This window comes from Cupressus sempervirens, chromosome 3 (assembly GCF_028749045.1).
Source record: "Cupressus sempervirens isolate cs-2001-9-10 chromosome 3, ASM2874904v1, whole genome shotgun sequence".
Taxonomy (NCBI): Eukaryota; Viridiplantae; Streptophyta; class Pinopsida; order Cupressales; family Cupressaceae; genus Cupressus; species Cupressus sempervirens.
The window spans coordinates 719,311,857-719,383,945 of NC_143120.1; positions in this window are offsets into that span (position 1 = coordinate 719,311,857).

Consider the following 72,089-nt stretch of genomic DNA (forward strand, 5'->3'; position numbering starts at 1 on the left):
CATGATACAAGTGTAATTGTATAAACTATCATTGTCAAGGATGTCTCTGATGCATTAGCTCAAAATATCAATCCATTGACTATAGAAGATTTGAAAAATATTCTAGATCAATCTATACTACAAGCACAACTGTGTGGATAACCTATTTTGATCATTGTAGAAGAACTTCAAAAGGTAGTAACTAAAGTTACAAGGGATAAGGTGAATACACAAGAACCACCTTCTGTTATCCCTTTAGTTACTAGTGATCAAACTTTCATTCAAACAACTATAGACATGTTTGTCAAGGTTGACACAAGTATTAAAGTAGACACAGTTGAGCAGAGGCAGACTGCCAAAGAAGAAAAAGAGACAACAATAGAGAAAATAGAATAGATAGATTCACCTATACCTAAAGCACAAAAAAAAGGTGCAAGACAAGTCATTTTCATAGATCAAGATAAGTTAGAATATGAGGAGCAATTATTGAAGGTAAAGGAACAAGAGGCCATCTAAGCATTGGTAACTTTACAAACATCTAGCTCTTTATCTACAAAAGCACTTTAGAAGCCAAGCACAAAAGCCATACCCTTACAAATCTTAGCGCTAGGCTCAAGCTCTTCTAAGGTTGAAAAGGTAATTCACTATGGAGATGCAACTCTAGATGAAGAGATAGTGATTCCTAAATTTGACTATGAAACAATGACATTAGAGCAAATAGGAATTTTGCAACAAGCCTTAGAGAAGAAGAAGCACAAAGAAATGCTTAGGAAAGAATATAGGCAAAAGAAAGCACTGTAAGAAATCAAAGACATCTTTTTAGATGCATTCAACTTGCCTAATCCTAAAGAAACCATGCCACTACAAGAACAACTATCAAAGATTGTGGAAAATTAATAATGAGGACCTAGATACAAATGCTAAACTTTTAGAATATTCTAAAATAAAGTTTCAAGGGAAAGTTAATGAAAACATATTTGGTCACAAAGAACTAACTCAAGTTGCATTGGCAACCAAGGTTAAGGATGCGAAGAAGGTACTTGATAATATCTTCTCATTGTAGACCAAATTGTGTGATCCCACACTCTTCACCCAAGAGACTAGGCATAGAATTCTAAGCTTGGAGAGGAATCTAAACATATTAGGTACACATCTACCTAAGAACCCAACTCAGAGTGAGAAGCATTTCCATACATTGCTTCAATCACAGAGTGAATTAGCTATGTTAATAGTAAAAGAGGCTAACATAAGAGCCAAATTGAAAAATATTTAGGTGTCCTCTCACCCCACACATGGAAATCCTCCATAAAGAACTAGGTTATGTAGAAACTCTACTAAAGAAATACCCCAATCTTTCTACACTAGATGGCCTAGTACACCTTGTAGCCGACCACACTATCCAAGTCAAGTCATTAGATGTTGCATGTGATAATTGGGATGTATCTCTTAAAATCATCATGAAAGTCCATAAATAATTTTTGGACAAATATACTATAAGTGTATAGCCCATTTGATATAAGTGTCAAAAAGGGGAAGTAAGTAAGCAAGGGAGAGAATAATGAAAGGGGGGGAGATACAAATGGAAAATTATAGAGAAAGGGGGAGACAACAAAAAAGGGAGAGAAATAAAATGCAAAGATAAAATAGAGCAACATAAAGAGTATAAGTGCATTGAAGTCAAAGAGTATCAACAAAGACAAATCTACTCAGAATGAAGAATAGATTTTAAATATAGATCATACATATTAACTCAAGGGGAGTTATAAATTTTGAGGTATATAGGTTATTGCAAAATTTTGAAAATTTTGAAGTTTTGTATATAAGCTGAGTCATGAATATGTTATACTCAAGAAGGTTAGATTGATTATGTATATTCAAGTGTTTTTGACACTCATGTCAAAGGGGGAGATTGTTGATCTCAGATTAGTTTTGACAAGTGAGTGTCAACACACTTGAGACATTTACTTAGTTCATGCCAAAGTAGTAATGCATGCTAAGTACAACATGTAAATATAAGACCATGTCAAATTGCAATGAGTGCCAAGTCACTCATGCATTGAGTCACTCAAGTGTTGAGCAAATAGACCATGCTGAGTGATTCAAGTATCAAGTGAATAGTAGATGCCAAGCAATTTAGGTGCCAAGTTAAAATAGTGTATGCTGAGCATTAGTAACAACATATTTTGAGTAACACAGATTGGACATATTTTTTTGTTATGGCATAAACAACTATGTAAAATTTTTTTTCAGCTGACCTAAGGATAGTTTTTTATACTTTAGAGATAAAGATGAATCTATATGGAGATTCCTTATGCAAATTACATGTAGCCAATCAAAAAATGGGAAGGCTTTAAGTGGCCAAATGGATGAATCTTAGCAGTAGATTCATACCTAATCCTAAGCCACCTCAATCTTCTTAAGGAGGAGGAAGCCCTAAATTTTGAAGAGAGTTGAAGGGGTGAATAATCAAATTGGAAGAGTGAACAAGATAGTTTGTAGAGCATGCAAAGTGACTTAGTAGTAAGAGTGAATTGTATAATTAGTTAAGTGAAGAACATAGGATAGAGGATATAACATTGATACATTAGATCATGAAGGATTAGTCAGAGATTGGATAGAGGTGATCTCTTATCAGGAAAGCAAGTGCCAACTACAAGATCTATGCTAATACATTTTAACATGTGATTTCAATTAAATCTCCTAGGTGAAGTAGTCCTAACAAGCTTTACCAAATTCTTTAATAGGGTGACATTCCAAGTGAATAACCTAAAGTCATTTAACAAGGCACACTTCTAGTAGGGTGTTGAAATCCTCTCACAAGGTGGGGCTTAATAGTCTTTGTAAGCCTTTAACTTGGTAGGCCTTTTATAGGGTAGATCATGATTCATGGTCAAACCATTGTAACCTTAATTGAATACAATTTATTGTTGTATTAGTGAAGATTTGTGGGTGTCATCCCCACCCCAGTTTTACCTTGTCATTTGGAGGGTTTTTGCATAAGCATATCTAGTGTTATGTGTGTTTGATTACTTACATGTTTTAGATGCATTTACTTTACATGTTATTTCAGTTTATATATTGAATGTAGCTAATGATTGGTGAAAGTTTTATGGGTCAAAGTTTAAACTCCTGAATCACTCCCCTCTCAAAATTTTACTCCTTTCCTACTTGTAATTCCAACAATCCAATCTACACTACAAGCCAAATTATGTGACAAACCTATATTGGTAAGTGTGGATGAAATTTGGAAGTCAGAGACTATGACTACAAGGGAGGAAGTGAAAACATAAGACACAACTACAATCACTCCTTAAGTCACAAATGTACAACCTTCATGATCCCTAGTTGTATATCAAAGCAAGAAAACAACATGTTACATTGTCAGTACACTCATGGAAGGAACTCTAGTCTTAGAAAATGTAGAAGAACCTAAAAAAGACAAGGTTGAGACAATTGGAGAAGACAAGGTGGATACACTAGTAAATGATGTGATACAAAGCCAAACAAGTTAGGTAGATACACCTGCACCTCCAACACAAGATCAAGGTATAACTAAAATCAAATAGGTAGAAAAGGACAAGCCTAAAGAGACAAGTTTGACACCCTAGCAATTCAACCACTAGTGACATTACATGAATCTAGAACTCCTTCCAATCAAACTCTTAAAAGGCCAAGCATAGATGCAACACCTTTGTAATTCTCAGTGTTGAGTCCTAGCTCATCTAAGGTAGAAGAGGTAATTACTTATGGAGATGTTAGCCTAGATGAAGAGATTGTATTACCCAAGCTTAATTATGTAGTAATAAAAATTGAGAAGATGGGTATACTCTAGGAGGCCCTAGCTAGAAAGAAGCATCAAGAACTACTTAGAAGGGATCATAGGTAGAAGCAAGCTTTGATTGAGATCAAAGAGATTTTCTTAGGTGCATTCAGTCTACCTACTCCAAATGAAACAAATCCTATCATTAAAAAATTGATGAATATAGTGGAAAGAGTAAGTGACATAGACCTTGATACTAATGTAAAACTATTAGAATGGTCTGAGAAGAAGTTTCAACACAAAGTGAATGAGAAGATATCTAGTGATATTGCACTAACATAGGTTGCATTGGCAACTAAGATAGATAGTGTGAAGAAGGTACTAGAGAACATTTTGTCTCTATACACCAAATTATGTAATCCTACACTCTTCACATAAGAGATAAGTAATTATATCCTAAGTTTGGAGAGTCAAATGTAGTCATCCGGTGCAAAATTGCCCATGAATCTAGCTCAAAGTGAGAAACACTTTAGGACCCTTTTGTAATCCCAAATTTAGTCAAAAACATTACGAGTAGATGAAGCCAATATAAGGGCTAAATTGATCAGCATCTAGTCTACATTAACTCCTTAGATAGATATTTAACACAAGGAACTAGGCTATGTAGAAACACTTATGAAGAAAGACCCCAATCTTTCTACATTAGATGGCTTAGTACACCTTTCTACTAACATATCCATCTAAATTAAGTCTTTGGAGGTATCTTGTGATAATTGGGATGCAACTCTTAAGATTATACTTTAGGTCCATAAATCCTTTTTGGACAAATACACTATTAGTGTATAACCCATTGACATTAGTGTCAAAGGGGGAGCAAGAATGGGGGAGTAAGAACAAGTGGGAGAACAACAAAATGCAAAAATTAGTTCAGATAGAAAAAAAAGAAAGAGCATTAGTTGATGCAAATCTATTCAGTAGGAAAAATATTTTTGATATAGAGTATAGTATAGAAAAAATCAACCAACTCAGGAAAATTTATAAGATTTTGAGGTATAAGTCATGTTGCAAAATTTTGATATTTTGAAATTTTGTATTGAAGCCAAATGGTCATCTATTTTATGCTCATAAGAATAAGAGTATTAATGTATGACCAAGAGTTTTTGACACTCATGTCAGAGGGGGAGATTTTTAATCTTAGACTAGTTTTGACAAGTAGTGTCTATACACTTAAGTCATTTACTTAGTTCATGTCAAACAAGTAACATATGTCAAACACAACATATAAGTTAAAACATGGTGAGTAAAAAATGAGTGCCAAGTCAATCATATGCTAAGTCATTCAAGTGCCAAGTAGACAATATGTGCTGAGTGATTTAGGAGCTAAGTAGGTAGTGCATGCTAAGTCATCTAGATGTTGAGTGTCATTATTGAAGTCATAGTATTTTCCAAGCACCAGGGACTTTAGATGTTGAGTAACACAATTTTATCATAGTTGTTTGTATTGGCACAAACTACAATGTAAACCATTTTTGGCTTGACTTAAGAATTGAATTACAATATTTTGTTGATAAGGATGAATCTTAAGTAGGAATTCCTATATATTTCATGTATCCAATTAGGTAAAGGGAAGGTATAAGTGGCAATATGGATGAATCACAGTCATTGATTTATACATAACCCTAAGACACCTAGGTCTTCTTAAGGATGAAAACCCCTAAACTTTTGCAATGAGTGAAAAGTGAATGGATAAATGATCAAGGAGAGTTTGCATGTCCAAATAGGACATTCATGGTGTCCAAGATATTATGATTTGAATTGCATTGCAAAATTAGTGAAAGGAGAACAAAGGAAGGAAACAATGAACAATAGAGAGACATCTGATCAAGATGGATCAAGTACACACACACACACACACACACACACACACACACATAGAGAGAGAGAGAGGTGATATAACATGAAGCTATAGAGCACTAATCATAGGATCATTTTTGAGACATTATAATAGGTGAATCAATTACATCTCTTCATAGAGTTGTCCTAATAGGCTGTATGGAAACCCTCTAACAAGGTGCTTACTCGATTGTGAGTTGAAGTCATTTAACCATGCACACTTCTAACAAGGTGTTGAAATACTTTAACAAGGTGAGACCTAATAGCCTTTGTAAGTGTTTAATAAGGTAGAACTTTCATAGGTTAGATCATGTTTCATAATCAAACATTGTAACCTTCATTGGATACACTTTATTAATCCAATAGTGAATATTTGTGGGTGTCATCCCCACCCCAATTTTACCTTCTCATTGGAGGGTATCTAGGTAATCATATCTTGTGTCATATATGTGTGAATGATTACTTGTTTACATACCTCAGATGTATATTCTTTACATGGAATTTCAGTTTACTTATTGAATATGTAAGATGGATGTGTGGTGAATATTTTTATGGGTTAAAGTTTTAAGTGCTGATTCACCCCCCACCCCCTTTGAGAGTTTAGCTTTCCTAATATAGTTCCAACAACTTTGAAATTACATGTACCATAAGAGGAGGAGAATAACGAAGATATTGATGCTCCTATCAACCTTTTTCTTAAGATAGAAAAGAAAAACAAAAAGAATAAATGATTTTTTCAAAATGCTCTTTGATAAACCTTGTTTGATAAATTGTGTTGGATAGTGAAAGAAATTTTTTTAAAGTAATTATCTATGAATATTACATATTAATATTGATTTTTATTTCATTTTAATGTATGTTGTTATGTGTTAATGAAGTCTTGATTAGTATTGTGTATTAATGAATTTTATATCATATAAATGAATGTTATGTGATTGTATTGATTGAATTTTATAGTTTATAAATGGATAAATAAATGAATGAAGTATGTAATTAGATGATAATGGGTAATTTAGATTGATTTTATGGAGAGGGGGTGAGGCCAGATGAGATTCCACCTTCATGTAGTCGGCCTTGTTAAGTAGAGAATATTAAAGTATTCTTGAAACCAAGTGAAGCTCAACCTAACATACGAAGGATATCTTTCTATTCTTTCCTAATCTATTATTTCTTTTTCTTCAACAATATTACCAAAGTATTAATTTATTCTTTATTATCTTTATCTTAGTTACCAAGAAATAATATATTTTGATCTTACACCTCTACTTCCTTCAACTACTATTCGATTGTATTCATTAGGTTTTCATCCCTCACCCACATTTTTTCAAACTTGAAAGGAAATTATTTTGTGAGTGAATCCTCAATGATATTTACCTAAACTAAAAAGTGTTTTGAACTAGAATGAGGGAGGATATGGTCCAAGATAGTGTGGCACAATTGATGGTTCTAAGTTACTATAAGGGAAAATAATGTAATGTTGCTATAAGTTGATTGAAAATGTCACACTCCATGCATAGGCTATAAACATTATGATTTTCATCAAGCTCTTTAAAAATTGTCAAGAAAATCATGATGTGGCCATTTTTATGCATTCACTTTATTCAACACTTAACACCATAGCTTAACACATGCAATTTCTTGGATATTTACAATGCACTCTTTTCTTATGGTTTAATCTGATTTTTGACAGCCTTCTATATAATTCATCATGGTTCTAATAAAAATATTTTCCCCCAAATATTTATTGATTTCATTTCTTTGATGAAAATTGTAATTTTTCATAACGAACTAACAAAGATCATCTTTGACTAGAAAATATTTGAGTCAATTCCACCTTCAAATAGGCTTCTACCAATGATGAGTCTTCTACACTAGAACTAGTGGTGACAATCTTTCCTTTGCATAAGATCAGGATAAAATTCTCTACAAAGCTTTGTTTTCTTCTCTTGTACACCAACACTTCCTTGACTAGGATATTTTTATTTGATCCACAGAGCTTTGTTGTCTTCTCTCAAACACTATCACCTCCTTGGTTATTGTTCTTAGATCCACAATTCACACTACTATGGCTTCAATCTACATCTTCTTATCTTTAGTTGGAAATCCTTGTGAAAATTTATTTGGACTATTGTGTGATTTCTACGATGTGCTATGTCAGTTTTGAGTTTATTTCTCCTCTCTATAGAAAATATTCATATACAACATACCATTGCACTATACTTCTTATGTTGTCTTTTAATGTAAGTCACCTCTTGCTAGATCTGCTACAAATTTTCAAACAATAGAACACATAAAATAATTTATTACAAAAAATAAAGCTTCTTTTAGGCTATTGTACACCATTCCTCCAACATGGCTTTGATTCCTTGGAAAATAAACCAAAAATATGGAAGCATAAAATAAGAAAAAAATGACAAATATTCGTTGATAAATACAAGCTCAAGCTTCTATTTATAGATAAAAAATACATTTAATGGTATAAATTACAACCTACAATTAGCTAGAGACTTAATTATGTGAACCTAGTGTTGGGACTGATAATTGAAGCCCTAATTTTGAGTACCATTGAAAAAATCAAGCCCTATAAGTGCCTTTAATGCATATGTACCTGGCTATACTTGGGGTGCCTAAGAGGTGTTTAATGTTTCTAACACCTTGCATTTAGTATGTCTATGTGTTCCATGAAGATAAATTGCCATCCGAGTCATCCCATGAAGTCCCCTTTTGAGCAATGTCTAATTCTGCAATTTTGCTTGTGTCAAACAACAATAGGAGGCTATGTTTGCAATTGAATATCTCACACCCAGTAATGTTTCATGACTCACCACTTTGGGAGTGTTTAGTGTCCATACTAGAAAACCTATTTTTCAAATTTTGAGTTGTTTCAAATATGTTTTGACTAGGTTTTCAATCCCTCAAAGTTGGTCATTTATTGTTGTCATGCTGATGTAAATTGTTCATAATTCTGGGAGGCCTTGTTTGACTTGTTATAATTTTGACTCACTTGACCAAAATGTGAAAATTCCTATTGCATTTCATTCTAGAGGTTAGAAAATTTCTATCTTTCAATTCTAAGCTTATGATGAATCTGTTTGATCAACTTTTGAATACGATTCCAAATGCAATTTGTAAAGTTTTACTGGTGTCATAAAATGTAGATTGGTCAATACCCCTATTCATGATGTTATATCTCCAAATCCATGATAGGTGAGATAAAATGGATTGTATCATTGTGTTTTCCTCTTAAAATACTTCGAGTGTGTTAATTTTCAAATCTTGATGAATCCATCTGTACACTTTCCTAGGTCCATTCTATTTGCAAAAATCACTTTTCTGACATTGCTTCCAGTTTGCAAATCTGAGTAGCCCACTTTAATTGCTGACCATTTTAACCTCATTATTTGTCATAAGCCCTAATTGTAGATTTATAATTTCCTCATGACAATGAACCAATAACAAAATTTTGTGTCCCCAAGTATCCATTTGCCCTATTTTTAGAGCCAAAACAAAACATGTTTTATGGTTTTCTGACATGTTAGCTTGTAGGCAGTTCTAAAAGGGAAACTTTAATAGTCAATATCTTTGACTGAGAATTCATCATGAGATGAGATTTGATAGTGTAAAAGATTGTGGAACAAAGAATCAATTTGTATGACTAGAGCCCAGTCATGTGTTTGGATTAGTTTTTAAAGCCAGTCAAAGGAACTCATGGCATGAAATTGGTAGTTTTTAGGAAAGTTTGAAGGTTAGTTCTGAATGATGTGATAGTGATTGAATTTTAATTAAATTAGTATTAAATGATTATTAGATCACTTTGAGATGTTAGTTGCCCAAATTTTTTTTTTTTTTAGCTGGGCCACCATGTGACTCGACTCTTATGATCAAGATATGGTTTTTCATGCAAGTAGGGGTCATAAGCATTGTTGAATTGCAAAAGTGACTTAGTCTTAATGGAGTCCATATTTAAAGAATAATAATAAGTGCTTGGGGAGCCAAAGGAAGAAATGCACAATGAGAAAGAAAGTACAATCTATTAGTTGAGGCACAAATCTCGCAACTGTGATGGGTATTGAAGGAGTTGATAATAGTAGCTAACTGAGAAATACAAAAAGTAACCATGTTATTGAAATTGAACAAACGCTTGAAATAGAGGCAGCCAGAAGTGTCATAATTGAACAAATTGAGTATACCATAAAAATTCATGGGATGAGGATTGATATTCGACACATTATGTTTCTTGTAGATGTTATGACATTCAAGATCAGAGGAGGCAATGTGAGGAGTTGAAGCCATGGCATGCAGGAAGAAAGTCAAAGCAAGGAATTATGAGATTTGGTACTAAAACATGGTGAAGCTATTTTTGTGAGCATGTAAAATATTGGTATGCATCTTTTGGGAAGTCGTAGATGCCTTTAGGTGACTGCATAAGAAGAAGTCATATTCCCCAATCTTTGCAAATACATGGGCAGTTGTCATTGATGCCATAAAGGAAGTTGCCTATTGTTTGAAGTAAGAAAATGTGGTAGGAATCTATTTTCTTCATCCACGATCGATATGGGATTTTTTTTAGTGCAGGAAAGGATTATTCAAATGCAGGAGCCACAAGTCAAGTGCATTTTGAGAATTGAAGGGAGCTCCAATGAGAGAAGATAGCCACATAAGTAGTAAGGGAATAAAGGACAATAGAGAAAACATAAAAGGGAGCCATTTGGAGCAAAATCCCAGCTTTTAATAAACTCTAATGTAGTGATAGAATGCATTTGAAACTATGATAGTAAATTTCTTTCTCATAGCCAGGGGTGTCATGGGGATTGAAGGAGTTGTGTCCACCTTTCATGATTTCTAATTTCATACAAGACCATACAAAGAGAATGAAGCAATGAAAAATTGGGGTTTTAATCCCACATAGATGTTGCTGAAGGTTTTATTTTTGTTTAAATGACAAAGCACTAACATAGTAAGATGTCTTAAAGACATTGCTACTTTTGAAGGAAGTGAAGCCCATAGTGGACCCCAGATAGTTGGATCTAACTACAAGGAAATTTTGAACCAAAATGTGCCTAATGACATCAAATGATGTGGAATTTGAGAAATAGGATGATGACACATGGATGGTCCTATAGTGATCACTATGTAACCAAGTGAAGATGCATGACCGATAACCATAGTGATGTAGCAACTAGCTGATGTGGCTAAAGACTGGGCAGTGATGTGGTAGCATCAACAAATCGATAGCTTACATGTAGTATCAATTGATAGAGGAATTCACCAAAAAAATGGCTAGATTTCGATGGTTGCAATGTGACCACCAAAAAATGGGAGGTTTTGCTAGCAAGTGACATGGTGACCTCCCAAAAAATTGAGAAATCTAACAAGTATTTGTGGGACCCAGTGGTGGTCAAAAGGGCCAATAAGAAGGTGACAAGTGGCATCATGTGAGTGCTTGAGGGGATATAAGGAGATTTTAAAAAAATAAAATTTATTCTCCAATTTGAACGTGGAATCCATATTTGAAAAAAATTGTTTAAAAAAATATAATTTTCTATAGTTCAAACTATAGAAATATTAAAAATTTTCAAATTCAAATCCTTTTAACTACTCTATTCATAGAAGGAGCCTGATTTGCAAACTACTACTAGAGGGGCAATTTTCATCTAAAATGTGCACTCCAATATACCATTGGAACTAGGATGAGATGAATTTTCTAAATATGGAGCTTTTTTTTACATAGAAGTTCACTAGTTCAAGTTATAGGTAGAAATGTAAAATTTGGGCCTTCTCAGTGAAATTGATGAAAATTGAAAATATAGTTATAGGCCTAGTAAAAATACATGGTAAAAGGTCTGTTGGGTTAGCTTTGAGAATATAATGCCATTCTAGTATAATTTGGCTCCAATTTTTAGTTATGATGGATATTGTTTTTCCAGTTGGGCTAAATTTCAGGATTGAAGTTGGAGTCATGACTGAAGAATTAGATATTTTGTGAAATGAAAGAGGAAATACAAATATTTCTAGGTTAGGATTGAATTCTTTCATCCTATATATGTATTTTTTTCTCTTTCATTTAGGGTTGGAAAAAAGTTATGGAAAAGTGAGGAGTTGGAAATTCAAGCAGAAATGGCTATGGAATTGATGAAATCTAAATGGATAGTATCTAGGATGTGCTAGTTCCAAACCATGAAGCTATGCTTTGGTTGTGATATCCCCTTCCAATCCAATCAATTTCTTGTTCCCACCATTTTCTCTCTTGTATCACAACACATGTTTATTGTATAGTCTAGTTTATTAGGTATCTTGTGAGTCAACTTCATGCATTTTTCATGTATTTTTTCAAGGAAATCAATACAAAGAACAATAGGTGTTGAGTTTCATTTAAAATCTTGTCTCCTTTATCAATGATTTGCAATGTTTTATGATCTTTGAATAAAGAGTTTAGATCATAGTTGTAGTCCCTTAAGGTTGCATGTTGTTTCATTGTTGCTTATGATTCAATGAGTTATGTAAATTCTTCAAGGAAATCAATAGGGTTTTAGGTTTATTGAGGAGAATATCAGGTAAGAATGAGATTTAGATTGAATGTTGATATCCATTTTACAAGGTAAATGGATAGATCCAGAGTCTTGGCATAGGATATGTGTCTTAGGTATCCAAAATGCATGAGAGAGATTTGTAAAATTTTCCAATGGATGAGGCATTGATCAACTACAAGATCATTAGCTTGTTTTCTATACTTGGTTTTTATCCACTTTCCCCACCCACATAAAATCAAATCAAATTCAAATCATCTTTATATTTATGTTTGAAGAGCTAGAACATGATGCCCTCACTCAGCTTATCAATTGCATTGTCTTTCATTTAGCTACTACAGATCTATGTTATTACATGAGTCAATAAGAGAAATAAGGGCTAAATCTACTATTAATAGATTCAAGAATACATTTAGCACTGATACCATATAAGTGAATATAAGGTACACCTACTTAGGTTTTGCAGAGCCTGAAGTAGAAGAAGGGTCTAGCCTTATAGTTGGCCCGGCATCTGAAATGGTATATTGAAGATGGGAGTTAGCTGCACCTAGATGTATCTTGTTCCAAGTGGGGTAATTTGGAACCATGTTATTTGAAAACAAAAACACCTAGAGTCCAAAGCTACAATAGAAGAAATCGGTGAATAATTGATTTGATTGGCATACCATAATAGGAACAACTCTATAAACATCATTGATATGAACTCATTGAAATGGAAAGAACCCTGAAAAATATTTAGAATTTTTTTTTTAATGATAATAGATAGGAAAATCTAAATTGGATCCTCTCTGAAGTCCTAATAAAAACACGTTGAGAATTATATATGAACTTGGCGATTAAAAGAAACAAGACGTTATAGATACCTTAGCCTTTGATGTTTGATGACCTTCATAATTGACCACTGAAACATCCTTGATGTTATTAGTGTGTATAAAATGGTTAATAGCTTACTCTATGATGGGCTAGTGGAGAGTTTGATATGGTGGATTTGGTAGTGAGGAGCAAAACATTTTACTACCAAAAATAGATTAAGTGTTTTTAGACCTCACAAGAATGTTAATTTAGAATTTTCTCTTTTTTTATATATTTATAAAACTTAATGCATGTCAATATCTCCTACCATATTTTAAGGCATATGCATAATTGAATTAATGGGTTGAGATTCCAAAATTGTGCACATATTGATTTAGAATGTCTCAATTTAGCTAGGTTTGTAATTAAAATTAATTTATAATGGATATCTCCTTGCACTTAAAATACAATGCATGACCTAATGGATTTGGATTTTAGGCTCTTTTAAGCAACCATAAGACCTCACAAACATTAATTTGGTTACTGCTTTTTTTCTATGTATAACAAATTTTTGACACACAACTTTAGTGTATCTCAATGATTGTTGGTATGTTCCTTTTGTAGATTGACCTTGTCCACCAGAACCAATTCACTATTGCATTAAGAAATCTTGGCAACAACCCTAATGGTAGCTCTCCAAGTAGGTAGCTTATTGTAAGTAATTAAATTTATTTCTCTAATCTTTTTACTTGTTATTTCATTAGTAGGTGTTTCATTTTTGTGATTTTAGAGTTTTGCAAAAAAAACTTTGTTAAGATGAACATTATTATGTTTGATGTGGTTCACTTTTAGTGCATGTTGATATAGAGAGAGAGATGGTAAGAAAATACCAATTAATTAGCTGGATAAGGAATACAAACAGTTGTTGAAAGCAATGCATGAGAGCTATGATGAAGGGGCAGAATGTTGTAATGAGCAGACAATGTTGCTTTTGGATCCTAGTGATGGGAAAGATCTTGGGATTTCACAAAAAGGTAAGATGTATTTGATATGCATGTAATTATCAAATTTGATGGAAATGATTGAAAAGATCATGAAGGAGATTGTTGGAAATGACTAAAGAGATCATATATAAAAAGTAATGGAACTAGTAAAAAATGTTCTCAATCACTATTTTGTCATTGATGTCAAACTTGCTACTTGCAGAAATGACAATTACTTTAAGTGATCTAAATACTATCAATTGGTTGATTGACAAGGAGGAGGCAATCAATAAGATGTAACTAGTACACCTAGAGAAAGGTTGAAGTTGTGATGTTGTAATGAAGTAAAAGGATCAGCTAAGCCATTGATGAAAAAGTGTATTGATGACATACTCTAAGACACAGAGAATGGGCACACTGAAACATATCAAAGATGTAAGGTTTCAGCTAAGTCATTTGTAAAGTCTAACTAAGTCTATTAGAGAGGGTGCCGAGTCAAGATATAAGTGCCGAGTAGATACAAGTGCCGAGAAGAAAGAAATGCTGAGCAAATACAAGTGCCAAGTAACACAAAGTCACCAAGCATCAGTAAACCAATAGTGCCAAGTTGCTGCATTATTTCAAAGATCAAAGATTCGTCAAATCTAAGCCGACAAGGTTGTTATCTAGAATTTTGTGAATTAAATAGAAGATAAGAGTGATGAGCTAGTGGCACAGAACACCATGTAGAACATTTGTGGAGAATACAACTAGACTCTAGATGAAGTTTCTAGATAAGAGCAAGATATGGGGTAGATACATTGTATCCTACCTAATCCATTTGAAACCCTAAAGTTGGAGAGGGAGAATCGAGTGACAAAGGCAATCCAGATTTCTATTTAAGGAGTAACAAGGTTGCGAAGCAAAAAGAAAAGAGAGGAGGTCAAGCATGAAAGCATAAAGTGCTAAAGGAGGTGCTAAGGAGTAAAAAAGCATAGGTACTCTACTTCAATAGATGACCACAGATATGGTTGCATTGGTATGATGAGTAAGAAGACTCAAGGAGGTGAAGCTTGAGATGACAAGCTGTCAGAGTTGAAGTGATCAAAGCCAAGCAAAGAGACTGAACTGAAGTGTGATCTGAAATCTCCAAAATATGTTGTAAGTTGTATCAGATCAACAAGCCATTATTGTTACTTTCTAGCAATTGTAACAGATAGTTTAAATTGTATGGACTTAGGTTGGTTTAATAGCCATGTTGTAAATCCTTTAACAGGGTGACATTCCAAGTGAATGTTCTAAAGTCCTTTGATCAGGCCCATTCCTAACAGTATGGTGAAATCTTCTAACAAGGTCACATTTAGCAGTGTGTTGTATGCCTTTAACAGGGTAGGCTTTTAACAAGGCATCACTTTAGAAGAGTGAAAATCAAGTAGCATGTTACTAGTGGTTTTTCCCAAATTGGGTTTCCACGTAAATCACCATGTCATGTGTTGATCTTGCATGTTTTATTCCTGCATATTGATTTACTGTAATTTGCTAAGATGATTTATTTAAGTTTGGATGGATGAAAAGTTTATGGGCTCACTATAATTTGAGAAAAAGTATTATTAGGGCATTTAGACTTTGGATAACTGATTCACCCCCCCTCTTAGTTATTCTAAAGAATTCTAACAATTGGTATCAGAGCCAAACTACTGATTCAGTTTAAAAGGACTATAAGAAGAAAAGATCAAAATGCCCAAGAGAGAAGTCCCCAAGCTCAAAAAAAACAACTTTGTTGCATGGCAAAGTTTGATGAAGCTACATATTGGATCCATAGGAGATTATGTCCAAAATTCAATTATTACTAAACATGTTGATCCAACTGGTACTCTTACTACATAAGATTTGAAAAACAAATAGGAACACAATCAGATAATGCTGGAAATTGCTTCTGCACTCAACTATGCTGAATTTGATGACATCAAAGGATGTGACACTACATTCAAAATGTGGAAAGTCCTATCAAACATCTATGGAGGAGATTAGAATGTCCAAAGAGAAAAAAGAGAAAACCTCAGAAGAAAGTTTGATGACCTGAAAAATGGAGGAAAGTGAGAATGCTACTCAGTATGGCACAAGAATAAAGGAAGTGGTAAGTGCAATAAGATGTTTGAGTGGTCAATTGGATAAAGATACTATTAATAGTAATTTCTTAAGAACCTTGCTCCCTATCTATGCTATTAGAGTATCAGCAATACAAGAACTAAGATGTGTACCAGGAAACAATCTAAGTTTTGAAGGTATAGTGGGTAGACTGACTACATTTGAGTTATCCAATTTTGATAACTACAGACTTGAGAATGTTGAATCTACTTTCAAGGCCAAGCTATCATTGAAAGATGTTGAACAGATGAAATCAAAGAAAGGAAGAAAAATGAAATATGTATCCAGTGACAGTAGCACTGATGAGGAAGATGTGGAACAATTGGAAGCATTGCTAGCTCGAAGATTTCACAAAGGCAAAGGAAAATTCAAAGGTAAGATGCCTATCATTTTCTTCAATTGCAATGAAGTAGAACATATTGCTGCAAGGTGTACACAAAAAAATGATTACAAGGAAGGAAACAAATAGAAATATAGAAGAGAAGATGATAAGAGAGATTACAAAGACAAAGGCAAGAAGTGTTATATTGCTAAAGAGAATTCTGATGATAATGATGATGAAGTTGTTTATGTAGCCATGAAGGACCAATTTGATGAAGAAGAACCTACAACACTGGTAACATGTATGAAGAAAAAATGACAGGCAGATCATAAACAGTGGATGCTCACATCACATGACAGGAGACAAAAGTAAGTTTGTTAACTTTACGCAGTATGATGGAAATAGTGTTAGATTTGGTAATGATGCTCCATGTCAAATAAAAGGAAAAGGCACCATTAAGCTTATAGAAAAAATTTCATGTGATAATGCATACTATGTTCAAGGATTAAACTACAATTTGCTGAGTGTCTCACAGTTAAGCAATGTAGAATGCAAAGTAGAATTTGGAAATAAAACTACAAAAATCTATGGTACTAATGGTAAATTGATAGGGAAAGGAGATCAAACAAGAAGTAATCTATTTTACCTTGATATGGATGATGTCTCTTGTTTTGTTGCAAAATTTGATGATGAATGGTTATGGCATAAAAGGCTATGTCATGTCAACTTTGACAATATGGTCAATATCAGTAAAATGAAGAAAGTCAGAGGTTTACCAAAATTGAAGAAGCCTGATAATATCATGTGCAAACAATGTCAGCTAAGAAAGATGAAAATGTCAAGTTTCAAAAGCAAAAACTATACATCAAAATAAGTACTTGAGTTAGTTCATACTAACTTATGTGGTCCAATGGAAGTAAAAAGCTATAAAGGAGATAAATACATAATGTCATTTGTTGATGACTATTCTAGGATGATGACTGTTATGTTCTTAAAGCGAAAATATGATGCTTTTCAAATGTTTAAGTGGTATGTGGCTAGAGTTGAAAAGAAAATAGGAAAGAGTTTGAAATACCTGAGATCAGACAGAGGTGGTGAATTCACATCAAATGAATTCAAGATATTTTGTAATGACAAAGGAATCAAAAGACAAATGTCAGCTCCTAGAACTCCCCCACAAAATGGAATTGCTGAGAGAAAAAATAGATTTGTGATTGACTGTGCCAGAAAATTAATGATGGAAAAGAATGTTGCTCTAAAATACTGGAGAGAAGCTATAAGTGCAGCTATTATACACTGAACCAAGTACAACTCAAGAAAGGTACTAGTACAAAACCTTTTGAATTATGGTATGGTCACTCACCCAATGTAAAACATTTCAAAGTATTTGGTTGCAAATGATTTATCCTTAAAGATGCTAGAAATGGGAAATTTGATGCAAAAAGTGATGAAGACGTATTCCTTGGTTACTCCACTAGAAGTAAAGAATATAAGTGTTTGAATACTAACACTAACAAAATTGTGGAAAGTGCAAATGTAAACTTTGATGAGCATACAGAAGTCCAAGTTGAAGAACCAAAGAAAATGGATGAATATAGAACCTTTGTGTATTCTTATGAAGGAATTCTTAGAGGATGTTGTCAATCAAATTGAAATTCAATAAAAAATTTCAGTTTCAGCCGAGTCACAACCAGTGAATGCTGAGTTACATTCAGAAGCCGAGTTGCAGAATGAAAAAAATGCACAATCTGATCCTAAAAATAGTACACATGGAAGAGATGAAGAACAACTTGAAAACTTAGTACATAGTGACCCTAAATCTGAAAGGTCAAACATGGAAACAAGGACAAAACCAAGATTATCCAAATATGTAAAAAGACATCACCCTACTGAATAGATAATTGGTGACAAAGATGCAAGACCAATGACAAGGAATGAACTAAGACATGACTCATGTCTGATCAACAAACTTGAACCTAAGACAGTATATGGTGCATTACAAGATGATGACTGGTATAAAGCTATGGAAGAAGAGATTGATCAAATAAAGAAGAACAAAACCTAGAGTTTGATTCCTAGACTAGTTGACAAGAATGTGATTAGCACCAAGTGGGTATTCAAAAACAAGTTAGATGAGAATGGTGAGATTACTAGAAACAAAGCTAGACTAGTATGCAAGAGTTATGCTCAAGAAGAAGAATTAGACTATGGGGAAACATTCTCCCCTATTGCTAGAATGGAAGGAGTAAGAATTTTACTTGCATATGCTGCATATAAAGGTTTTAAAGTCTATCAGATGGATGTAAATTTTGCTTTTTTAAATGGTATACTAGAAGAAGAAGTCTATATTGAATAGCTAGAGGGATTTTTTGATGAGAACAATAGGGATATGGTTTGTAAATTACATAAAGCACTCTATGGTCTGAAACAAGCACCCAAAGCATGGTATGAGAGACTTCACAAGTATCTAGTGCAAATAGGATTTGAAAGAGCTGATGATAACATCAACATGTACATCAAATCAAAAGAAGGTAATGATATTATTGTATCTAAAATCTTTGTGGATGACATAGTTTTTGGAGGAAAGGAAGTGCTTTGCAGAGTCTTTTCTGACAAAATGAAACATGAGTTTGAGATGTCTATGTTTGGAGAGATCAATTTTTTTGTTGGATTGAAAGTACATCAACTAAAACATGGTATATTTGTGACACAATCAAAGTACATCAAAGAGATACTTAAAAAATTTGGATTGGAGGAGTCCAAACTAGTCAACACACCAATGGCAACAGGAAATAAGCTATCCAAAACTGATGTATCAGCTGAAGTCAATCAAACAATGTACATATCCATGATTGGAAAACTACTATATGTTGTATGTAGTAGACCAAACATAGCATTAGCAGTTGGAATAGTGGCTAGATTCTCTACTAATCCAAAAGAAAATCATCTCATAGCAGTAAAAAGAATAATGAGGTATCTCAAAGGAATTGATAACTTTGGTCTATATTATAAAAAGAATGAGAAGTTTGAACTCAATGCATATACAGATGCCGATTGGGGAGGTAATATTGATGATAGAAAAAACACAAGTGGAGGTGCATTATTTTTAGGTAAAAGGCTAGTTACTTGGACTAGCAAGAAACAAACATGCACATCCTAGTCCACTGCAGAATTAGAATATGTGGCAGCAATAGTCAATTGCACAAACATTGTGCAACTCACACATCTATTGAACGGGATGAAAGAAGAGGTAACTAAACCTGTGATATTGTATTGTGATAACACAAGTGCTATAAACATATCCAAAAATATAGTAATGCATACAAAAACCAAGCATATTGCAATCAAGTATCACTATGTCAGAGAATTGGTAGAAGACAAACAAGTAAAGTTGGAGTACATTCATACAAAGGAAAAAACTACAGATATCTTCACCAAACCATTGCCCAAGGATGTTTATGAATATATTAGAGAAAAGTTGGGGGTAATACCCCTAACTCAAGCAGTTTAAAGCAACAAGGTAGCTGCCCTGCATCAATAGAAATAAATCATTAAAATATCTGAAGAATGATGCAGAGGATGATAGTAGGAGCAGACACTCCAAAAAAGTCACAAGCATGGTGACATAGGGAGAAGACATCATAGCCAAAGCTTATATTGTGTATATTAAAGATGCTACATCTTTGGCATTTATGTCAAAGAGGGAGAAATATGTAGAAAACTAATCAATACAAAGCAAGAGGGAGATATATATGAAAGAGGGAGATATATGAGATTAGTGGTATGGATGTAGTATTCAAGATAACGTATACAATCTTGGTGGTAACTAAGTTGATCAATTGATTAGTTTGGTTTGCCATCAATGTCAAAGAGGGAGATTGTTGGAAATGATTGAACAGATCATGAGGGAGATTGTTGGAAATGACTAAAGAGATCATATATAAAAAGTAATGGAATGGGTAGAGAATGCTCTCAATCATTGTTTTGTCATTGATGTCAAACTTTCTACTTGCAGAAATGACAATTGCTTTAAGTGATCGAAATAATATCAATTGGTTGATTGACAAGGAGGAGGCAATCAATAAGATGTAACTAGTACACCTAGAGAAAGGTTGAAGTTATGATGTTGTAATGAAGTACAAGGATCAGCTAAGCCATTGATGAAAAAGTGTATTGATGACATACTCTAAGACACATAGAATGGGCACACTAAAACATGTCAAAGATGTAAGGTTTTAGCTAAGTCATTTGTAAAGTCTAACTAAGTCTATTAGAGAGGGTGCCAAGTCAAGATACAAGTGCTGAGAAAAAACAAGTTTTGAGCAAGAAATAAGTGCCAAGCAAATACAAGTGTCAAGTAACACAGAGTTGCTGAGCATCAGTAAACCAATAGTGCCGAGTTGTTGCATTATTTCAAAGATCAAAGATTCGTCAGATCTAAGCCGACAAGGTTGTTATCTAGAATTTTGTGAATTAAATAGAAGATAAGAGTGATGAGCTGGTGGCATAGAACACCATGTAGAACATTTTTTGAGAATACAACTGGACTCTAGACGAAGTTTCTAGATAAGAGCAAGATATGGGGTAGATACATTGTATCCTACCTAATCCATTTGAAACCCTAAAGTTGGAGAGGGAGAATCGAGTGGCAAAGGCAATCTAGATTTCTATTTAAAGAGTAACAAGGTTATGTAGAAAAAAAAAAAGAGAGGAGGTCAAGCATGAAAGCATAAAGTGCTGAAGGAGGTGCTAAGGAGTAAAAAAGCACAGTTACTCTGCTTCGACAGATGACCATAGATATGGTTGCATTGGTATGATGAGTAAGAAGACTCAAGGAGGTGAAGCTTGAGATTAAGCTATCAGAGCTGAAATGATCAAAGCCAAGCAAAGGGACTGAATTGAAGTGTGATCAAAAATCTGCAAAATATGTCGTAAGTTGTATCAGATCAACAAGCCATTATTGTTACTTTCTAGCAATTGTAACAGATAGTTTAAATTGTATGGACTTAGGTTGGTTTAATAGCCATGTTGTAAATCCTTTAACAGGGTGACATTCCAAGTGAATGTTCTAAAGTCCTTTGATCAGGCCCATTCCTAATAGTATGGTGAAATCCTCTAACAAGGTCACATTTAACAGTGTGTTGTAAGCCTTTAACAGGGCATCACTTTAGAAGAGTGAGAATCAAGTAGCATGTTACTGGTCATTTTTCCCAAATTGGGTTTCCACGTAAATCATTGTGTCATGTGTTGATCCTGCATGTTTTATTCCTGCATATTGATTTATAATAATTTGCTAAGATGATTGATTTAAGTTTGGATGGATGAAAAGTTTATGGGCTCACTATAATTTGAGAAAAAGTATTATTAGGGCATTTAGACCTTGGATAAATGATTCACCCCCCCTCTCAGTTATTCTAAAGAATTCTAACAAAATTTTGGTCCTTTAAGTTGTCTTGCATAGATTTCACAAAATTTTCTATATATTAGTCTTTCTTGGTAACAAAAAGGCCCAATTAATTCATATTGATGTTTCATTAGAGGACACCACTGATGGTGTCATCCAACTTCTTGAGTATGAAATTTATGAAAGATGTCAAGTATATCTTTATGATATTTGGGATTCATAACTATTAAGAAGACCATTGTCAAATTGATCATATAGATTAAAATACTCTGGAATATGTTAACTGTAAACTCTACTCGTCAGGACTTCTCTTGATATTTTAAACTTTGATGTTTTACAAATACTATGATGAGACTTTATTTATTCTTCCCTCAAAGATAATTCTAATGTCCTTAATTCAAGACATCAACGTATTAAAATAATGTATCATGCATCTAGTATAAGTTTGGAAATTGGCACCACTTGCATTGGTAGCCAGAACTAGCACAAACCAATTATCTTCATAAGAAACCCTAGATGACACAAATTTTGTGTCATTCACATATTGAAGATATTGTGAATCTATATAATTATGAAATGCTATCTTTGGATGTAAACCAGAAACACAATCCAAAATAACTACTCCATCTTTGGTATCATATATACATACTTGGCCTTTGAACTAATCTACTAACTGCTCTTCCAAACAAGTGACATTTTCATTTTCAATCAGAATAGGAAGCTTCATGTCTTGCCTAAACTTGTTAATGTTAACCAATAATTCCTTTGACAAATATACAATGAAAACTAAGATTTTTGTTGAAATTCTTGTATAATAGAACCATCATTTACATATGTTTTTCTTTTTCAATTCTAGTCGAAGATTTTTACCAAGAAAAAACAAGAATTAACTAGATAAAATCAACAAAAACCACATAGATTTATAGAATTGTGAGACCTCCTTAGTTTGACAACATGAATTTCATTGGCTAACAATATTAGTCAACAACGAGGATAGTGTAAGAAGCCATTAAGATAGACTTAAATAAGGGGAGTTATATTAACCATAAGATAGGCTTAAATTATTGCAACTATAGACTCAAACTAAATTATACTGATAGCACTTATAAGGTAGCCTAAAATTATTGTAGCTATAGATTTCATCTCAAGTACATTGGAAACACCATTAATACACTTCTAAGATTCAAAAGATAAGTCTAGTCAACATACACTATTTATGATTATATTAAAAAATATTGGTTATCTAACAACATATTAATTATTTGTGTTAAGTTGTTTGTCACTACCAGGTAGTTATAAGTGTTAGCTAGTTGGAGGTTGGGTTCCTCTTAGCAACTACTAATTCTTTTAATATATCATGTATCATTAAGGAAGGTAGCATGGTGTAGTGGGATGAACTGTACTCCTTGAGAAACCATCTTTGTTCCTCTCTATAATAATTTCATGATAGAATAAAAACATATTTTACTCCTATATCTGTTGTGTGCTGTCATCTTTATTATTGCATCATTTTTTTAATCTATTAGATATAACACTAAAAAATAGGCATCTAAAATAATCACCATTAAGATGTTGAACATGATCAACAGGCAGTAATCATAATGCACAATGTTGTATTCCTTTGTGCCTAATGAGAATAAGTAATATGTGAAGGTCTCATTTTCTACATCTAGTAGAGTTCATTTTTTTGGTCCCAAAAAGGATCGAGTAAAGTATTTTCTATCCATTTATCTAAAGTAACTCAAGTTCCTTCAACTCGCATTAGATCTAGATCACAACAATAATAATGAAACAAAATTTTCTTCTTCACCCAATTAAAAATTTTCTTGCAATTTTGAAATTTAAGATTCTCAAGGACTATATAAAGATAATCTCTAGCTTCAAAAAGTTACCAAATGGTTTGTCAATAGAAACCTCCAGAAATAGAAGATCATGTTAAAGTTCAAGCATTCTAACCATTGAATACACATGTCAAGCAGTAACTCAAAGCATAAGGTACTTGATAATGAAACATACAATTTATATCATTGAGCTAGAAAGGATGGAATTCTTTGCTTCAACCACTTTTGTTGAACTGAATACAAATGGTATGAACCAAGCAAATCCTAGGAGTCTCCTTAGAATTGAAGCTCCTTTTCTATGAGGTACATATCAATAAAGTTTATTGCTTGAATGATAAACATAAAGTGCAATGATAACAATCTTAACATTATTTGATAATACAGTTTACAAATCAATAGAAAAACAATTATAATGTGTGGTAAGAAGCTCCATTGATACTTAACTATCTTTTGGTAATCTTCTTGTTCATTGGAATAGCTAATTTTTTTTTTGAGTACCCTTGCTGCTTAAGATGTGCTAAGAAGCTCCACTAATATAGAAAATCAAGGTAAAAATTAATATACTGACCCTATTCACATAACTATAATGAGGAATGATCAATTTTTTCTATCTTGGGACTTTTGCACTTATTGGAATCTAAATGTAGAGAATTTGGCATTTTGCAGAGAATAGAAAGAGACATATACCAACTTTTCTTGTAGAAAAATAATGAAGAACTTCAAGAAGGATTAACAATATCTGAATCATTCCCCGATCTCATTACTAATATGAAGGAAAATACATATGATGCCAATACATTCACTTTGAAGATGAAAGCAATGATATGTTTTAAATTATTCTCTATTACTTTTTGAGGTTTTCACATGTAATTTATTTGCCAAGTTTTTGTTCTCTTTGTTGGCACTCAAAATTGGCTTCTTAATTTTGAGCACCATTCCAAGCTTTTGAGCCCTTTTTAGTGCACTAAATGCAAATGTACCTAGTTATACTTGTGAAGCCTAAGAGATTTTTAATGTTTCTAAAACCTTGCATTTAGTACATCTATGCATTCCATAAAGATAAATTTCCATTCTAATCCATTTTGTGAAGTCCAAATGACCACATGATGACACATGGCCACATCCAATGGTTGGTGCATTCCCACATTGTGGAGCTGCATGGAGGATAAGAAATAAGCACCTAGATGCCACATGGTAGAAGGCTTGGTCAGAAAGATGCTGATGTCAGATGATGTGGAAGTTTGAATGACCAGATGACAACATGTGGCTGCATTTGACAATTGGCACATTCCTACATTGTGGAGATGTGCGAAGGATAAGCAATGTGGGAAAGCATGTGGGTACCACATGGCAACAAGCTCTGTCATAAATGATGTGGCAAGTGCTGATAGAGCAATGAGGTGGTAGTGATGGAGCATTCTAAGAACCAATTAAAAGTTGTTATGTGGTAGTAACATCAGCCAGATAGAGGGTGACACATGGAAAAGCTTGACCAATTAGAGGTTGACATGTGGCAGTCAACTAGGAGAGTTGACCTGAGTGCAAAAAAGGGCAAAATTTGGAAAATGAAAAATTAATATTTTATCATTTGAATGCTCAAATCCTCATTTGAAAAATTTTAAATAATTTTGAGTTTTCTCTAGTTTTGACTGTAATTTTTTTATAATTTTTTTCATTTAAATGCTTTAAACTTGCAATGGGGGCCTAATTTTCAAATGGCTTCCATAGGGGTTATTTTCATCTAAAATATCAAGTATCATATACCATTGGAAAGGATTCAAGACAAGGAATCCAGATATGGAATCCGATTTTGAGTAGGTCTTAATTGGTTCAAGTTATAGGCAGGAATGTGAAATTGGTGAAAATTGAAAATATAGTTACAAGCCTATAAAAACACATGGTAAAAGGTCTGTTGGGTTAGTTTTGAGAATATTATGCCAATCTGGTATAATTTGGCTCCAATTTTCAATTATGAGCAATATTTTTTTTCCAGTTATGATGAATTTTGGGATTGAAATTGGAGTCATGGTTGAAGAATCAGATCTTTTTGGAATGAAAGAGGAAATGGAAAATATCTCTTGGTTAGAATTGAATTCTTTCATCCTATATATTTTTTCTCTCTTTTGAAAAGGGGGTTGGTTCCAATTTTGGAGAAAAATTACCCACTGTTGTGATACTGTGTGTGTTCTAATCTTGAGTGTTCTCATATTTGTGAAACTAGGGTTCCAATTTTGATGTGTTCTTTTCACTATGACACCACATTCTTTAGCATATTTTCTCTCATATGAACAATAGTAGTTAAGATAATATAGCTAGTTTTGATCTATTAGACATTTCTATGTTTTAATTTCATACATCTAAATGTATAGTTTCAAGGAAATGAATACAAATGAGGAGAATCTCTTTAGTTTGATTTTGATTCTCATCTCCAATCTCTTGAATCTACAATCTTATGTGGTTTAAGGACAAATAATTGAGACCCATTTGCATCCCTTTAATGTTGTATGTCTAATATGTTTTTCTGTTAGAAAAAAAGGGCCAAGTAAATGCTTGATGTGTTTGATAGGGTTGCTGGTTATTTGAGAAGGATACTTCATAAGAATGAGGTTTTTATGAACATCAATGTCTGATTCACAAAGTGATAAGATAGATCTAATATCTGGGTGTATCAAATACATCATTGATATCATAGATGTATGTGTTTGATTCATGGAATTTCCCAATAGATAAGGCATTGATCAGCTACACGATCATTTGTTCTTACTATTGCATATTTGGGGTTTTTTTGTTGATATTCAACATCATTGATCAAATATCTTTCCCTTTCATGTTGAAGAGCTAAAAAGTGTTACCCTCACTCAGCTTGTGGATTTTGTAGAGTTGCAATTTTCTATTTCATATCTTTGTTATTGCATAAGTATAGGAGGAATAAGGGTTTTATTTGCTTTGTTTAGATTTAGTGTATGCTTTGGCAATTGGTACGATATAAAGAATCTATAGGTCTACTCACCTAGGTTTTGTAGAGCTTGAAGTAGAACAAGGTTCAAGCCTTATAGTTGGCCTGGTGTCCCAAATGATATGTTAAAGATGGGAAGCAGCTGCTCCTAGATGCATCTTGTTCTCATCGGGGTAATTTGAAACTATGTTGTTTCAAAACACCAATACTCTCATACCTCTATTTGTTTCTATCTTTGGACCTCTACTATATTCTTTTTTAACACAACACCAATTATTTCTCATTTTGAACCATGAAAGAATTTAGACTCTAGACTATGAAGGAATTCCTTTCCATTGTAGGGTCTTCTCTAGGACTAGACATATTGTTGTGCGCTATCCTACAAAATTGAGGAAATCAAAGAAAAGACCTTCTTGGAGGTTTGGGATTTTTGTTCTTTGATATATTCTAATATTAGCATTAATGACTAGGACCCATTGATTTATGAATCTATCTAGATTTACCTCACATTTGAATCTTTTTCTTGTATGCCTCTTTGGGTCAAGCTCGCAAATCTTCCCCTTCACCTATGGCTTGATTTGGTTCTCGAAGCTGTGGGAGATGTCATTGGTGACTTCCAAATGGTGGATTCTAAGTCATCTAATATTTTTCATACCACTTACACTCACATCCTTGTGGTGTTTGATTCTTTGAAGGGCCTCCCCTAAGATGATCAAACTTGACACCCCTAATGGTTCCTAGATTCAGACTCTAGACTATGAAGGAATTCTTTTTTGTTGTTAGGTCTTCTCTAAGACTAGACATATTGTTACATGTTATCTTACAAAATTGACAAAATCAAAGAAAATACCTTCTTGGTGGTTTGGGGCTTTGGTTTAGCATTACTCTTTCCTTAAAGACTCTATTGTAAAGGATTTATTTGTGATCACTAATGTTGCTAGTTGCTCTGGTCCATCTAAATAGGCTTTTGGTCTATTGTTGGATGTGGCTGCTGCAGTTGCCCCTCCCTCTATGGGTCAGGTTCCTATGCTAAAGAGAATCATGTTCCAACAATAAGTTCTTTTGGATTTAGTCACTAATGCAATACATACATGTTATGATGGTAATTTGAAATATCCACTGCAACCCACTATATATATTTTAAATAAATAAGATTGGTCAAAATTTTGACCAATTCTTGAAGGTTTTCCACCTAGAATTGGTCAAAATTTTGACCAACTATTTGATTGTGACTATGGTGTCCTAGTCAGGGGATAGACTAGAATTGGTCAAAATTTCAACCAATGCTTGGAGGCTTTCCACCAAGAATTGTTTGAAAGTTTGACCAACTCTTTGGTCATGACCATGGTATCCTGGTCATGGGATAGACAAGAATTGCTGAAAATTTTGACCAATTCTTGGAAGTTTTCCACCAAGAATTGGTCAAAATTGTGACCAACTCTTTGGTGATGACTATAGCATCTTGGTCATGGGATAGACTAGAATTGATGAAAATTTTGACTAATTCTTGAGGGTTTTCCACTAAGATTTGGTTGAAATTTTGACCAATGGTGACCAATTATGCTGATCTAAAATGCAATCTTTTCAACCAAAGATTTGGTCTAAGTTTTGACCAATTGGAGGTTTGGTCAAAATTTTGACAATAAAAATTGTAATGCACTAAATTTGACCAACATGAGTCAAAAAATGGACCAAATTTCATCGAAAATTGGGTCAAAATTTACTAGTGATAAATGAAAACTATTCTCGCAGTAAGTGATGGGATCCTAAATTATCTATCTTTCTCACCACTTTTTATTCTCTTTCTAAGACATTTTATTGCACATAGACATACATTTATGGTTTTAAGCATATACACTTATGGTTTCTATGTATATGATTATACATATGTGTGTGAACATAAGATGGAATGTGGATATCTCTAAAGAGATAATATCTACTTAGTTTCATGGATAGGAATGGTGAATATAATAGTCATACATGTTAATGGATGTTTTCTCTACTAAGCTATGTTTTGGGTGGTTACCTTCTGTAGCCGTAGGCTTGCAAGAGTGATAATTAAGACTAACACCTTTTCCTAATATTGATGATGTAGATATATATGTATATGGTTGGATGTGTGTGCATTAATTATCTTGTAGGAGTTGAACATGGATACTCAAGGACCTACATACTAGCATGAGAGTCATCAAAGCCAACCATAATTGCAGAATCTTTGCAAAGAAAGTCAATGCTTCCTATTGCACGCAACATGCATATGTAGCGTGTACTATATTCTGGGATTGTTCATGGTCAATGATGTTTCTATTATGAAACTTTATGAATTGTAACTGATCCTCATTATGAAGTGAAAGTAGGTTTAGGAAGTTAGTAGCAGTTTCCTTTTAAATAATCGACAACTATGACTCTTTTGGAATTAGTCAAATAAAACTCATTTTTAATATGTAACTCTTGCATACTATTTCAATCAAGTGTAACCATTTTTATGGATGAGTAGAATGCTTAGTTCAAGTTTGCAACTTTCATCTTGATTGTAATTTCCATTCACTCATTCAAGGGTGGCCCACTTGATGAGTGAATTGCTTTGTTAGTGTAGAGCTCATTTCTTATTCAGTAATATGTTGTAGAATTCTATTGTTCCTACAACCATTGATACTGGCATTAGTAGCATGTTCCTATAACATAGTCAGTTGGAGTAGTTCTTAACTGTAATTTCCTACTTTGATTAGAATACATATGCTTATCAATTTTAGTTTAGTTTTCCTAAAGCATAAGCATTTGAATTCCTTAAATAGGCTTAGAAGAGGAGGTTTGAAGCATATTCTTTGTAGATGCCATTCCAAGCTTATGTCTTTGGTCGATAATTAAATGAGACTAAATCATGCACTAGGAATCATTTGGGGTGTCCAATCTTGAATTAAGTAGTCCATTGCTTTGGGTTTATGATACCATTATTTGGCCAAGCATTTTTGGTGCCATTTTTGGGGATGGTGTTAATTCAAACTAATCCTTGTAGTTGCAATATTAGTTTTAATTTAGTACTGCAATAGGCAATTTTATGCATAGAAGAAGATATTACCTCAAGAGATTTCTTCCCTATAACTATCAAGGAGAACCATTTGATTTATTTTAATCCTCAGATTGAAGAACCAAAAAGTAAGAATGAAGAAGAAGAACCCCTTAAAAATCCATTTGTTGATGCTTAGGAACACATATCCTCTTTATCATCTAAAGAATCACTACATTTGAATGACCTATTTGTTGAACATGAATATCAAGATAATCCACTTGCTCTTGTTGTATGTCAGCCACAACCACAAGTTCCTCCTCCAAAAAATTGCTACTCAAGCTCCCTTTCCTTTTCATATACCTCAACAAAAAGCAACTAGAATCTGAAAAATATACCTACTGCTGTATTTCCCAAATTTTATGGCCTCCTAATAGAAGACCCTGAGACCTTTCTCTTTGAATTTTATATTCTTTGCCAATGTTATGACTACACAACTGATGTACACAACCTAAAGTTGTTCCCATTAACTCTAAAAGAAGCTTCTTTGAGATGGTTCATGGGGTTGGGTGCTAATGCTATAGTAGCTCAAGATGCCATGCATACAATGTCTCTTACAAAGTAAAAAGAGTATTGTAGAGGTCAATATTCAAAAGGTAATGAAATTTTGAAAATGTCTTAGAAGGAGGACAAAACACTGGAGGATTATGTATCCAAATTTATGTTTAACCTATAGTGTGATCCTCAACACCAACTAAATGAGGCATCTCAAAAGAACCTTTTTCTTAAAAGGTGTGAATGATGGAAGTATTGAGGCTCTAGGCCTAATGGTAAGAGGTGATATCAAACAAAAAACATGTGTTGACATAAAGAATAAGTGTGATAATTACTCAAGGGCCACTTTGAAGAAGGGTAGGGGACTTGGAAACCTACCACATAAGTCCAATGGTAGTTCTAGAGTATCTAAAATGGATCTATCTAGTGTACTATCTAATTTCAAGTAGGAAATCATTAATGATGTCACCACTTAGTTGGAAAATATGCAAGCAAGGGGGAAGAAGGAAGAGTCAAATGTTGTGCTTGTTAAGTTTTGTTCTCATTGTAGAGAGAGGAAAATAACTTGTAAATGTAAGACAATTGCATTTGTGGATGTTAACTCAATGCCCATTGAGTTCAAAGCTATAGACAAAGAGAATGGAGAAGTTTTCTATGTTTCTCAAAGGTGTCCATGGGATTAGAGATAAGGTATGCCTTCGGACCCACCATATAATTTTGGTTATAATAATAATAGTAACTATTGGCCAAATGAAAACTCCCAAAATTTTGCTCGAATCACAATTGGTCCAATCAATAGCCATATTATAACCAAGGCTACTAGTAGCATACACCATTTAACTGATACCAACAACAATATAACTCCTATCAACAACCACAGTAGAATAACTAATGGCCAGCTTAGGGTAACTGGCAACCACAACCTCAGTGGGGACCTAATCAACTTAATCAGCAACTAACACTAATGCCTCCACCTCAACAACAAGCTATTATGCCACCACCTCCTATAGCAAATAGCACTCCTCAAAAGCCAACTCAACTTCTAGCTTAGCCAACTCCAAATCCTAATAATAAGTAGTAGTCCTATTCCTTGCATATAAATGATATCCATCTTAGATAAGGAACTACACTACTTGCACCCAAAGAGCCAGTAATAATCAAAGTTGTTGATACTGAGGATATACCTATGAGCCAAAATATTAATGTTCCTCCTATTGCTCAAACTGCACTAGTGCCTAAGAATCCTCCTTATCTATAAATATTGTCTTAGGTTGTTTCTCCAAAAGAAAATCCCATCACCACTAATTTAATTGAGTAGCTCAAAAAAATGACAGTGTAGATTCCCTAATTGGATGCACTTAAAGAAATTCTAATTTATATAAAAGCAATTAAAGAAGCTTGTATCAAGCATCCTAGAAGGAAAAAGAAATACCATAATACTATCCATGCCTTAGGCTATATCTTTGATCTCATGCTTAGTAAAGTTGTCATGCCTACGTATTCAGACCCAGGAAGTCTAGTTGTAACCATCTTCATTAATGGTACCCAAATTTAGAATGTTTTAATTGACTCGAGAGCATAAATTATTATTATGACTAGAGAAGTTCTATTGAAGCCTAATATCATTGGTTTGTAGGACACACCAACAATATTGCAATTAGCTAATAATTCCACAGTCAGGCTTGATAGTATGGTTGTTACTCTAGATTCTTTAGAGTACCCTTCATATTTTATAGTCTTGTCACCCAAAACCACTCTTGGAGGGTACCTATTAATCCTAGGAAGGCCTCAATTAGCCACGGATGATGCTTGCATTGCATGCCATTTAGGAAAGATGACCATATCATATGGAATAAATACCAAGAAGTTAACTCCATATTCTTCAGCAAAACCCATAGTGAACTTGATGGAGTTTTCTGGCCCAACTTAGGAGATGATACTCTTGAAGTAAGCTCTGTGAAAAAACTCATGCTCATTGAGAGAAATCCTTTCATGGTATCCCAAGAAGAAGATGAAATTCTTGCAACAATCCTTACCAACTAGTATGGTTCTAAGGAATCATCTTGTGATGATCCAAATTGTTCCCTTCAAACAATATTGCCTAAGAAAAACACATCTTAGTTTCTTGTAGCACCTGATTACCTTCACACTTTTCTACCTTATGAGATAAAGTCTCCATACATAGTGGAAGTGGTGATAGCCAACAAGCCTTTGCATGGGATTACACTAACATGATAGGCCTAGATCCTAATCTCTATACTCAAAAAATACATATAAGCCTAGAATACAAGCTAGTAAGGCAAGCTCAAAGAAGAATAAACCATACTTTGAGAGACATAGTCAAGACCAAGTTGCAAAAGCTTCTTAGTGCAAGTTTTATTTATCCTATTTCTAATAGTCAATGGGTTTCTCCTCTTGTGGTTGTTCCAAAGAAAGGAGGAAAGTGGAGAGTCTATTTTGACTGTAGGGAACTTAACAAAGTCACTAAGAAGGATCACTTTCCATTTCCTTTCATTGATCAAGTGCTTGATAATCTAGCGAGTAAAAAGTACTTTTCACTTCTAGATGGCTTTAGTAAGTATAATCAGATACAAATATCACCACAAGATCAGGACAAAACAAATTTTACCTATACTTGGGGTACCTTTTCTTATTAAGTCTTTCTATTTTGATTATGTAATGCCCTTGCTACTTTCTAGAAAGTAGTGCCAGGTATTTTATTTGACATTACTATTGATTGTGTTGAAATCTATATGGATGACTTTACAACTCATGGAGAAACATTTGAAGAAGCACAAGCTAACTTGGAAAAGGTTCTTAAGAGATGTCAAGATTATAATCTCTCTCTTAACAGTGAAAAGTGCTTCATGATGATGGAGGAAGGAGTAGTCTTGGGACATTATCTTTCATCTTTTGGAATTCAGGTTGATCCTACAAAAATTGTAGTTATAAACACACTTCCCATACCAGCTAAGCATATGGATGTTAGAGGTTTCCTTGGCCATGCTGGTTGCTATAGAAGGTTCATAAAATATTTTAGCTGACTTACAACACTATTGTATAATTTTTTGAAGAAAGAAGTTGAATTTGCATGGATAGAAGAATGTGAAGTATCACTCTAGATGTTGAAGGATGCTTTGAAAACAACACCTATTCTCAGAGGAATTGATTGGAAGCTTCCATTCCATATCTACAAAAATCATCTAATTATGCTATTGGAGTAGTTCTAGTACAAAAGGAAGGTATGATTGACCATGCAATTTACTATATTAGTATAAATTGTAAAAAACATAATTGAACTATACTATTACTAAAAAAGAGTTGTTAGCAATTGTTTATGAACCAAACAAATTTAGGCACTACATTACAAGCTATGAAGTATTTGTGTATTCTAATCATTCAACTATCAAATAATTAATGAAAAAACTTTCCATTAGTGATATACTAGCACACTAGTTACTCCTCATGTAGGAGTTTGATGTAAAGATCATAGAAAAACTAGGTAAGGCTAATGTAGTGGCCAATTTTTTGTTATGAATGCAAGTGCCAGATGATCCTGCAACAATTAATGATAGTTTTCCTGATGAGCACTTGTTTTCTATTGATTCTTTTAACCCATCGTATTCAAACTTAGAAAACTACCTTGCTATAGGGACAACACCAACTCACTTTTCTCCTAAATAGTGTCATCTGTTAGTTAAGAAGAGTTTTAACTTTTCTTGGTTCTCAGGCTTTATTTTTTATACAAGACTAGACTAGGTCACATGGAGATGTATTCAAGAAGATGAAACTTATAACATACTTTGAGTATGCCATGATGAGCCATGTGGAGGACACTTTGTCACAAAGAGGATAGCCTATAAAATCTTAACAACTAGGTACTACTAGCCTACTTTGCATAAGATGTAGTAAAGCATACTTGACAATGTGATAGGTGTACACTTATGGGACATCCCATAAAGACTAATGAAATGCCTCTATAGCTGTAGGTAGTTGTCACACCCTTTAAAAAGTGGGGTATTGACTTCATTGGGCCTATTGAGCCCTCTTCTGATGGAAAGTCTTACGTCTTAGTACGTATAGGTTATGCAACAAAATGGATTGAAGCCAAAGCTATGAGACATGTTAGAGATCATGAAATTGTTGAGTTTCTTTATGAATACACATTCACTAGATTTGGAGTACCTAGGGAGATTCTCATAGATCAAGCGACACAATTCACATCTAACCTCATCATTGAGTTGATGTAGGAGTATACGATGCATCGTGGGAATTCTTCACCCTATCACCCTTAGATCAATGGCTAGGTTAAAATTAATGTAATGCCCCGCCCATAGATCCTTGGAAACAAGGATGAAATACAAGCCAAGAATTTTTTTTTTACAAGTATGAACGCACAGGACAACATCATACAGGGATCACAAAGATCACAACGGCAAACTTCACCACAATCTTGACAACCAACAAATCTCCAAATGCCACTACCAAACTGACACATCCAAACAAAGCCAACAATGACAAAACACATGATGAGGGCACAAGAAACAACCACTCATCAACAAAACACCAAGCTGGGGTAAAATGAAGAAACCTGAAATTTGGTTAAGCTTGAAATCCTGAAGCCCTGAAAATTGGCTATGTTTGGATTTGTGAAGCCCTGAAATTTCCTAGAATCCATAGCTTATCTCTGAGAGGTCTAAAACCTATCTCAAAAGATTCATTGCATTTATTAAAATATATCTTAAGTATAAGAAATTAAAATATACGTCAACTTATAAAAACCCCAAGAGACTAAAATAGAAACACGAAAATTGGATTTCAAGAGAAATCGACAGAATACAAAATGCAACAACATAAGGTCCAAGAACGCCCAAAAGGGTATCCAAAACAACTCTCAAAAAGTTTGGATCACAAAGAAAAGTGCTCGATGATGGCACACGTAGGTTTTTTACAAAAACCATGTGACACTTTTTACTAAGGGAGGGTGACACTTCTCCTTAAGGCGTGCGACACTCTTCCAGCGTCGTACGACATTTCTCAAGAAGGCATGCGATACTTTACAGGATCGTGCGACACTTCTCAAGAAGGCGTGCGACACTATTCCTGTGTCGTACAATATTTCTCAAGAAGGCGTGCAATACTTTACAGTATCATACGACACAATTTGTATGGGCATGCGATACATTTTTATGTCACACAATGCTGACAAAATGTCACCCATAGAAACACAAAAACACTCCCATAAGAAAAAAGGACAAAAAAAAAGAACAAAGAACCTCCACACTAGGGAGTATCGGATCCATAAAGGCTTGAGGAATGAACACTCGAGTGCAAGAAAAACATAGAAAGAAGAACATCTATCCATCTAAACTACAACAGCAAAGAACACACTGAAATAAACATCGCAGTGAATTGAACAACCAAACTAAGTGCATGGTTCCTCCCAACCATCAATAGTATCATAAGACCATCATGGGTCCTAGCCATCCCCTGCACATAACATCCCAAGCCACAAACCAGATCATTGGTACTATCATAATAGGGATGTCACTACTAAAAACATGCAACACTATAAGCATAAGGAAATCTAACATGCTAGTAGAAAAGCATAAGATAATCCTACAATAGATAACATCACCTATCACATGCTAAATAAAAGTAAGCAATAGATATACTAGTAAATCAAATAACATCATCTAATCACATGCTAAACATCATGATAAGGGAATGCATCAAATAAACTAACATCATATAAACATGATATACAAGCATCCCAATGAAAGCACAAATCACAAGAAAGCATACTCTAGAACCTGAAGTATCAAGTGAAGACATCCAACAACGGTCGCACTAGGAAAAAGATCATCTCTATACATCAATCCCTAGCAGTGGTGAAGGTAGCTATGCTTCCCAACCACGTGGCATCAGTAGGTCCACACCCACTATGCTGATGGAGATAAAGATCCAACCAAAAACATACAAAAAGCACAACATCCAAGGCTAACACTCACGCTAGATAGTATGATGGCTGCAACCAAGAACCTAAGACAATGCAAGGAGTACAGGCCCTGGTCAGACACTCAATAGGCTACTATGTAGGGACTAACATCATGGAGAGTTGGTTGGCATTGAAAAGCCCATGCTTGGATCATGTGTGGAAACTCTAGCAAGGTACTTCCCTCTCAAGGTACTCCCTTGGAACCATCACACGAAGTTTTATTATCTTAAGTTGTATTACCCATCACGCATTTTCTTTAGTTATCACTTAATCAAGCTCCTCTCAGCCATACCCATGGTGTCATGATCATCGAGCTATGAGATAGAAGCCCCCTCCATATGCTACCCTACCCTACCCATGCTCATCCTATGACAAGTGCCCGTGGGCATGCATACTCCCATCCCAACCCCAATGATCATAACTTCTGGCAATACCACGAAAGATCGGGCCTCACAAGTCACCTGAAAAATGTACATGCACGTATTTGTGTGTGGTGCACAACCATCATGAAGATCACAACACAAGGACAAGAATGAGAACACAATGCAAAGGAAACACCCAATTGAAAGCAACACGAGAAGGATGGATTCTACACGAATCCCAAAGCCAATAAACCATACATCATAAAATCACTCAACTAGCCTCAATCTGAGAGTATGGATTCTACATGAATCCAAATGATGCAACAAGACCAAACATCATGAACTCACTCAATCAGCCTCAATCCAAGAGTATGGATTCTACACAAATTCTAGCGCTTATGAAACAAAAGCAAAGGTCTAAAAGAAACAATAACACCAGGTATAAAATCACTCAACCGAACACAACGTCGAGAGTATGAATGCAACATAAAAGTGCAGAAGTGGTTTGACTGATATCCAAATGGATCATCCAATTCCATGACCCACATTGTGCCAAGAAAACTCGAGAAAATAGGGCGGCATGCAAAACGAGGTAAAAACCCCAAAATTAAAACCCATTTGGCCTTTGGGTTCAAAAACCCAAAAGGTTCAAAAACCCAAAAAATCCAAAAATAAAGGAAAAGGAACACCGTATGCAAAAATGGCCAGCATAATGGTGCAAAATCTCAAACCCTCATCTTGAAAAATAGGGAAATGTTCATACCCGCCCAACTGGGTAGAACTAACATACAGAAATGGAGGGAAACACTAGTTCTCAGCCTCCAAACAAATGGCTACCAAAAATAGAAGCTGAAACAAGGTAGAAATAATAAAACAGGAAAGCCCTACCTCACAGCCAAAAGGGAAAAATGGGAATGTGAACCATAAAATAAATATCTCGCAAAAGTAGCTAAAAATTGTGGCAATCCAAGGTTTTCTCGAGCCGGATCCAACGAGCCTAACCTCACAACGATCCCACGCCCGTAGCTCCCACAACGAACAAAATAGTAAATCCTCATGAAGAGGATTTTGGGTTTTACTCTCCAACTTTCGAATTTGAAAGTGAGAAGTGAGGAATTAAATTCCTCTTTGGATACTTATTCACTTTTCGAGTGAATAATTGATTAGGGCAAATAACCAGCCAACCTAGTTAAACCCTGAATCAACCCAAATGAAAATAGGCTATTCGTATAAATAGGAATTCATCTATGGAAAAGCTGCCAAAAATTAAAATAAATCAATTTAAAAGCCCAAAAACCCAAAAACACATAAATCTCCTTAATAACTTTTGCGACAATGCGAACCTCTAAATGCACAAACATGCTTACTAGTCTAATCACATAATGCAAATGAGTTGAGATTTAATAATCATCAAAGGTTTAATTTAAACACTTTAATTAAGGATACGTCAACCATACTAGGACGGCATTGGTAAAATATGAAAGGATGAATCACTAACTCCATGTGCCACTGCCAGGGATATAAATCCTACACACTAAACAACATGATCAAGTGCAATTGCATATAATAACATAGCCGAAGCAATAATGCATTAAATCACCTAATTTAACCATTTATTTAATAATATTAAAATAATCTATTTACATCACTCAAATTTGCATAAAGCATAACAACACAGGAATGGAGTAAATAACCAAAGCATTAATTCCATCACATAACAAAATCAGAGGTATGTCCAAATATTAGATAACCATATATCATCATAAAAACACATTGTCATCTCAAAATGGCATCATCATGCAATAAGATTAATTGAATAGCATAGTAGTCTAAAATGTATGATACTGAAATCAAAGTGTAACATCTGACCCTCGGGTCCTCTCAAATGTAAACATAACATGAGTAAAAATTATCTCTCTAATCAGAAATATAACAAGGTAATGTCCACAGCACATAACCAAATAATCCAACATGAAAAATCCATTTAAAATTACTTAAGCATTTAATAATGATTGTTTACTCTGCATTAAAAAGGCACTTAAAACACATAAGCAAACACAATCATAAACATGACTAACCACTGCTACAGGAACCTAGTCTAGTGTAGCATGGTAAAAAGTACACAGTGCAATCTCTACACACATCTTGGGTAATCACGAAACAACCTCATGATACCACATTGATCTTGGTAACCACTGGCACAAACCTCAGTGAACCAAATCACAACATAATCTCATAAATCAGTCAAAAGCATAAACAAAGCAACTGATACAAAAACATAAATCCAAACACCTCAACGGTGTAGACCACTGAAGGTCACAATCATGATCCCATCACAACAAAAGATCAACAAGGTTGCATCCATCAGGATGACTTATAGAAGTCAAATGGGTGAGGCACTACATCATCCCCCCTAAAGACTAGGCTTACTCTTGGAAGCTTGCAATCCAAGAATAGAAACCAAACACACCAAGAACAAAATCAAAAGTGAGCAATAGGAATGACTCAACAACTCTCTACAAGTCAAACCCAAATCACTCCAACATTATCAAACCATCACGTTAACCCCCAAATAGGTTACCCACAAGAGAATGGGTGTCACACAAACACAAGGTCATCCAACAAGGAACCTTCTATGTGCTAGGAAGAACCCATCTAGCCATAGAGTCAATAATACAAGGTAAGTAAAAACCATCTCTACCTCGTCAACAGGTTCCCAACTACAACATGCACCAACTACAAGACCACAAACAATGTCAAAACATAGCACACTTCCAACAAGAGTTGGAATCATGGGGAAAAACCATCCCAAATTCCCAAGAATACTATCATGTCACACATAATCATTCTGGAATCCATGCAAACTTACTCTTAGAACAAAGTGGATGAAAGTTTACCAACAAAAGGACACACTCCAAAAGACTACTCACCACCAAGCGTAGGAGCATGACACCTCACCAAGGCACAAAAGCTCAACTACCACTAGAAACTAGGGTAACATAATCCAACCAGATAAGATATCACCTTTCCACAAGGTTGCATACACTTTCGTCAGTGGACACAATCATGGAATGTCTACATACCAACTCATGAGATGGTAACATGTGTCCAACGATACCATGTCCCTCTAGCACCATTCTAGGAAAACTACATCCAATCTATCGCTAAACTCAATCTCTAGCCTCAAGTCAACAGTTAACAAGAAAACTTGACTGAGACAATCCACATGAAGATATAAGCTTAGGGAGAAGGATACTACAAAGTATTAGGATTGAGAGGGAGTCTCTCTCTCAAACTCTACACTAACCAGTCCATGATGCATTAGGAAACTCACAATTTCACCAACTATCAATATACTCACCTGAAAACACTAATTGAGCTAGTGGCATAACCACACTAGCCTACTCTCACAAGAGAGAAAAGGATACAGAGGTGTGCCTAAGACAACATCCAAGAAGGAGAATCTAGACTCATCAAAGAACTGAGTCACTCCCAAAAGACAAGGCAACATCAACCTTAAGCAAGGAATGCTCACAAACCACACTACACCTCACAAGGGCGGTTCAGTGCAATAGGAAACACAAAAACCCAAGCACGAACCCCAACAGGTACCTAGTAGATTATGAAGACAAGATAACTCTTCCATTATGAATAACATGAAGAGTTAAACTTCTCCAATGGCCATAAATATGATATGTCATGACTGAATTGGCCTCTACTCAAAAAGGTACTCAGAACATCAAACAACAACTCCAGAAGCCATAGCTTTCACATCTGAACTCAGATGAATCCATTCAAAAAGCATAAAAAATATATCAACAAGGGCTACCAAAAGAAGAAGCTAAGAGAGATCTAAGACCTACAATTGAGTCACCACTTAAAACAAAATCACAAAGGCAAAAACAACAGTCTTGGCCACCAAGACAAGCGATGGACAAAACGTCCAAAACCACTCAAGAACACACATGCCCAAAAAACATATGACATGGAATGAAAGGAAATTCACACATTGAAACCATCATTACTTTTCTTTCATAATTTCATTAATTAAGCATAACATAAGCACTAATGCATAATGAACTGAAAGATTTTCAAGCAAGGCTCCAAGAGTCACTTACCATAAAACAAGTATATATCTTTCAATTTCTTTAAGAATATGCTATGTTTACTCATCTTTTAAACCATTCAATAACAATAACAACTTTAAATCTAAAAAAGACACACTAGCATGTTCTCCATGATATTATCCCTTGAATGTACTACTAGAGGTTCGAGATGAACATGATAGAGGCACAACACAAAACTAGGCAATAGTTAAAACACATCTAGAATAGTCATCATGAAACATAATCAAAAAGCCCAAATGGGGGAAATTTCCAATCCCAACAGTAAGTACCAAAAGAGTTCATTTCAACAATAAGTCAAATGTGACAACTGTCACAAAGAGAGTGATAGATAAAATTTGATGACTATTCCAAGAGAGGAAAAAAAAACTAAAAACCAATGCTAGCCCAACAACATGAGGAAAGTACCTCTAGCCAAATAAAATAAGACATCAAACAAATCACATTACAGGTGATGACTGAGTACAATCACACAAGAGGGATAAATCACCACACAATGCTAAGGAATACATCATCCTAGCATCGTTAGAGAACACACTCACACACATTGAGCAATAGCCCATCAGTAATCTCATGCATATGCAGACAACAATAATTTCCATGCAATACAACATTTAGATATTCATCTATCTAATACAAATTTCCATAGGCTTAGAAGTAGACAGATTGGGGACTTAAGTCATTAACCCAAGGATATAATGCAAAACTACTACTTTGCAATGATTCACAATAAACAATCATTTTCAATGAAAGGAACCAGTTTATTCTTATAATCAACAAAATAAATAATCACAAATAAGATTCATTCATTTACTTACAATAAGGAGAGAATAGGGAAAAAATGCACCTTACTCTACAAGGAGAAACAAAAAGTAGCACTCAAAGCCAACACATGGACACCAATCGGTGGTTCCATCCAAAAAGGGTTACACAAGCAACCGACCAAACAAGGCACATCGATCCCACCTACAAATCCAGTAAGACTCACTTCCTTCTCCACACACTACTCTAGTCACATCTACTAGACACACAAATCCATCATGAGTAGATACCAAAGCAACAAAGATCACGAGTTCTCACCAAGACACTCGCACTCAACCAACGCAGCAACAACTACATGGGCAACATAAACACAAAGATCCCGATGTTTGAACATGGGATCTGATACCAGATGTAATGCCCCGCTTGGAGATCCTTGGAAACAAGGATGAAATACAAGCCAATAATTTTTTTTTTACAAGTATGAATGCACAGGACAACATCATATAGGGATCACAAAGATCGCAACAAAAGACTTCACCACAATCCCGACAACCAAAAAATCTCCAAATGCCACTACCAAACTAACACACCCAAACAAAGCCAAAAATGACAAAGCACATGATGAGGGCACAAGAAACAACCACTCATCAACAAAACACCAAGCTGGGGTAAAATGCAGAAACCTGAAATTTGGTTAAGCTTGAAATCCTGAAGCCCTAAAAATTGGCTAAGTCTGGATTTCTGAAGCCCTAAAATTTCTGAGAATCCATAACTTATCTCCGAGTGGTCTGAAACCTATCTCAAAAGATTCGTCACATATATTAAAATATATCTCAACTTATACTTAAACAATATATTTTAAACCCCAAGAGACTAAAACAAAAACAAAAAAATTGGATTTCAAAAGAAATCGACAGAATACAAAATGCAACAACATAGGGTCGAGGAACGCCCAAAAGGGTATCGAAAAAAACTCTCAGAAAGTTTGGATCATGAAGAAAAGTGCCTGCTGATGGCACGTGTAGGATTTTTACAAAAATTGTGCAACACTTTTTACTAAGGGAGGGCGACACTTCTCCTTAAGGCATGCGACACTCTTCTAGTGTCGTACAACATTTCTCAAGAAGGCATGCGATACTTTACGGGATCATGTGACACTTCTCAAGAAGGCATGTGACACTATTCTAGTATAATATGACATTTCTTAAGAAGGCGTGTGATACTTTACAATATCGTATGGCACATTTTGTATGGGTATGTGATACATTTTTATGTCGCACAATGCTGACAAAATGTTGCCTATAGAGACACAAAAATGCTCCCAAAAGAAAAAAGGACAAAAAAGAGAGCAAAAAACCTCCACACCAGGGAGTATCGGATCCACAAAGGCTCGAGGAATGAACACTCGAGTGCAAGAACAACATAGAAAGAAGAACATCTATCCATCTAAACTACAACAGCAAAGAACACACTAAAATAAACATCGCAATGAATTGAACAACCAAAGTAAGTGCACAATTCCTCCCAACCCTCAATAGCATCATAAGACAATCATGGGTCCTAGCCATCCCCCATGCATAACATCCTAAGCCACCGACCAGATCATCGATACTGTCATAATAGGGATGTCACTACTAAAAACATGCAACACTATAAGCATAAGGAAATCTAACATGCCAGTAGAAAAGCATAAGATAATCCTACAATAGATAACATCACCTATCACATGCTAAACAATAGTAAGAAACATATATACTACTAAATCAAATAACATCATCTAATCACATGTTAAACATCATGATAAGGGAATGCATCAAATAAACTAACATCATCTAAACATGATATACAAGCATCCCAATGAAAGCACAAATCACAAGGAAGCATACTTTGAAACTTGAAGTATCAAGTGAAGACATCCAGCAACGGTCGCACTAGGACAAAGATCATCTCTATACACCGATACCTAGCAGTGGTGAAGGTAGCTATGCCTCCCAACCATGTGGCACCTATAGGTCCACACCCACCATGCTGATGTAGATAAAGATCCAACCACAAACATACAAAAAGCACAACATCCAAGGCTAACACTCACGCCAGACAGTATGATGGCTGCAACCAAGAACCTAAGACAATGCAAGGAGTATAGGTCCTAGTCAGACACTCAATAGGCTACTATGTAGGGACTAACATCATGGACAGTCACTTGGCATCAAAAAGCCCAAGCTTAGATCATGTGTGGAAACATTCGCAAGGTACTTCCCTCTCGAGGTACTCCCTTGGGACCATCACACGAAGTTTTATTATCTTAAGTTTTATTACCAGTCATGCATTTTCTTTAGTTATCACTTAATCAAGCTCCTCTCAGCCATACCCATGGCGTCATGATCACCGGGCTGTGAGATAGAAGCCCCCTCCATATGCTACCCTACCCTACCCATGCTCATCCTACGACAAGTGCCCGTGGACATGCATACTCCCATCACAACCCCAATGATCATAACTTCTGGCAATACCATAGAAGATTGGGCCTCGCAAGTCACCCGAAAAATGTACGTGCACGTACTCATGTGTGGTGCACCACCATCATGAAGATCACAACACAAGGACATGAATGAGAACACAATGCAAAGAAAACACCCAATTGAAAGCAACACGGGAAGGATGGATTCTACTTGAATCCCAAAGCCAATAAACCATAGATCATAGAATTACTCAACTGGCCTCAATCCGAGAGTATGGATTCTACACGAATCCTAGCACTCATGAAACAAAAGCAAAGGTCTAAAAGAAACAATAACATTAGGTATAAAATCACTCAACCGAATAGAATGTTGGGAGTACAGATGCAACATGCATCCCAATGCAACATAAAAGTGTAGAAGTGGTTTGACTGATGTCGAAATGGATCATCCAATTCCACGACCCAGATTGTGCTAAGAAAACCCAAGAAAATAGGACGATATGCAAAATGAGGTAAAAACCCCAAATTTTCAAAAAAAATTCAAAATTAAAACCCATTTGGCCTTTGGGTTCAAAAACCCCAAAAATCCAAAAATAAATGAAAATAGACATCGTATGCAAAAATGGAGACCATAACGGTGCAAAATCCCAGACCGTTATCCCAAAAAATAGAAAAATGTTCATACCCACCCAACTGGGTAGAACTAACATACAGAAATGGAGGGGAACACTAGTTCTTAGCCTCCAAACAAACAACTACCAAAAATAGAAGCTAAAATAGAGCAGAAATAGTAAAAAAGGAAAGCCCTACCTCATAGCCAAAAGGGCAAAACAGGAATGTGAACCATAAAATAAATATCTCGCACAAGTAGTTGAAAATTGCAGCAATCCAAGGTTTCCCTAAGCTGGATCCAATGAGCCCAACCTCGCAATGATCCCATGCTTGTAGTTCCCACAAGGAACAAAATAGTAAATCCTTAGGAAGCGAATTTTGGGTTTTACTCTCCATCTTTCCAATTTGAAAGTGAGAAGTGAGGAATTAAATTCCTCTTTGGATACTTATTCACTTTTTGAGTGAATAATCGATTAGGGCAAATAACCAGCCAACCTAGTTAAACCCCGAATCAACCCAAATGAAAATAGACTATTCTTATAAATAGGAATTCATGTATGGAAAAGCTGCCAGAAATTAAAATAAATCAATTAAAAAGCCTGAAAACCCAAAAACACATAAATCTCCTTTATAACTTTCATGACAATGCGAACCTCTAAATGCACAGACACACTTACTAGTCTAATCACATAATGCAAATGAGTTTGGATTTAATAATCACCAAAAGGTTTAATTTAAACACTTTAATTAAGTTTACGTTGACCATACTAGGATGACATTGGTAAAATATGAAAGGATGAATCACTAACTCCATGTGCCACTGCCAGGGATATAAATCTTACACACTAAACAACACGATCAAGTGCAATTGCATATAATAACATAGCCGAAGCAATAATGCATTAAATCACCTAATTTAACCATTTATTTAATTATATTAAAATAATCTATTTACATCACTTACGTTCGCATAAAGCATAACAACACAGGAATGAAGTAAATAACCAAAGCATTAATTCCATTACATAACAAAATCAGAGGTATGTCCAAATACCAGATAACCATATATCATCATAAAACACACTGTCATCTCAAAATGGCATCATCATGCAATAAGATTAACTGAACAACATAGTAGTCTAAAATCTATGATACTGAAATCAAAGTGTAACATCCGACCCTCGGGCCCTCTCAAATGTAAACATAACATGAGTAACAATTATCTCTCTAATCAGAAATATAATAAGGTAATGTCCGTAGCACATAACCAAATAATCCAACATGAACAATCCATTTAAAATTACTTAAGAATTTAATAATGATTGTTTACTCTGCATTAAAAAGACACTTAAAGCACATAAGTAAACACAGTCATAAACATGACTAACCACTGCTAAAGGAACCTAGTCCAGTGTAGCATGGTAAAAAGTACATAGTGCAATCTCTGCACACATCTCAAGGTAATCACAGAACAACCTCATGATACCAAATTGGTCTTGGTAACCACTGGCACAAACCTCAATGAACCAAAATCACAACATAATCTCATAGATCAGTCAAAAGTATAAACAAAGCAACTGATATAAAAACATAAATCCAAACACCTCAACGGTGTAGACCACTCAGGGTCACAATCATGATCCCATCACAACAAAAGATCAGCAAGGTTGCATCCATTAGGATGACTTACAGAAGTCAAACGGGAGAGGCACTACAATTACAAACTGAGAGATAGAATCTTTTCTCACTAAAATAGTGTTTGTGCATAAAAAGGATTAGGCTATTCACCTTCCTAAAGTCATATGGGGTTACTGTACCACATGGAAAACCACCACATGGTTTACTCCTTTCAAGTTGGTATATGGAGAATCTACCTATATGCCAATAGAGTTCCAACATAAAACACTTCACACTGCTTTAGATCTAGATATAGCTATCACCAAAGCACAAAAAGATTGATTATTGCAATTAAATGGATTGGATGAATATAGGAAATCTTGTCTACATAATATAGAGTTGATACAACAAGAATGGAAAAAGTGGCATGATAAGATTTTTTTTTTAGAGATTGGGCACTGTTATATGATTCACAATACCAACATACACCTAGCAAATTTCATACTAGATGGCTTGGGCCTTATGCGATTATATCAGTATTGGACAATGGAGCTATAAAAATTTCAACAATGGATCTTGTTCAATTCAAGTTACTCATCAATGAGCATCGTCAGAAACTTTACCACAAACGTATAAGCCGTGATGAGTTCCTTAAGCAATTCTAGAGCATACTTGAAGTAACAGTTCCTATAGCTAATGAATCTAGGTCTTCCACATATGATTCTATTGATTCCTGATTCCATTCAGGACCAACATAATAAATATTTCATATTTCATGGAATACTTTCTTTGTAATAATTTTTCATCTCACCTTCTCTCTTTTCCACCCATCCAACCCATCCCATCACTTCACATATGTAGGTGCAATTTTTTTGGACAACTCTTCCTGAAGCCCCTCTAGGTTAGTGCCACATATACTCATATATATATATATATATATATATATATATATATATATATATATATATATATATATATATATATATAATTTCTATTCATTAATTTTTAGGATTTTGTATCATTTTAATTTTTCACTCTTGCTTAACCTGGCTTGGTGGGACCTAAGACATTACTTAGTTGGGAGGGAACTATTCTATTTTCAAAATTTGTCTACAACATGATGTGATGATTTGTCCTTTTATAATTGCATCATCATAATCAAAATGAATTAAAGATATTAAAAGATGATCTCAACTTTTAATGATGTGCTCTAATGTGTTTAGGGTGGTAGCCTTGGCATGTGTAAGATTTTATGAGATGTTATGTAAAACTCATACCATTAGATTTTGCACAAACAAATCTTTAATTTTATGAATCAAGTTGCAGTTTGTACACTAGTTTCTTCTATAGCATTTTGTTTTGTAATGCATTGAAGTCTATGACTTTCCATCATTGAATTCTACAAGAATTGTGTTTTGCAAGTTAGAAATTTGTCTAAGAGAAGAAATGGGAGGTGAAATTCAAAGGCATGAACCAGTGGACCACATAGTTTTGTTAAATAAAGCACCCACTTGTGAAATGTTTAGAAGGAGAGGGTGGTTGGACTATTGTTTAAGCCTTAAAGGGTTTAACAAGGAAGTTGCTCTATAATTTATGTCCACCTTAAAAGATAGGGTTGCAAAAGTCAAAGGTTTGAAAATTGAGTTTAGAAAAGATGTCGTTGCTGAGGTGATAGGGTTGCCTTAGGAAGGTGAACCATGGGTGAAATATTTTGACCTATAATTAGCAAGATCATAGTTCACTTTGCATGGTGATCCTTAGTTGGATATTGACAAGAAGCAAGTAACTAGGTGATTATCTCTTCCCCTAGAGTTCATTTAGCTGATCACACATTTCTTATTCAATGCTTCACTTGCAAGGGAGACTAAAAATACCTACATGCTTTGCACTTCAAAATTCTTAGTCAACTTCACCATGATGATTGACCAATAAATTTTCCTAGCTTCTTATTTAACATTGTGAAAAAATAGTCTTTGTTAGTCTAGTTAGGAAGCAACTAATCTATTTCACACCATTGCTTAATAAAATTAATGGTGGAAAGGGAATTGAATAGACACAAGGTTAGGACATGGGAAGAATTTTTGCAGATGAATGAGGTTGAACCTAGAATAGTTAGCCCTAGAGGTCATGATGTTGGTAGGAGAGAAAAAACATCTTTTGAGGTTCATAAAATTGTTCAAAGAGTTGAGAATGATCAAGAAGCCCCTCCTTCCATTTATAGGTTACCTAGAAAAAAATTTTCCAATTCTAAATCCTCTATTTCTTAGAGGAAGAAAAAAAAAAGTGTGGAAGCTTCTAATATTTCAAAAGCTTCACTATCTAGAATTTCAAGGTCTGCATCTAGGAGGGGTAAGGGTGAAATAATGGAACCAGAAGAGGAAACATTAGAACCTTAGCTTGCTGATAACACTAATAATATGGAAGAAAACCTACATTCCCCTAGAGAAGAGAATCCTAAATTTCCTTCTAAAGATAATTCTAAGAACCCTAGGGAAGAGAATGCTGAAAAACCTCACGAAGTAGTGGTAGAGGAGGTGGTCATTAAAAAGAAAGAGAAATGGAAGAGTTCTTCAAGCTCATCCACACCCCCTATGAGGAGAAGTAAAAGAATTTCTAAGAAAGATGTTGAAGCATCTATTCCTATTTTTAACATTGATTCTTCTGAATCTATAGAAAATGAACCTTTGAGCAATCCCTCTTCTGAGGAATTTAATAATCAACCTACAACTAGTGACACAATAGTGAGAGAGTAGATTCCATAAATAGAGGTTAGCCCTAGGGTTAACTATATACTAATAGATAGTGATCAAAACCCTAAGGACTTTGAAGACATAGAAGAAATTCGTAACTTTGGAACTAATTTTTTTGAAGAAGTACCCCAGCAAGTTTTTTAGGGAAAGTTGGAAACACTCGCTAAGGTGGCAGATGATGTCAATGAAGAAATCAATTTGATCAAGATAATTGTTGTGTAGAAGGATAAGTCCTCTACATCTAAAGAAATAGTTAAAATACCTCTCTTTCCCTCTAGATGGGTAGACATACTCAATTAGGAACATTTACCCCCACTAAATTTGTCTACATCTCTTGTAGTAGGAATAAGTTTGTACCAACAGTTGTTATGGTAAAAGAGACAATGGAATTTAGAAAAAGAAATATTGAAATGAGTCATTTATGAGAAAAATTCTCAACTGGAGTAGAAATTATATGAGATTGAGGTATTGAAATGAAGAATTGATCAGATTACTGGGCTAATTCCATAATTGACAAAATGCAGATCACCCTCACCAATGTATGCAATATTAATTCAAGAGCAACTTGTTAATTTCAAATTAACAAGGATTGTATAAGGCTTTAATCATCCATATTAACTTCCCATATTTTTTACTATGTATTTTAGTCTATCCCAATGACTTTGAAGAATCTATTATGTGAATTGTACTTGCATAACTTGGTAGTTCTTGATGACACAAAGTAGAATTCACTCCTCTATGTAGGAGATGTACAACTCAAAGTAGGTATGTCATGGATGTAGAATGAGATAAGTCATGAACACTAGGCTACACCAAATAGGGAGAAAGAAATGTCAATTAATTTAATGATGAGGCTAGAGGTACAGTACTCTAGAAGAACATATTTTGACTTGATCTCTATCGTAGGTCAAACACTAGTGAAGCCAATAAGATCTATCCAGTGAGAGAACAAGCCTTTGTAGATTGGGACCAACATTCCTCTAGGGACCTTGCTACAACAATTAACACCTCCAAGAAGAGGTGGATAAGGATGTCAAAGGCTCTAAAGAGAATGGAACCTCACTCACCTCAAAATCTAACCCTTTCCACAAGGAGAGTTCCATGGTATACTATGTTGGGAAGGACACTCAATCATTGGGTTCCATTAAGGTTTTAGCCTCCACTCTTCCTTTAGACATTGCTAGCAATGAATGATAGTGTAACAGATTATGAAATGGCCTTTGAAGTCTACCATTGGTAAAGACTCAAAGAGCCTTATGGATACTTTGATTATATTCATGATGAGCTAGGGTAGAGAACAACTAGTGATTTGAGCATTTGTGCCAAAGTTCAAAATTTTATGATTACTAGGGGGCAACAATAGTTAAATTGGGGGGAATGATGGGATCCTAAATTAGCCATCTTTCTCACTAATTTTTATCCTCTTTCTAAGACATTTTAGTGCACATAGACATACATTTATGGTTTTAAGCATATGAACTTATGGTTTCTATGTATATGATTATATGTGTGTGTGTGTGTGTGTGTGAACATAAGATGGAATGTGGATATCTCTAAAGGCATAATATCTACTTAATTTAATGGGAAAGAATGGTGAATATAATTGTTATACATGTTAATGGATGTTTTATCTCCTAAGCTATGGTTTGGGTAGTTACCTCCTATAGCCATAGGTTTGCAAGAGTGATAATTAAGATCAACACCTTTTCCTAATATTGATGATGTGGATATATATGTATATGGTTGGATTTGTGTGCATTAATTATCCTATAGGAGTTGAATATGGATATTCAAGGACTGACATACTAGCGTGAGATTCATCAAAGCCAACCATGATTGCAAAATTTTTGCAAAACAAGTCAATGCTTCATGTTGCATACAACAGATAGATTTAATGTGTGCTATATTCTGGGATTGTTCATGGTCACTAGTGTCTTTGATATGAAATATATGATTTGTAATCTATCCTCATTATGAAGTGATCATAGGTTTAGGAAGTTAGTAGTACTTTCCTTTTAAATAATCGACTATTGTGACTCTTTTTGAGTTAGTTGAACAAAATTGGTTTTTAATATAGAACTCTTTCATACTATTTCAATCAAGTGTAATCATTTTTAGTTCAAGTTTGCAACTTTCATCTTGATTTTACTTTCCATTCACTCATTTAAGGGGGCCCACTTGATGAGTGAATTTCTTTTTTAGTGTAGAGTTCATTTCCTATTCATTTATATGTTGTATAACTTTACTGTTCTTACAACCATTGATATCAGAATTAGTAGCAACACAATTAGTTGGAGTAGTTCCTAACGTTAATTTCCTACTTTGATTAGAATACATTTTCTTATAAGTTTTATTTCATTTTTCCTCAAGCATAATTATTTGAATTCCTTAAATAGGCTTAGAAGAGGATGTTTGAGGCATATACTTTCCAAACACCATTCCAAGTTTACATCTCTGGTCAATAATTAAATGAGACTAAATAGTGCATTAGGAATCATTTTAGGTGTCCAATCCTAAATTAAGTAGACCATTGCTTTGGGTTTTTGATTCCATTGTTTGGCTAAGTAGTAAGTTTAGTATGATAAGCTAAAAATTAGTGAGGACTCAGATGGAAGCCATACAAACCCTGGTAGATCACATTTTCCATAACCTTTACCCTAAAATAAAATTTAGTGTAGCATTACAGAATATTGACATATTGCATTCATGACTATGTTTGTCATTGATGTCAACATATTAGTAAGTCTATGAAGATTTCTATGGTAACTAATAGAGATCTTTTTTCTATGAATAATATCTTGATTTTCTAGTGATGCACACCTACATGCATGTTCTAGGTTATGTCCTAATGCTAAGGTTCAGTGTGTAGAGTCTAAATCAAGGATGTACAAAAGATATGTTTGGTTTATAGAGAGTAACATAGAGACAAAGGACTCAAAATGTAGTTCTTGATGTTTGTTTTTTATCTTTCATCTAAGATGTAATAAATAGATGTATGGTTAGATGCTAATAGAGGACAATCTTTTGGTGATGTCAATGAGTGCTCAAGACCAAGTGTCACATGTATAAATTTTTATATAGAATGTGAGCTGACTGTGCTATTGTAATTGAGAATTAATTAACTATCTTATTATAATTAACTAGGAAAGCCTCAAGGCTGACTCAAGGAATTATTTTAAAGATATGGTATAAAGAAAAGATGTTTTCTTTATAATAAGTTGCGATGATTGTATGAAGTGTGCAGTGAAAAAAGAAGAATAGTGCTTCATAGATGCATATAAGAAATCAAAGGGATTCTTTGATGTGAGTTTTTTTGACTTGGTTAAAAGATCAGAAGGAGAAAAATTCTAGTTGATATGAAAAAGAAAAAGGAAGGAGCAATATAGTTCAATTCTATTTTTTTGCAAAGAATAATATGAAGATCATTTGGACAATGTGTTCATTGGTCTTTCCCTAATTTTTTTTGGATAGTGGGTCCATTTGCCTTCCACAAATCCTAATAGGGTTGGCACAACTCCTAACAAGTTTGGAATCTCCTAGAATGGATTCAAAGTCTCCTAATATGGACTGCTATGTATTGGATATATTTATAGACTCCAATCAAGGTTTATCCTTTAATAAGGAACTTTTTATTAGTACATCATCTTGCGTGTACCATCCCCACTAAGGTTTTCACTTTGATAAAGGGTTTCCCTAGTTAGCATATCTAGTGTCATTTTGCATGACTATCTTGTTATGGGTTCTAATTATATTATTCATATGGTTAAGTTTGTTTAAGGTTGATAATTGTGGTTATAGTTGGATAATTGATTCACCTCCACCCCTCTCAATTATATTGGTGGACTATATATTCTAAAATAAGAAATAAGACTTAAGGAGGTGAAGGATTGAAGGGTGGAAAAGCAAGTAGAGATTAAGGGGAATAAATGCTAGGAAGAATGGAGAGCTAAATGAAAGATCTGAAATTTACAAGTGAGTTATTTTGTGATTAGATCAAGTCTTACTATTACTTTTTTTAGTACCCAATATGTACATGGTTTTAAAACTTGTGATCTATGTTTTTGAACCACTTTGACCCTCAGTTCAAAGTAGTTCAAAGTGGTTCAGTGGTTCAAATGACCTATTCTCTAGGTTCAACACAAGCAAAATTTAAAATGGTCCTAAGGGTTCAAAGTGTGATGATTCAAATTCTCAAAGTTCAACACCAAAAAAGTAGCTCCCAGCTGGAAGGTATGAAGTTTGAAGTCATAGATTCGAGTTCATGCTTAGGGTTTACTTAGCCAATCATCATTCATAGTGTTCAAGCTAGAATTCAAAGCTCAAAGGTTGAAGATATGAATTAGTTTGAGAGTAAAGGTTTGACAACTTTAGAGTTTAATATATAGATTCAGAATCAAGGTTCACTATAGTTTAGTGATTCAAAATATAGATTTAATGGTCTAGATTCTAGGTTCAGGACAACACATGCCAATGTCTGATGTAGATCCATTAAAAATAACAATTGGAGCATGAAGAGTATAAGTTTGAGAAAGGTTATCATATATGACAGAGGTGACACAATGTTGTGGTTTGAATGTAGTGAATCCATGGTCATTTCAAAAATGTAGTTTGCAAGTTCAAGTTTAGGGCTATTTCAAGTTTTGAAGCTCAAAATCACTAATCCAAGATTCAATTGTAAAAGTCCAGACCAATTGACTCAAAAAAGTTTACAATCAATGTTTAGTTCGATACCTGAATCCAATTTCAACTTTAAGGATTAATTCAAAAGTCAAGATTAAAACTTGTTTTTAGAAGCTCATACAATTAATTATCTTCAGACATTTCAAAGAATCTTGACAGTCCATCATGAATCATTTGCACAGAGTCTAAATGTGCCAGTATGTATGTGAACTATTTGACATAATGCTGATAAAGGGTATTGGTCAGGAAACCCACAAATGGAGAGCATGAGCCTGGGTCTCCTTGAGAAGAGGCATAGCTATACATATGCATGGGATGGCACATTATATACCATCAAACTATTTGGTAGTATACCCCAAAAGTGAGAAAGTTGCATGGTAACATAAAGATTGGGATGCTCTTTATGATTTGGTTCAACTATGAAGCTGCATGGTCTGAGGTGATGAAATGTATATAAATACAACTTATTCTTGAGCTTGATGAAAGAGAGGTTGATCTCTCATTTAGATATGTGGAGCCATGGGCCAGTATAAGACAAAGGCATCGAGTGTAATACCTACTTTTAGATTGCTCTATAAAGCATGACCACCAACAAAGGCATAAGCTTATAAGATGTAAAAGGATGCTCTCAAGCTATTTTATATTATGCCTAAAGTGCAACATGGGCAGCATTCCAAGCATGAAAAATTGATAATGAGAGAAATTTGATTTTATTCTATTAGAATGGAGGAGATATTTCTTCTTAGACAAGTCCATGATCAACTCTATGGCTATGATTTCTTTGAAATACTTTTTTTCTCTACAATTAAAGAAGCTTGGGTCAAGCTTTCATGCTTACACACCCAAAAAATGGAATTCAACTACAAATAACATCAAAGGTGAATTCCAAACTTGTGCCTCATTCTATGGCCTTGGGAAGGTGAATGAAAAAGAATAGCCTGTGGTTACAATCAGGAACCATTCAAATCACAAGTTTCAACCTAAACTCAATTTGAAGAGTATAGGAATCATCACAAAATAACATGCATTAGGTGATTCATCATCTTAGATTGTTGACATATAGATTTTCACCATCAAAAAATTTTCACCTATCTTCTAACATAAAGGATTGAGTTACTTATTAAGACCAAACTAATCAGGTTTTCTTGAATAAAAGAAAGAAAGTGAAGATATCCAACAAAGACCATGAGTATATAGTCAAGATGCTTGAGCATCAATCCTATCAAGTGGGAAAATATGGAGAGTTCAAGGTATATCCTAAGAAAACATCAACAATTAGTGGTGATCATAAAACAATTTATGAAGTAGCTATCAGTGGGCATATACTAGGTTTATTCAATATTTGGTGTAGATACTAATTCTAGAGATAGCTATGGTTGCACACCATTACATTGTGCAACTAAGGGAAGCCACATTGATTCAGTTTCATGGTTAACCTAGATAGGAAGAGATGTGCAAAAAAAGGATGATAGTGTTTCAACACCTCTATACTCGACATCAAGTAATGGTCATGCAAATATAATTGGTATTCTAGTCAAAGAAGTTGGAGTTAATTCCTCAATGGAAAATATACATTAATCCCCACTTCATGTAGTTGCTGGACAAGGACACATAGATGCTTGTAAAGTGTTATTGATTTTTGGTGCTAATAAAAAGGAAAAAGATAAAGTTGGTAAAATGCCATTTCATGTTGCCCTATCATGCAATCAAACCTAGGAGGTCCAATGAATATTAAGTGAAAAGTGACTCTACAAGATTATGTGGGGTACCTATCTTTCAAAGAAAGTTATTTTAAACATTAAAATCTCATGCCACTTGTTGACATATATAGGAGTTCTATATCCACAAAGATATAAAATGATTTATAATAATAGATATAAAGGGGGAAGTCATAAAGTTTTTCAAAAATTAGTTATTGAAACTACTAGGAAACTGAAATAGTCAAGGGAGATTATTTATCAAGGATTTACTCATTGCAAAGGGGTTCCACTTTCTTTTCTAGGTTGAAGAATTTGGGTTGTAGAACAAAGGAGTTTTATCTAAAGTTTTATTTTGTATTTACTAAGAGAGAAAGAGAAAATTTTTGGTTTAATTTTCTGAACTATGTGTTGGAAAACGTGGGATATTTTGATTTTGATTGTATGTAGGGGGAGGGAATTTAGTTTTCCTTTTTAGTTAGTGATTTAGATGCATAATGTAATGAGATCTTTGTTATTTCTATATTTTTAGAGGAGGGAGACTTAGGAGATAGTTGCATACTAGAACTTTGAATTCAAGCAATTTTCTTTCCATTGATCGTTATCTTTGTATGACTTTTAGTTTTCTCTAAATGCATTTATGTCATGACATTCTAAATATATTTGATTTCAAAGTGTCTTTAAAACTCTAATCCTTTTCTTTCTTAGGATTTATTCTCTTTGTAACACCGCATGCAAATGGACTTTGTGTCATTTGTTACTTATTTTCTTGAAGTCATTTAGCTTTCCGCATCTACTTTGTGTTTATAGGTAGATACTTGAAATCCTTTTGTGCTTTCTAGTTAAAAGAATTCATAATTAATTCATTGAATATCTCACACAAGGAGCTATACCTAATAAAATTTAGAGGAAGGTTATCAATCCAATGATAAACTATCCAATTTTTGGTGTTGATTAGTCCTCTCACTTGGGCATTTAGAGTTATAGTTGCATGCATTTTCTTGGAGGACAATTTGTTCACTAATAGATTTTTTGTGACTCTACCAGGGAAAGAATAGTAGATTTAAGTGCCTAACATTTTTTTGCTAATTTTCATAATTATCTCCATATGCAAGAGATTGGTGACTCTATACAAAGATCATACTAGATATAAAAGTCATTAAAAACCAAGGCCAAACCCTTCTCTCCTGGAACTTTGTCAAATTGATGATAAAGTGTTATGTGACTTTGTGGAAAAATTCAAAGAAAGTATTTCCAAGGGTATTTAGAAGAATATGAGCTTTGAAGATGATGCAAGATCTTGGCTTCTTTGGAAAGGCCTTTGCAAAAGATTTCACAAGTTGAAAGACTTGCAAAATCTTGAAGAGAAAGTGGCTTGGTTGAAGAAGCATTTGGAGGTAGATGATGATGAACCTCCCGTTATCTTAGTCTCACCCATGAATCTCAATATCATTGTGATGAATGACCAAGAAGTATAGCCAGAGTTACTCTAGCCTCATGTCAATCTAGTTTTGATGGATGAGAATATATGTGCCAACAATGGAGAAAGGGTGAATGCTGAAAAAGATCTTATCCTTGAATCCTTTCATTTTGAAGATGTTGCGGCAGCAAACCTTATAGGTAATGCTGATTTTAATGGAGGTGCATCTAAATCTTTTTCTCCACATCTTGAAAGTTTCAGTTTTGAGAAAATTGATAGTCATTACATTTCAAAAGTTCCTATTGGTGAGAAAGTAGACAACTTGCCTCCAGAATTTCAATCTTTCACCTTTGATATTAATCATCTTTCTTTGAAAAGTTTTCTTGATGAAAGAATTCAAAATAATATGTAGCCTGAAAATGAACTTCCCACTTTCATGAAAAATGAAGATGATTCCTCATGCTTGAAAACCAATAATCATCCTGTACAAAGATTTGTTTAGTTTGATGATGAAATATGTAACTATGACAAGGTGAAAGTGCATGAAGAAAAGCTTCTTTCTCATGATAAGGATGCTGAAATTAATACTCAGTTTATAAACTACCCAGCTAAAGCATGGAAAGGAATAGCACTTGATTAAGAAGGAGAAATCATTGACGAATTCTTATTATCTTTTCAGCCAGATGGCCTCTCTCAAACCAACTCTTTTAATGGTGATTCAATTCTTCATAGAGATGAGGCAAAGATGCCTTTAGATGAAGACAATCCTGCTAGATTTGTTGTTGAGACAAAGAAATATGAAACTGACTTCCAATCTAGTGGTGATTCAGCTGAGATGTTGAAAGAAAATCCACTTAATGAGGAAGAAGGAATCATAGACACATTCTTGTCATCACTCAAGCCACATCATTTCTTTGATAATTTCTCAGGTGTTTGTTCAAATCACATTGAGAATGAAGTATTTATTCATAATCTTTCTTTTCATCCATCTATGCATAGTTTTACTGATTTGGATTGTGGGAGAAATGCTTAAACATGTGATGGCATTTTGGAACGAGAGAAGGATGGAATTTGTGGCATGTTTAATGATAGCCATTTCCTTGAAAGAAATGGAGAAAAAATACATCCAAGGGTTGATCCCATGTTGAATGAGGCATCTCTATGGCTGTAAGTTGATCATGACCATGTGCAAGAATTGAATCTTCGTGATAGCATTTTAGGGTATTGCACATCATCTTTTGGTAAGGTTTTTATAGTTTATGTTTTTTAGCTTGAAGTGGAATCTAAACTGGTGAATGTGAAAGATGAATTATCAAGTGAAGGAGAGTATTATGATGAGTTATGGCTGTTTGAAAAAGAGTGTTGGATCAACACAGAAGCAAACACATGCACACATGCACACACACACACACACACACACACACACACACACACACACACACACACACACACACACACACACACACACACACACACACACACACACACACACACACACACACACATATACACTGTCAGTTAGAGGTTTAGCATTAAAGAGATCACCAGAAGGTAGTGGTTTGGAGCCCCTCTATTAAGACATGGTTTGTTCTTGCAGAAAGGCTCCTACTTCTCCTAGCTGGTAAATGGTTTCACATGTTTCTTTTCTTTCTTTGATTTCATGGTAGGTCCTATTCCTACCTTTTTAAATATTGTAAATAAGTTTTTTTTGTGCATAGTGGTAGTTCAAGGAATAATGTGCAAGCTTCATGCTTACTAGTAGTCTAGGAGTTTTTTTTTGGTTTTATTTGCTTTGCCCTACTCCCCTCTGCCCTCTCTACAAGTAGCTCCCAACCTTCTTTCCTTGCTGACTCTATTGCCCATGGATAAGGCACTCATCTTTGGCCAAAGATTGCTGGAGTTCTTTGATTTTGCATCAAAATCAGTCCCACAGCTAGAGCCCCTATTAGTACCAATATGTACATGGTTTTAAAACTTGTGATCCATGTTTTCTAACCACTTTGATCCTCAGTTAAAGTAGTTCAAAGTGGTTCAGTGGTTCAAATGACCTATTCTCTAGGTTCAACACAAGCAAAATTTAGAATGGTCCTAAGGGTTCAGAGTGTGATGATTCAAATTCTCATGTTCAACACCACAAAAGTAGCTCCCAGTTGGAAGGTATGAAGTTTGAAGTCACTGGTTCAAGTTCATGCTTCAGGGTTTATTAAGCTAGTCATCATTCAAAATGTTCAAGGTAGAATTTGAAGCTCAAAGGTTGGAGATATGAATCAATTTGAGAGTAAAGGTTTGACAAGTTCAAAGTTTAATATCAAAATTCAAAATCAAGGTTCAATATAGTCCAGTGATTCAAAATACAAATTTAATGGTCCAGATTCCAGGTATAGGACAACACATGCCAATCTTTGATGGAGATCCATTAAAAATAACAATTGGAGCATAGAGAGTATAAGTTTGAGAAAGGTTATCATATATGCTAGAGGTGACACAATGTTGTGGTTTGAATGTAGTGAATCCGTGGTCATTTCAAAAATGCCATTTGCAAGTTCAAGTTTGGGGCTATTTCAAGTTTTGAAGGTCAAAATCACTAATCCAAGATTAAATTGTAAAAGTGTAGACCAATTGACTCAGAAAAATTCAAAATCAATGTTTAGTTTGATACCTAAATCCAGTTTATATTTTAAGGATTAATTCAAAAGTCAAGATTCAAACTTGTTTTCAGAAGCTTAGATAGTTAATGATCTTCAGACATTTCAAAGAATCTTGATAGCCCATCATGAGTCATTTGCACAAAGTCTGAATGTGCCAGTATGTATGTGAACTATCTGATATAATGCTAATGAAGGGTATTGGTCATGATGCCCAAAATTGGAGAGCATGAGCTCAAGTCTCCCTTAGAAGAGGCACAACTATAAATATACATGGGATGACATGTTATATACTATCAAACTATTTGGTAGTATACCACAAAAGTGAGAAAGCCACATGACAACATAAAGATTGGGATGCTATTTATGATTTGGTTTGATTGTGAAGCTGCATGGTCTAAGGTGATGAAATGTATATAAATACAACTTATGCTTGAGATCGATGAAAGAGAGGTTGATCTCTCATTTGGATATGTGGAGCCATGGGTTAGTATAAGAAAAAGGCATCAGGTGTAATACCTACTTTTAGATTGCTCTATAAAGCATGACCACCAAAAAAGGCATAAGCTTATAAGATGTAAAAGGATGCTCTTGAGCTATTTGATATTATTCCTAATGTGTAGCATGGGCACCATTCCAAGCATGAAAAACCAATTATGGGAGAAATATGATGTTATTCTATTAGAATGAAGGAGATATTTCTTCTTACACAAGTCTATGATTGACTCTGTGGCTTGTGCCCACGACCAGTGGTTAAATCCTGATAGAGTTATGTTGTAGATACATTGCAGATGCATCCACACAACTCACAAAAACTGATATCAAAGCCAAATATAGATGAGCATTGGTAAAGTGCAAGCCAATACTTTTGACAGTGGCACAAAGGATCCACATGATGTTTTCTCTACAATTAAAGAAGCTCAAGTCAAGCTTTCATGCTCACACACCCCAAAAATGGAATTCAACTACAAACAACATCCAAGGTGAACTCCAAAACCATCCCTCATTCTATGGCCTCAAGAAGGTGAATAAAAAAAATAGCTTGTGGTTATGATTGGGAACCATTCAAATCACAAGTTTTAACCCAAATTCAATTTGAAGAGTATAGGAATCATCACAAAAAAAAAATGTATTGGGTGATTTAGCATCTTAGATTGCTGACATACATATTTTCACCATCAAAAACTTTTCACTTATCTTCTACCATGAGTGCTAATGGTACCAGATATGTTCATTCATCATGAATACATAAAGGATCGACTTACTTATTGAGACCAAACTGATCATGTTTTCTTGAATAAAACAAAGAAAGTGAAGACATCTGGCAAAGACCATGAGTATATAGTTAGGATGCCTGAGCCTCAATCATGTCAAGTGGGAAAATATAGAGAGTCATAGGTATCTCGTAAGAAAACATCAACAAATAGTGGCGATCATCAACCATTTTATCAAGTAGCTATTGGTGAGCATATACCAAGTTTATTCCATATTTGGTGCAGGTATCAATGCTAGAGATAGCTATGGTTGCACACCATTACATCATATAGCTATGTGGAGCTACATTAATTCAGCTTCATGGTTAACGTAGATAGATAGAGATGTGAAAACAAATGATGATAGTGGTTCAACACCTCTATACTTGGCATCAAGTAATGGCCATGCAAATGTAATTAGTATGCTAGTTAAAGAAGTTGGAGTTAATTCCTCAATGGGAAATATACACCAATCCCCATTTCATGTAGTTGTTGGACAGGGACACGTAGATGCTTGTAAAGTGTTATTGAGTTTTGGTGCTAATAAAAAGGCAAAAGATAAAGTTGGTAAAATGCTATTTCATGTTGCCCTGTAATGCAATCAAACCTAGGAGGTCCAATGAATATTAAGTGAAAAGTGACTCGACAAGATTACACGAGGTACCTATCTTTTAAAGAAAGTTATTTTAAACATTAACATCTCATGCCACATGTTGACATGTATAGGAGTTCTATATCCATGAAGATATAAAATGATTTATAATAATAGATATAAAGGGGGAAGTCATAAAGTTTTTCAAGAATCAATTATTGAAACTGCTGGGAAACCAAAACAAAGGGAGATTATTTATCAAGGATTTTCTCATTGTAAAGGGGTTCCACTTTCTTTTTCTGGGTTGAAGACTTTGGGCTGTAGAATAGAGGAGTTTTATCTAAAGTTTTATTTTGTATTTGCTAAGAGAGAAAGAGCAGAGTTTTGGTTTAATTTTTTGAACTGTGTGTTGGAAAATAGGGGATATTTTGATTTTGAATGTATGCAGGGGGGGAAAATTTAGTTTTCCTTTTAAGGTAGTGATTTAATGAGATCTTTGTTATTTCTGCATTTTTAGAGGAGGGAGACTTAGGAGATAGTTTCATACCAATACTTTGAATCCAAGCAATTTTCTTTCCACTGATTGTTATCTTTGTATGACTTTCAATTTTCTCTAAATGCATTTATGTCATGACTTTCTATATATATTTGATTTCAAAGTGTCTTTAAAACTTTGATCCTTTGCTTTCTTAGGCTTTATTGTCTTTGTAACACCACATGCAAATGGACTTTGTGTCATTTGTTACTTATTTTCTTGAAGTTATTTAGGTTTTTGCATCTACTTTGTGTTTACAGGTAGATGCTTGAAATCCTTTTGTGCTTTCTATTTAAAAGCATTCATAATTAATTCATTGAACATCTCACATGGGGAGTTGTACTTGATAAAATTTAGAGGAAGGTTATCAATCCAATGATAACCTATCCAACTATTGGTGTTGATTAGTCCTCTCACTTGGGAAATCAAAGTTATAGTTGCATGCATTTTCTTGGAGGACAATCTATTCACTAACAATTTTTTAGAAAATGTATCAGTTTGGATAATTCCTTTGGATAAAGGTTGACCTAATAGTCATGAGTAAATCCTTTAACTGAGTGAGTTTCTAATGGAATTTTCTAAAGTCCTCTAACAAGGATCACTTCTAACCATGTGATTGAAATATCTTAATCAAGGTCACTTTTAACAGTGTGTATTTTATCCTTGAACAGGGTTGGATCCTCATAGATCTCACCTTAGAAGAGTGAAAATTGGTAGCATGTTACTAGTGGTTTTTCTCAAATTGGGTTTCTACACTAAATCCTTGTGTAAACATTATGTTATTAGATTTGTGATGACTCATGTTTACATTTTTGTAAAGTTTATTTGATCTAGGATAGTAACATACAAAGGTTTGAAATATTTGATGAATGCATGCATATACTTTCTAATTACTAAAAAAATTATTTTTACATTTTTACTTTGGATAACTAATTTAGCCCCCCTGTCTTGATTGGTGCTTGTTAGGATACAATTTGAAGGTACTTAAAGCTAAAGATCAAGATGCATAGAAGGGAGGTACCTAATCTACATAAGGAAAACTTTCCTAAATGGAAAAGTTTGATGAAGCTGCATCTTGGTTGACTTAGAAATATTGCATTGACAAGGGTGACCATTGAATACGTGGAAGTGATTGAATCCCCTACTACTCATCAACTGAAAGAAAAGAAAGAACACAATCAGACAATTTTTTAGTTTGCATCTCCCCTAATCTATTATAAGTTTGATGATATCAAAGCATGTACTAATGCTAAAGAAATGTGTTATTCTCTATAGAAAATCTATGGAGGAGACAAGAATGTGCTAAGAACCAAGGTAGAAATTATAAGAAGAAAATTTGATAATATGAAAATGAAAGAAGGTGAAACTATTGTTTAGTAGTATAGAAGAATCAAAGATGTTGTAAATGCAATTAGAGGATCAAATGAAAATATTGAAGATGAAATTGTGATCACAAAAGTATTAAGAACCCTACTAGCTATCTATTCTATTATAATATTCTATACAAGAATTGAGGTCCACTCCTAGTAGTGATCTAACCCTTGAAGGATTGGTTGGTAGACTTACCTCTTTTGAACTTTCAAATTTTGATAGTTTTAAATTTGAGAATACTAACTCTACTTTCAAAACTAAATTTACACTCAAAGAACCTCAAGATAAGATAAAGAAAAAGGTCAAACATGTTTCTAGTAAGAGTAAATAGATGATGAAGATCTAGAAGAACTCAAAGCACTTTTGGCTAGGAAATTTCATAGAGGAAAAGGAAAATACCAAGTTAACTTACCCATCATATATTTTAATTGTAATGAATTTGGTCATATTCTAGAAAGATGTCCTAAGAAGAAAAATAATATAAATGAAGGCAAATACAAAAGAATAAAATATGAGAGTGAAAAAGGCTATAAATGTTGGGACTAACAATGGGAAAGTAAACTGTGAGAGGGGGAGATGTGGCTGAGTATGTTCTTCTAAACTTTAACCATAAATATATTCACCACACATCCATCTCACAATTTGTATGTAATTGAAATATATAGCTACACATGTGCATTCATAGCATAAAAAAAAATAACACATATGATACAAGATTTTTGGTTACCCAGAAACCCTCTAATGAGAAGGTAAAAATGGGGTGAGGATAACACTAAAAAATATTCACTAGTGCAGTTGTAAAGTATAGCCAATTAAGGTTACAATAAATTTGATCATAAACTATGATCTACTTTGTGAAAGGTTTGCCTTGTTAAAGGCTTACAAAGACTATTAGGTCTTACCCTATCAAAATGTTTCAACACCCTACTGAAAGTGTGCTTGGTTAAAGGAATTTAACTTACAATAAAATTAGCACCCTATTAAAGGATACAAATGCCTACTAGGACTACTCAGTTAAGAGATTTTATTGATTCACTTCTTAGAATGTTTCAGCCTTGATTCTTTGGTTAGCACTGGTCTATTAGATATCAAATTTTCTTTACTAGTGTATACTTAATCCTCCTAATCAGATGTATCACTTATGTCTTCTCTCTACTTTCCTCTATTCTCTCTAACTATTTCTGCAATTCAATCCTTTCACATTTCCTTAGTCACCATGAATGCTTTTTCTATGCATACAAACCTCTACCTTCACACACATGAACTCTTTAAAAATATTTTAGGTGACCTAAGGTTAGGTAGGAATCATAGATTGTGATTTACCCATTTTGCTTCTTAAAAGATCTATCAATCTAATTGGTTGGATGGACTGCATAGGGATTCATAGTATACCTTTGTATATATCTTCCACAATCATAAAATAATCCTTAAGTCATCCCAAAAGTGGTTTACATAGGAGTTTGTGTCATTGCAATAACTATGTCAAAAATTGTTTACTCAACACTTGAAACCTATGATGCTCAATATCCATAATATATTTAACTTGTCCTCTGAATGACTCAACATCCACTATTCACTCGGCATCTAAATCACTCAGTATGTATTAGCTTGCTCATCATTGGAGTGACTTGGCACTAACTATCTTCTTATCACATACTAGTGCTTGACACATAGTGGTGCTTAGCACATAGTATATATTTTTCTTGGCATGCATTATCTAACATCTTATGCTCAACATACACTACTTGCTTGACATGCACTAAGTACTATTAAGTAATGACTTAACTATATTGTCATTCTAATGTCAAAACCAAAATGAGATCAAAAATCTCCCACTTTTTCATGCACATATAACCTTAACTTATGAGCATAACTTAGATAACCTATATTATTTTACTCAGCTCACATACAAAATTTCAAAAGGTCAATTTTTTGCAAAAGCTAATGACTTATCAATCATACTTCAAAAATTCATAACTCCCTCTGATTTTATTATTATTATTTTTTGTATCTAAATCTAATACTCCTATTGAGTAAATTTGTTGAACTATTGTCTTCACATGTTTCTATAGTTACTCCCCTTTTGTGTATTCTCTCCTTTTCCTTTTTTTCTCAATTCCCCTTCTTTCAATATCCCCCTTTCTTGACACTTGTATCATGGGTGGCACATGAATAGTGTATTTGTCTAAAAATTTTTTATGGACCTCCATTATAATCTTGGTTGTTGCATCCCAATTGTTTCACACTATCTCTAGAGATTGAAATTGAACATCTAGCTTTGCAGCAAGTACTACTAAGCCTTCATGAGTAGAAAGATGAGAATCTTTCTTCATAAAAGTTTCTACAAAGGCTAGTTCTTTGTGTAACTCTTCCATGTGTTGGGTCAACATGGATTGGATACTAATCAAGGTAACTTGAATGTTAGCATATTGTGCTTATAATGTGTCTAACTAACCTTGAGTATATAGAAGTTTCAAAAAATGTCATTGATTTTCACTAAGATATAATTGAAAAGTATTACTTGTAATCTTTAGATCTCCCTCTAGTTGGTCAACATGCCTTTGTACATCTTGTGTGAAGAGATTCACATCACACAACATAGTGTAAAGAGATAAAATTTTCTCCAACACCTTCTTAACATCTTCCATCTTAGTTTCTAAATTAACTTGTCATAATGCAATAACACTAGATATCTTTTCAAGCAATTTTTTCTAAAACTTCCTTTCTAACCACTCTAACAGTTTGGTATTTGAGTCTAGGTCATCATTATTTACCTTATCTACTATATTTACTAGTTGCTCAATTATAGGTTTTTCCTTATTAGGTTTAGGTAGGCTAAATGCATCAATAAATATTTCTTTGATGTCATGTAGAATTTGTGTTTTCTTGTGCTCCCTTCTAAGTAACTCTTGGTTCTTGTTTCTTGCTAGTGCTTCTTGTAATATGCTCATTTCTTCTATGGTGATTGTTGTAAGATAAAAATTTTGAGTTTTAATCACCTCATCTAAGTTGAAATGTCCATAAGATGTGCCTTCTCCAATCTTAGATGTATCAGGACTAGGCCTTGATAATTGTAATGGTGTAGCATTTACACTCAGCCTATGAAGAGTTTGACTAGGAATAGGAGATGTAGAGATTGGTAGGGTAACCAATATCTAAATTTTTATTTGTTCCTCTAGTTTTGTAGTCCAAAAAAACTCTTTATTCCTATTAGCTTCCTTCTCTTATGTCAAAAAATCACCTTGTGCATGTGAGATAGGTGTAGGATTGACTTCCTAACCTATATGGACTTGTGTTCCATCCTACTCAACTATCCAAATTTCTTGCACTGAAGCATTTGACATTGTTGTTCTAACATATGATGTCACCATGTCTATCACTTGATATACCATAATAGTCATTAAAACATGTGTGTCAGTGGTGATACCTTGTAGACCTTCTATACCTTTTGTCTCTATAGATGTAGGGGGCACTCTAGATGTATCAATTTTCTTTTCCCCTACTGATGCTTTTTTAATCTCAACTATACTTACTAATACAAGATTGGTGCATAATTTTGTAGTTGAATTAGAATCCTGTAACATCTTGTTCAAATATTCATTTGTTAAAGGATTGTTATTCTAAACTATGCTACCAAAAACATCCTTTATCTTTATTGTATCCTATTGAATTTCTTGGTCTAAACAAGGGGGACTGCCACTTAGCATATGTAACTTAGGTACATTTTGATCTTGTTGGTGCTTTTATTCAGTTGTATCCTCTTCATCTTCTTCCTTCTCTATGCCTCCTTCATGTCCATCCTTTAAAGATACATCCTTAGCAATCTCTACTACCTCTTGATCATCTTTGTCTTCACCTACCTCCTCAAGTGCTTGTTCAATTGTCTTTTCTATTGTCAACCCATAGATGACTTTCCATATTTGGGTTCTCTTTTTGAAAACCACCTCAATATTATCCTATAAAATCTTGAAACCTCTATATTTTGGACAAAATCTCCCCTTATATTTGTTTATGGCCTTAGTCATTTTTGACTTATCCAAATCTAACATTACTCTAGCTAGACTAGTCTCCCTTATCTATATTTCTATCATATAGAGTTTTGGGTAATGAGTTGGCAATATCAATAGGAGTGGTCTTAAATGTGGCCATCATCTTATATATAGACTCTTCCACCTTATTCATGTCTAACTTTCTAAGTTTATCAAACTCAACATGTGTGAACCTTGATTAATCTGTATTATTCTTGATATTATCACACAAGTTATCTAAATATGAAGGAGGATTGTGGCTTACCACTTGGTATTGACTCATTTTGTCTAAGTCAATCTTCTCCTTGTCTGACTTGGCAAAAGCTACATACTTTCTCATCTTTGGTTTATCATGTTGACTATGCTCTATAGTAGAAATAATTCTTTTTCCTTTAGGCTTCTCAATGTCTTGTATCTTTTTTCAGATTCCCTTGTGCTAACTCTGGTAATAGAAATTGTTGGCTTCTGTAGTGTAGGTTTCAAAACTTTCTTTGGTCTACTCATTGCTGGATCCTTAGCTTTCCTCTTCTTCTTTTCTTCTAGTTTAGGTTCTTCCTTAGTTTCTTCTTCCTTGATAGATTCATCATGTTCTACTTCTTCTTGGTCCTCTCCTTGACCTTTTGTAAGTGCAAGTGGGGCTTGGGCTGGTTGATCTTCTTCATCATCATTATCTTCTTCTTCTTCTTCCTCTACTACAAATATTTCCTTTAGCTTCTTTGCAATTTTATTCTTCTTTCTTATCATAGAAGTTGTCTTCAAGTAAATTGTAATTCTTGATTTGGCTTACTCATAATTACCAAATGAGGTTGTACTCTTGTCTATTTATTCTACCAATAGTGTTGTGATGGTTTTAGATGCCTCATCCACATTGATTTCATAAGGTAACTTCTTGAGTCATCTAACACTTTTAATAACTACTTTAACATATGTTTGATCAACATCAACTAGAAAGAAAACATCATTATAATATTTCTCCACTAATGATATTGAAATCATCATTCTTTGTTTCATATACTTCTTAAATTCCTCAAAATAACTTGTCATTACTGACTCAAAGTTGTCCTTAAGTTCCTCTATGAACTCTTCAATCTTAAATGCAATAGACCTATTGGTCTTCTAAGAAACTTTTCCATATGAAGGAAATGTGTTCTGCACATAAAAGAATATACAAACTAGTAGTGAACCAAATTTTCATTGTGCACTCTTTTTGTTTGTTATAGCCTCCAAGTTTTCTAATAATTGTTGGAGTCACAGCTCAGTAAGGTCATAAGTGTGGTCCTTCTTCACTATCTTGTAGTTTAAATCTACTACCATGTAGGACACACTATTTAATCTGCTAGATTAAAAAAGCTTGTTAGCAGTTATTCTCATTGTAAATGCAATTAAGGGATAAAAAATTGTGTCTATAGTCATTTCTCTTTTGTTCCATATTGCCCCTGTATTCCTCTCTATTATCTCCTTATAATTACTATGCATGGTCTTGGGTTTGTATAGGGTAGGATACCATGTTACCCAATTTATGATCCTTTTTTTGATCCTGGTGGGGCCATTTTCTAACCATGTAGAGTGATCATATATTATGCTAATTACAATCTTAATCCATTCCATTTTGAATACATTTGGAAAATCTAGTGCATGGGTTAACCATTTTCTCTCTACAATTTTGTTTTCCTCCTTCAATACTCCATCTACACATAGTTTGCTATACAAATTTCTAATTTCCATATCTCTAATACTACCAACCTTACAAGTTTAGAAACATCTAACATCTTGTATCATCAAAACCTATGGTTGTATCATTGATAACATACCAAAAGGATCTCCCTTGTATCCTAGCTCAATAATAGCTTGGAAGGGTAGTTGTCTAATATCATTACATATTAATTGAACATTTAAAACTTATTTTCCTTCCTTCTTAATAGTATTAGAAGAGCTAGACACCATTTAAATTAACTAGGGTTTAGGATAATTTAGATAGTGTAGCTTGACACATGATAAACATCATGAATTTGATGATTGGTGATGAGTAGTAGTTGAATCTGATTCAAAAATATTTGAATCTTCCTTTATAGTTTTCTTTATGCCCTTTGTGCTCTCTTTGATCTCAAATGAATACAAATAAGTTGAAAATTGAATATATAACCCTTAAAAATTGGGAATAAGTGCTTAGTACTTATATAGCTGTAAGCTCAGCTAGCATATAATTTTCAACTCACCCAATTTACACATAATTCCTATTACACTCAACAACCATAATGATCTCAACATCAACTAAAATTTTGCTTTCACTCGGCAACAACTATGAAACTTTTCATCCTTGGAAGCAACATGAAAACTAACAAAAATTATTGTTTTCTTCTAGGTTATGACCAATACATTGCATTTTAATTCATGCATATATAAACTTTTTAGAACTTAGATTCATGGAACTAATGTAAAATATATCATTTTAATATCTATCCCACATACCTTTTGACTACCTAGTTGGGGGTGATGTGATCACCTAATCCATTGGATGATGTGATCTCATCTGAACTTGATGTGATGCAATCTTCCTTTTCTTCCATGTCTTGTTCATTTGCACTTTGAGTTTCTCAACATCAACCTTCTCTTTGCCTTTATTGAATTCACTGCTTGGAGCCTTTGACCTAGTTGGACAGTTTTTGCTAATATGGCCAATCTTCAAATAGCTAAAACATGTATTTTGACTCAAACATCTACTATAGTCACTTATTAAATGTGTTCCAATGCAATTCTTATGATCGTTCCCATACTTTTGACAATAGTGAAAACTCTGCCTTATATTGCAATTCCAATTGTAGGATTTTCCATTTTTTTTTCCCTTTGTCTACTTGTTTTATGTCCACTCGATATTAGATCTACATTCATATGTTTTATTTCCATACTTCTAACAATGGTAGAAATATCCTTCAAATATTTAGGTGTTTGAAGTTTTGGTCTTGCATTCATGTGCTTGATGTCCTTGCTTGTTGCACTTTTGAAAGTAACTCATGGAATTCTACTTAGGGTTCTCATTTGCATTTTTGTTCTTACAAACATTTTTGTATGACCTAACTTTCCACAATTATGACAAGTGTGTTTGTAGTTCTCACATTTTTTGTTTCTTTGTTCACCACTTTTAGATGATTCTCCTTCCTCAATACTAGTGTATCCTAATCCAACAGTATCATTTTTATATCTAGAAGATCTCATCAATTTCTCAAAGTGTTTGATCACTAGTGATTTTTTTAGTCGTGAATCTTTGCCAAATGGCTATTTGATCTCTTTGGGAAATCACAGTTTGGTGAATAAAACCTACATACGAGGTCAAATAGGTTGCCAAGATATTAAATTATTTGTGTCCAAATCCCAAGCTAATCATCGATTAGTTTACTCATAATTGGTCCCAAATCTTGGATCAATCACCATTGTAATATACATTTAGGACATATTTATTTTAAACTATTTTCCAGCCTTTACCTAATTTCTTCTTATTGGATAATGTCATTTTTCCATTATAATAAAATAATATATTCCCTAGGGCTGAGCATCACCTACCATTTTACTGATGCATGTCTCCAACTACCCTATTTTAGCCAACTATTTTATATTTTGGACTTTGGGACACATGTCTTGATTTTGGGAAGATTTAGAGTTTATGTTATAATGCTTAAAATTAGGCCCAAAATAGAGTTTAGGCCATTGATCTATCTTACATCAATGGTCTACATCAATTCCTTTCATAATAACAATGATACCATGCAAAGTGACGTTGACCAAGTTGGCAATAAGAAATGACACATTATTAATTTAATATTAATGGGATGATGGACTACAAGTACATTAGGCGTTGTACACTTGGCATATGGGTCATGGCCCACCTGTGACTCTATAAATTTACTATAAAATTAAATAATCTCTCTGTAGCAACTAACAAATTAGACAACTATATTAATATTTTGCATTATATAAAATAATTAATTCACTTCTTACATTACATAAATGTTTATGATAAAAAAAAATTGCTTACATTTATTCGCATGCAAAAAAATCATAATTTAATTCACCACAATTATTATTAAATTTTGATGTGGAAAGGAAATTTTTGCCAATAGAAAATAATTTTTTGCCTTGCCTTGAACAAAAAAGTCTCCTTCATATTGAATGTTGAATTCGTCTACATTTTACATATTTTTCTGGGGAGGGATTTCTTAAAGTTATCCCTATTGATCACTTCATTGAGTTTGTCGAAAATTTTAGCAAATTATTTTTCTCTTCTTAGATCATTCCTTAGTTGTTCATTCTATAATTTTAGGGTTGTGATCTCAATGCCCTTTCCATTAAATTCATGATTGGCAATCATCACTTGATTCATTATTTCTAGTTGCATGTTAGCAATCCTTTGTACCTCTGATGTCTTCTCTTCTAGTCTATTGGTCAGTATCCTTTTGTCACCTTCAATCATCACTTTGTCTTCCTTAGCATTATTTTTCCACTTGGCCATCTCACATAGCAATACTGATTGGACTTGTTTTTCTATCTTAAGATATCTAACCATTAGGGCACTATTCTTTTCCATTAGAATTGTTGCATCAAATTCACTTGAGTTTCCATCTACAAAAAATTTAGTAGTGTCTTCCTCTTGGTAATGTGTGTCATTTTTCTCAATAGCGATCTATTTCCTTCTCCTAATGAGTTCTTCAACTCATCTCTTACTTCATTCAGCTGATGTAGGGAAAGCTAGATTTCAATCTTCTATTTCTCAATCAGTTTTTCCCAACTTATACACTTCCATCTTCAAGATCTTTCCTCAAAGCTACAAAGCTTTCCTTTCTAGGGAAAAAAGTTCTAATACCAATCGTTGGAATTAACAATGGAAAAGTAAACTATGAGAAGGAAGGGGGGGGGGGGGGGGAGATGAATTAGTCCTTCTAAAATTTAACCATAAAAATAATCAACACTCATCCATCTCACAATTTGCATGTAATTGAAATAGCTAGCTACACATGTTTATCCATAGCATGAAAAAAATAACA